The 68,716-nt window shown below is 53.1% G+C and overlaps 3 protein-coding genes and 1 long non-coding RNA gene across 8 annotated transcripts; 3 read left to right on the forward strand and 1 right to left on the reverse strand.

Annotated features, from left to right (window-relative positions):
- Positions 1-15,959: 15,959 nt before the first annotated feature.
- Lbhd2 (LBH domain containing 2) lies at positions 15,960-20,968 on the forward strand. 2 transcript variants are annotated; one of them, XM_029484936.2, is made up of 4 exons: positions 15,960-16,036; positions 17,813-17,899; positions 19,477-19,627; positions 20,640-20,968. In XM_029484936.2, exons 2-4 carry the CDS (start codon positions 17,834-17,836, stop codon positions 20,759-20,761), a joined length of 339 nt encoding a protein of 112 aa, XP_029340796.1. In that variant the 5' UTR covers positions 15,960-16,036; positions 17,813-17,833; the 3' UTR covers positions 20,762-20,968. The 2 variants fall into 2 exon arrangements, with proteins under 2 accessions (XP_029340796.1, XP_021034319.1); XM_021178660.3 differs by having other exon boundaries at positions 15,981-16,046.
- A 2,675-nt stretch (positions 20,969-23,643) lies between these two features.
- LOC147001328 (uncharacterized) lies at positions 23,644-26,601 on the reverse strand. The gene is made up of 3 exons (XR_015045288.1): positions 26,397-26,601; positions 25,281-25,557; positions 23,644-25,015 (listed from the first exon to the last, which is right to left on the reverse strand). It is a non-coding gene; the product is annotated as an uncharacterized LOC147001328 (long non-coding RNA).
- Positions 26,556-40,658, forward strand: Exoc3l4 (exocyst complex component 3 like 4). 4 transcript variants are annotated; one of them, XM_029484973.1, is made up of 13 exons: positions 26,556-26,607; positions 30,453-30,599; positions 31,081-31,496; positions 32,411-33,065; positions 34,193-34,304; positions 34,519-34,641; positions 34,927-35,027; positions 35,159-35,239; positions 36,919-37,033; positions 37,444-37,563; positions 37,643-37,795; positions 38,399-38,520; positions 39,648-40,658. In XM_029484973.1, the coding sequence occupies exons 3-13, from the start codon at positions 31,097-31,099 to the stop codon at positions 39,829-39,831; spliced, it is 2,166 nt and encodes a 721-aa protein (XP_029340833.1). In that variant the 5' UTR covers positions 26,556-26,607; positions 30,453-30,599; positions 31,081-31,096; the 3' UTR covers positions 39,832-40,658. The 4 variants fall into 4 exon arrangements, with proteins under 4 accessions (XP_029340833.1, XP_029340832.1, XP_021034723.1 ...); XM_029484972.1 differs by having other exon boundaries at positions 26,561-26,831; XM_021179064.3 differs by having other exon boundaries at positions 26,561-26,831; positions 30,524-30,599.
- A 10,881-nt stretch (positions 40,659-51,539) lies between these two features.
- On the forward strand, positions 51,540-64,143 carry Tnfaip2 (TNF alpha induced protein 2). Its single transcript, XM_021179366.2, has 12 exons — positions 51,540-51,797; positions 54,100-54,454; positions 54,703-55,333; positions 57,210-57,324; positions 57,485-57,607; positions 57,781-57,881; positions 58,474-58,572; positions 59,016-59,139; positions 59,922-60,044; positions 60,280-60,435; positions 60,588-60,709; positions 62,527-64,143. The coding sequence occupies exons 2-12, from the start codon at positions 54,115-54,117 to the stop codon at positions 62,666-62,668; spliced, it is 2,076 nt and encodes a 691-aa protein (XP_021035025.1). The 5' UTR covers positions 51,540-51,797; positions 54,100-54,114; the 3' UTR covers positions 62,669-64,143.
- Positions 64,144-68,716: the final 4,573 nt, after the last annotated feature.

A 68,716-nucleotide genomic window follows, 5' to 3' on the forward strand; every position in this document is an offset into this window, starting at 1 on the left:
CCACGTGACTGACGTCAGACCCTGTCCATCGTGGAGAGGATGGTGATTTGCTGTCTGTATTTCAGGCAACGACTTGCTTTTCCAGCCACATCACTACAAGCACCACCATTTTTGGGCTTCAAGAATGCTTTATTTATCTATCCCCATAGCAACGCACACAACATCACTGCGAGCTGTAGGATTCACTTTATGGAGAAGGAAGTATGGTAGAGAGCTCATGCCCGTGAAATCCCCTGACTACCACATGCCTCACCGCCACGCCCACCCTGCAGGGTGTGGTCTAGGCCTTCTCCGTCAGGCAGGCAGTGCCTGGTGCTATTCCCCAAGAGTCCAGGAACCCAGCAGCGGAGGACACCCCTCCTGCTTAACACCAGCTAACACAGGAATCTTGCTTTCCTTCCTGTGACCTTGGGCTAGTGTCCAAGAGAGGAGAGCTTCCTTCAGGAAGCTCAGTCACGTTGTGTCACAGTCCAGATGGATCACAGGATTACAGCCGAGGCTGCCCTGCCCCCGCCAGCCCTCCCAGCCCTGCCCCACCAAACCAATAATCACCAGGAAGACTGTGAGTTCACTGGGCCAGTCAGGCAGGGACTGGGGGTGGGGGTGGGGGTAGGGGTGGGGGGCGGCTCTTGTACAGAGCTGTGAACTTCAGGGAGGCACACCTAATACTTCTTGTTAATAATTCTTGCTGCAGAAAAGGAAGAGCGCTCATTAGAAATGAGCCATGAGGGGAGTCAGGTCCTCAATGAACAAAAGTTCTAGTCATCTCAGCAATGCTGAGGAAAAGAACTGCTAAGGAGCCCCCACAGGGAGACAGGGCAGGGGCTGTGGCAGCTTGACTCTGAGGATTGCTTCCTGCTGGGCAGCTCCACCCATCTGCACACACCTTGTGCACAGACTCATGGTGATGCCAAGCCTTGGGCTTCAGGTAGACACAATCCTGCTTGTCACAGTCACTAGAGACTGATAGTCAACTCTGTGGTCATTGGAGTTAAGGACACATTTTCCTCCACAGGACCAGAGAGAAGGCTAAATGGTTTGCCTTTCGTCTATAGATCCTTAATTCTATCTTACTCTGTACTCCTAAGTGGGGCTATTCAGGGAGACTCTAGTGTAACTTTAATTTTTTTCGAAACCTATTTTGGTTTTTTTTTTTGTTTTTTTTTTTTTTTGGTTTTTCGAGACATGGTTTCTCTGTGTAGCCCTGGCTGTCCTGGCACTCACTTTGTAGACCAGGCTGGCCTCGAACTCAGAAATCCGCCTGCCTCTGCCTCCCAAGTGCTGGGATTAAAGGCGTGCGCCACCACGCCCGGCTAAACCTATTTTAATGATGGTTCTTAAACACTTTAACCTCCCTTGTAACCCACCACCCACCAGAAGTAGTGGAAAAGAAAGGATATGGGGGCTTGCGGGGGGCGGGAGGGAGTGGACCTGTTTAGGAAGGGTTCTTTGGAGCAACTCCCATCTGTATTGTCTGGAAATCGGCAGTTCAGTTCACAGGTCAGCAGCGGCAGCTTAATTCACTCATAAACACTTTATGGGATACACCAGCAATCCAGATCAGTAGAGTCGGGATAGCAGACAGAATCAGCAGTGGTGGCACTACCTAGCAAAGACAGCCAGGCCTCAGCCTCAGCACAAGTCCGCAGGAAGGACACAGGGGGATGGAGGGATGCCAGGAGAAGTTCTCAGCTGTGTCTCTCTCAGTGAAGTGAAGGTCGGCACTCACAGATGTGAGACCAGCAAGTGTTGCACAGCAAGCTCTATACGCAAGCCTCACTCTGCCTGCTCCTCTATCACAGTCTGTAGCGTCCTATTTATACTCTCTCCAAACATCACCTGTCCTCCCCGGGTCTTGTCTCACCACGTGTCTCGCCTCAACACATGCATCTGTCTCAGCTGACATCACTCTACCAATCGCCAGAGTCTGAGGAAGCAGCAAGAAGCTGCAGCACAGCACCAGGAGTTGTTTGGTGCGTTTCTCTCTATGGAGTCCCTACAGATGCAGCTCAACTACGCACTGTAAGGCGGACCAATACATGTGTGTTGTTAGCAGAGAGTCCTCCATCACATGTCCTTTCTCACGTGCTTGCTTTAGCAGAACAAAGCAAATGTTTCTGCTCTCTCTTCTGTGTCTGCTTCAGCTAAATGTTCTTTCACACGTCTACCTTAGTCTTTCACCTCTGTCCACTTCAGCTAAATGTTCCTCACGTGTTTGCCCCAGCTAAACACCATCCAACCAACTTTCCAAAGAACACTTAGGTTTCCACTTCCCTCTAGATTCAGTGCGTGTCCAGTAAGAGCATAGGGGATGTTTTTACCCAGTAGCTGACAATACAGCTTCCATCTAGACCCTTCCTTAGGAGCTCTCAGACTATGACACCCTTCATCCAGCCACCCCATGGGACCTGTGGCGGGGTGGGACCCAACAGTTGGCCCATCTCATCCTTCCTGACCTGATAAACAGGCCACTTGTTCTCCTTGGTTCTTCTACATGGTATGACTTCTGCTGGGCTGACCCAGGCACATGTACATTTACTGTCTGAAAAAAAAATAAAAGCACAAATATCCATATAGGCAGATGGACAGGACACTCAGGAGGTGGAATTCCACCCAGCACCACGTGGCAGTTTGAATGAGGAATGTCTCCTATAGTCTTGGGCATTCGAATATTTTGGTCTCCAGTTGTTGGCACCATTTGGGGGAGGCTTAGGAGATACGGCCTTGGGCCCTGCTCCCAGGTTCGAGTCAGAGCTGAGCATGTATGAACCGACCTGCCAGTCAGAAACAGAGGCGGGAATCTTCCGGGTGCCTTTCTTCAGGTTCTCCTTGTCTGCGCAGGCTTGGATGGTTCTCTGGGTCCTGCTCTGAGCTCAGTTATTGGGTGCTGTGAAGGGGCTCGGAGAAGATCTGAAATAAAGACACGGGTGCAGTGAGTTATGATGATGTGCGCGTGACCTTCACTGGGGACTTGTGGGATTTGCTGGCTCCTTCCCAGAAGTCTCTACAAAGGTGTGATGCTGGAGTAATGGAACCTCACTGAAGACCATTGTCAAAGTTCGAGAAGATATGAAAGGGTTCCAAGACGGCCCTGGGTGAATCAGAAAGGAGGCCAGAACCAGTCTTTCCGATAAAGCACCATGACTACATGACAACCTATTTGGACGGATGGGCCGCTCTCCTCCCCAAGGCATGGGTCATACCGGCAAGGGGAGACAGCCCTACCTTCCTTCCTCCCTAATTCCCTCCCTCCCTGTTTCCCTTTTGACCCACTTTCTCTCTTCTACCATACACTCAATAAGATAAAGTAATTATTAAAAAAAAAAAAAAAAAGGAGATCCGGCCTTACAGGAAAAGTCTCTCACTAGGGCCTGGCCCAGTCTGCTCTTCTCTGCCTCATGCTTGTGACTCAAGGTCCCTGCTCCTGCTGCCAGGCCTGCACGCTGGTGGACTCCTAACTTTCAGGAGCCTTAAGCCCAAATAAACTCTACCTTCTGTCAGTTACCTCGGACACGGTGTTTTATCACAGCAATAGAAAAGTGACTGACTCAACGTGGAAAACAGAAGCGGAAATATCAGAAACTCATGGTCACTCTTAGCTGTATATAAAGTTCCAGGCCAGCCTGGGTGGCAAAAGCTCTGTCTCAGGACATCCAAAATAAACAAATAACAACACACACACAGAGAGGAGACAGTAGAATTCCATATAGCCCCCCCCCAAAAGAAACAGTGCAAAGTCATTCTTTTAACCAAACCAAGGCTATGGAACATCTGCTCCTGGAAACCCTGTCTGGGTATCAGGTACCTTGCAGCCAAGGGACCAGACCACAAGCAGGGCAAAAAGAAGTAAATATGAACAGGATGGTAGCAGTACGTGCCTCAGGCAGATCTCTGCGAGTTCAAAGCCAGCCTGGTCTACAGAGCGAGTTCCAGGACAGCCAGGGCTACACAGAGAAAACCTGTCACCAAAAAAAAAAAAAAAGAGGTGGGTCCAAGGGAGGGCTGGCTGCGAGGAGAGCGGCAGTGGACCTGGAGGACAGGTAAAGAACTGCCTGGCAAACAAGGAAGAGGGAGGTCTCTCTCTTACACTGACAGTGCCACTATAGGGTAGAGTCAGAAGAACCCCTGTGTAGAGCAGATGTGTGACTGATGAAAGCCTGGACAAGAACAGGCAGCCATTACCCAGTAAGAAGGGCCTCTTCCCTCCCATACCTGCTGGGTCCTCAGACTCCTGAGACCCTGGCAATGATGCTCCCAAGCATCCTATGCCAGACTCTGGACCACAGCTCTTCCCGAAGGTGTCTGGCCTTCTTGTCAACAGCCCAGCTGACCATATCAAAGCCTGAAGTTCAGGAGCACCAGCTATGATCAGACACAAAGAAATGCCTCTGGGGCTGGTGAGATGGCTCAGTGGGTAAGAGCACCCGACTGCTCTTCCAAAGGTCCGGAGTTCAAATCCCAGCAACCACATGGTGGCTCACAACCATCCATAACGAGATCTGACTCATCCGTAACGAGATCTGACTCCTTCTTCTGGAGTGTCTGAAGACAACTACAGTGTACTTGCATATAATAAATAAATAAATCTTTAAAAAAAAAAAAAAAGAAAGAAATGCCTCTGTAACATTTAGGTGACGTTTTTTGCGAGGGGGGATCCTGGAGGAATAGAGGACCCTGAAGGAAACCTACAGTGTTGCTTGGCATGCCAGGTTTAGAATGGAGACCTCTGAATACCTCCTCTTCGTTCAGCAGTGCAGTGTGGTGGTGGAGCAGAGGGTGGAGCCAGGGAGCCAATATCACAGTAGCTAGGACCAAACACATAGTCTGCCAAGGCAGAAAGTCTGTCTGGGAAGTCCCACTGGTTAGCTGGGGGGGGGGGGGGGGACAGCCTCGGATGAGAGTTTGCCAGTGGGTCTTCACAGGGCATCAAATATCTCTGTCAGACAAAGACCCAGCACAGAACAACTGGTGCGATCACATGAGGCCTATTCCAGAAAGATCTGTTTACAAAGAGCCCTGTGACAGAGAGGTAAAGGTAGGAACCACACGGGTGGTGCGGGAAGAAGCTGTTGATAGCATAGCTGTCACATCTGTGCCCAGGTGCACCTTACCCTCTGCAGCTGCTGCATCTCTGAAGGTTTCTGTGTGGGTGCCATCCTATCTGGGCCAGCTATCTGGATCATGGGTTCAAGTAATGTAGAGTTTGATGGGCATCTAAGGGGAAGAAGAGGACAAGAAAAGCATTTATCCTCTGGGCTTCTTCCTTGCCATTGGCACCTGGCAATGTCTAAGAGGTCAAGAGGAGATGAGCCTCCGCTTCTGGATCCGATTTCTGCCACCTTCACTTCTGGATTCCAGGCGAGGCAGTCTCAGGCTGGCAGCCCCACCCCGGGATTTGGACACCTAGTGACCTCTGTTGTCTTCTGCAAGCATGCTACCAGTTGCTACTGGTTTAGACTGAGAACAAGCCCTGCCCCCTCCTAACCCCCCTCTCCTATCTCCTGGGAAAGCCCACTGCAGCCAGCAAGGTTTCTGGCATCTAACAGCACAAGCCCAGCAATCCTGGAGGCTCCCCATGCCCCGGGGGCACTTTTGGGTTGTGTGAGGGCTCACTGAGGAAGCCCCCCCAGCTCAAGGGAAAGAGATCTCTGCAACAGCCTGTGAGGCTCCTGGAAACTCATAGGTGCGATCTGTAGCCACAAGGGGAACAGTCCACACAAGATAGTCCTAGAGTCACACAGGACAGCCAGTGACAGTGACAAGGACAAGGCAGGGACAAGAAATGCTGATCAACACACCCTGACTGCACACACCCGCTTCCCAGCAGTCTGACCATCTCCACTGACTGCCAGCAGCATCTTCAGAGAAGTTGCTGCTGACTGCTTCCCGACCTTGCTCTGAAATCTTCCATAGCTCCCACTCTCGTGGGGGATGATGGGAGTTCTGAGGCTGCATTTAGGTCAAGGATTTCTCTCCCTGGCTGCAAACACAGTGTGCTTGATGCTTGGCGGGCTCCACTCCAACCTGCATGAGAACCAAACGGGGGAGGGAAGGTCTGCCAAACTATCAGAAGAGCAAGCTGAGGTTTGGAGAGGGAAAGCCATGGCTGGAGCCCAGGCAGCAGGTCCCATGATACTATCCCACCTTCCCCCAGAGCAGCAGGAGGGTTCCTTCGAAATAAGGCTAATCTTTGGCTTCACGGGCTCCCTCTGACTGGCACACAGTCTACTCTCCTCCACACAATGCGGATAAGGAATGAGGCTCCGAGGGACAAGTGGCCTGCTAGGGACACATAGTCAGAGGAGGAGGAGGAGGACCTTTATCTAAGCTTGTGTGGCCAGGAGGGAGAGGCCCGAGAGTACCCGGAGCATACGAGGCTGGCTCAACCTTCCTGAGATATGAACTCTGAGACCCAGGAGGGGCAGGATGTCCTTGTCTTCTGGCCACCCACTCAGTGTGGTCTCCAGTGAGACCATCAGCAGTACCTGGGAACTTGTTAAACATAGACCCTAAATCTACTAACCCAGAACCCTGTGGGGAGGTCGGGGATCCTTTGGTAGGCTCAGAGTGAGGACCTGCCTTGCTTGACCTTGCACGTCCATGGTGGCCAGCCTGGTCTACAGAACAAGCTCCAGGACAGCCAGGGCTATACATAGGGAATGAAAGAAAATGCCCCACAGGTGTGCCCACAGGCCAACCCAATGGAGGCAATCCTTCAATTCAGGTTCCCTCTTTCCAGGTGTATCAGCTGACAGCAAAACTAATCAGGACATGTTACAGGGCTTAAAGATAACTGAAAAGATGTTGTGGATGTGGTGGCCACACCCATGTCAACATCATAACTACATCCATGTCGACGTGATAACTACATCCATGTCAACATGTTGATCACATCCTGCAGCAGAATTTCCCCCTAATTGATTAAATAATAAAGATGACAAGAAGCCAATCACTGGGCAATGAGGAGGTAGGGCTTCTGGGTCTGGGCAAGGAAGAGGGCGCGCAGGACAAAGGAAGTTCTTTTGGTCCTCGGGAGCAGAACAAAGAAGATGTAGGCTGGGGGCTGTCAGTTCGGGTGATGGAGTCCACCAGGATCCGCCACCGGAAGATTTCTACCAGAATAGTTGGTGGATTTAGGTTGCTGGATTCCGTCCCCAGCGACTGTGTTATCTGTTGATTCTGAACTAAGGTTGCCTGGTAACGGCAGCCAAGCATGGGTTAAAGAGAGCGCACTCCCAGCTAGCCATGGAAATTTGGGATTGCTGACCTGATTGGCGGCAGCCGTGGCGGTTAGATAACTGGGGATATGAATGGGTTCCACAGCAGGTGAGCTGAGAGAAGTTGGGTGGACATCGCATGGGGTTAGCCATGGGAGTGGAGAGACCGCCAGGGCTGGACTCTAGCCAGCGTTAGCGTAGATTGTATTTTAATATTACACGCAACAACATCCATGTCAACATGATGACCACACCCATGACAACGTTTCCATTATTACCACCACAACAACTCTCACCCAGGACCACTTCTGTAAACCTGTCTCCTGGACTATGCAGGCAGCTGCTCCCTCATTCTCCCACCATGGGCACTCTGAGACCGAGCCAGGCTGCACCTCCCAGCTTGGCTCCTGGTCTTTCCCACCCTCCCCTGGCCAGAATGCCCAGATCTAGGGCGAAGGCTGTGTTGGGTGCTGTCCGATGGTGCCGCAGTGGGTTCCAGAATGGACGACCGGAGAAAGGACGACCTGGGCATGAGTCACCTGTGAGGCGGGGAGGAACAGGGAAGCTGAGCCCTTTGGGGGGAATGTGTGCCCAGGGCTCTGGAGCACACATCCAGATGGCATGTCAGTCACACTGTTGGCACCTGTTTTTCATGGTTTCTGTGGGGTACAGGAGGCCTGGGCGGGGGCCTCACTCCTCAGCATGAGATGAGACCAAGGCTGAAGTGGCTTTGCACTGCCCCCACCTGAGGTCCCTTCTGGGACAGGGCGTGGCAGTATTCCCTACCTGACTGACTTTAGTCACGGGCTCTGCCTCTAGGTGTGCAGGGAATTTCAAGACGGGGCTTCCACAGTGCAGAATCTGTCAACCAGAAGATCTGTTCAACCCCAGGCTGTAATGGTGGCAGGGTCTGGTGTCTGCTGTGGCTCATGGGAAGGGAGAATGGCTAGCTCTCCTGGTCCTGGTAAGCAGAAACAGCCTGCACAAGTCAAGTTCGGCTTTTCCAGCTGGTCACCCTGAGGCAAACCCCTCACCCACCCTCTCTGAGAGTTAACAGCTTCCATCCTTAGCACTGCTGGGAGGAGGAGAGGTCCCCCACCTCTGTTGAGGTGTGGCTGGACAGTTTCTAGTTACTGAAAGGGATTCTGTGATGGTTTGGATAAGCTTGTCCCGGGGAGTGGCACTATTAGGAGGTGTGGCCCTGTTGGAGTAGCTGTGTCACGGTGGGTGTGGGCTTTAAGACCCTCGCCCTAGCTGCCTGGAAGTCAGTCTTCCACTAACAGCCTTCAGATGAAGATGTAGAACTCTCAGCTCCTCCCACACCATGCATGCCTGGATGCTGCCATGCTCCTGCCTTGATGATAATAGACTGAACCTCTGGACCTGTAAGCCAGATCCAATTAAATGTTGTCCTTTATAAGAGTTGCCTTGGTCATGGTGTCTGTTCACAGCAGCAAAACCCTAAGACAGACAGTCATATCCATTTTTACAAGACAGCCTGGAGACTAACAGAGCAAGACATTCACCCCCTCCAATCCAAACTCCATCTCATTGTGTTCTGAGACCCCAGATAGCTTTTTCACCCTCTCTGTGCTTAATGTCTTCCTCCACAGCATGGAGTATTGTGGCGTCCTCACCAGGTTTCATGGTTAAGGGAAATGATCTAGTACATCCTAGCCTGCCACACAGGAAATACTGTCAGGCTGGCCAGAATTTTAGAGTATCCTTCCAGAATATTCCTGTGTTATACAAACCTACACAAGCTGCACACATATCAAAATAATTACTGATCATTTATTTAAGATAGGCTCTAGAGAAAGACCGTTCCCACCATTTAGTAGGGTAGGCATGGGGCGGCGTGGGCTGGCATGGGCTGGCATGGGCTGGCATGGGGCGGCGTGGGCTGGCATGGGCTGGCATGGGCTGGCATGGGCTGGCATGGGGCGGCGTGGGGTGGCATGGGCTGGCATGGGGTGGCGTGGGCTGGCATGGGCTGGCATGGGGCGGCGTGGGCTGGCATGGGCTGGCATGGGGCGGCGTGGGCTGGCATGGGGTGGCGTGGGGGAACTTCCCAGCTGCAGGCTGGCAGCCACTGCCCAGGGCAGTGCTCTCAGAAAGCACTGTGGAGGCTGGAAAGATGGGTCGGCGGTTAAAAGCGCTTGAAGCACAGTCATGAGGATCAGAGTTCAAATCCCAACATATGTCTAAAAAGTTGCGAGTCAGGTATCCTGTAAACACTTGTAACTCCAGCTCCAAAGGGTCCAACGCCGTCTGCTTGTGGCACACTCAAGAACACACACACACACACACACACATAAATGAATAAATAGATAAATAATACTATTTAAAGAAAGCTCTAGGGATAAACCTCACACTATTCCATCATGAGTCAGTCCAGCCAACCCAGCAGGGCGGATTGGGATGAGGACAGCCAGTAGTTTCACCTGACCTTCACCCGGAGAAAGAGAAGGCACCTCCAGGTGGTGGCTTTGGGTGGCCATGTGTGGACTGTGGGTGATGGAATGGAGGTAGTAGGGAGGAAAGCATGGGCTGGCCTGAGTCTTTTCTAGGCTTCTTGCTGAAGCCAGCAGCAGGAGAAGAGTGTCCTCGACTCAGCTGCCACCCTGGAGCCTGGAGGTGACCCTTCACACCAGGCTCCACATTCAGCCATTCCAAGGTCAAGCCTGTCCTGTGGCAGTGCAGGTATGTCCCCGTGCCCACTCCACTGTCGTGGGGAGGGAAGATGGTTCCCACCCCCAGCAGGCACCTCTCCGTGCGGGATTTCCTTGTCCCACACACCCTGGCTCTGTGCCCTGGGGAATACCTGATCCTTAACCTCTGGGGCTGCCACTTGGTGGGATTCTCTGATTAAAGTAGTTTGTTTTTAAGCTCAAAACTCTAATGTCAGAAGCTTTCCACAGCCAACTAGTATTTCCTGCCAGACTTTCTTCTTGTAGTCACCCTGAGGCACAGGATGGTTGGATGGTCAGTCGTCCTGGACCTGTCTTCTCATCATCAGTATATGAGGACAGAAGGCAGGACTGTCGTTTTTTGTTTTTGTTTTCGTTTTATGTATATGAGTACACTGTCGCCGTCGTATCCCATTACAGATGGTTGTGAACCACCATGTGGTTGCTGGGAATTGAACTCAGGACCTCTGGAAGAGCAGTCAGTGCTCTTAACCACTGAGCCATCTCTCCAGCCCAGACCGTCGATTTTATAGCGCCCTATTAAAACATTCCAAATCAGCTTACCCAATGCCTTGTATTTTTGTCCTGAGTATAGCTGTGTTTTAGTCAAGTGGCCACCAGAGGGCGACAAGAGCAAACCATCCAGGCCCAAAGCACCCTCAGCGCTGCTCTTCCCTTCAGTCTCAGAGAAGCCCGAGGATATCAGAGAGCTTAGCTCTTACCTAAGGGAGTCACTCTGTCCCTTACTCCGTTGTCCTTGTGAGGGAGGCCCAGGTAGTGACACGGGTTCTCTCCGATGCACACACAGTCCTACACATAGTTCTGCTTTAATACCAGCGCTGCTTTTCTCTCCAGGAAAGCCCCAAGTGGGAGCCAGAAGGTAGGAAAGCCCTAGAGTTAGAGTCTAAAGCAAAGCTGGGCCCCTAAGGTGACTTTGTAGGAAGCTCTGGGCTCTGTCCTGTCTTTACAGACACTCCCTGCCTCCTGCCTCCGCCCCTCACAGCACAGCACACACTTCAAGGCCTTGAGCATTTCCAGAGAGCTCTCTCAGGACGAAGCCTCAGCCGCTGCAAGTCTCTTGTTAGCTAACACCTTGGATGGCAGCTAACACCTTAGGTGGCAGTTGGCAGTTACACCCGCACTAATAAGCAAGGAGAGCAACGGAGAGCAACTTCTTCCCAGGTGGGAAGGAGGGTGGGCAAGGATGGAGCCGTGGGGGGCGGGGTATGTCTGCACAGAGCATTTCCTGCTGTGAGGCTATGGTGCATCTGAAGCCGCAGTGGCCAGTGGCCCTGGCAACCAGTCATCTGGCATGCGACTCTTCAGTTCTGACCGTTGGGTTCCTGTGCCTGGAGTGGAGTGTATAAGTTGGAGTGTATAAGTACTTGCCTCCTTAAAGTTCTGTTGGAGCCCTTTGATGTCTCCACATCAGGGACTGATCCCTAAGTCCCACTCTGCAGGATCTCTGCCAGAGTCTTGTCCTCTCTGGTCAGAGCAGCAGGTCTCCCAAGATGCCGCCATAGGTGCAGGGCAGACCTCTGCAGACTCCTCTCTCCCCCTCCTCCTCCCCCGGAACTTGGTCAGTGTGCTTCGCCTGTCCCATACCCAAGAGATGGAGGCCCTAAAATTTACAGCAGTGCAAAGTACATTTCTAAAGACTTATTTTTATGTATAATTACATGTGCGCATATGTGACAGTGTGTACATGAGTGTGACTTTCTGTGGAGGTCTTGTGTCCGATTCCCCCAGAGCTAAAGTTCCAAGTGGCCATGACCCACCTGATGAGGGTTTTGGTACCAGAGCTGGGGTCTTCTGCATGAACAGTACCTGTCCCCAGTGAGCCGTCGCTGCATTTCTGCGCCAAGACTCCGCTCACTGCTTTGTTGGCTCTTTTTGGATCATCAGACCGTACATTTAGATCGATTCTTATTTTCTTCATGATTTCAGAAACCATCACCCAACAACGAATGTTTATTATTTATATTGAATTTTTCTTAGAGTTTTGTTTTATGTGTATGAGAGTTTTACGTGAATGTTTGTCGGTGCACCATGAGCGTGCCTGGTGCTCTCAGAGGCTAGAAGAAGGTGTTGGATCGCCAGAGCTGGAGTTACAGACAGTTGTGAGTCACCATGCTCTTAACCGCTGAGCCTCTCTTCAGCCATTTATATATATATATATATATATATATATATATATATATATATTTTGCGGGAAATATTAAAAAGGAACGGCAAGTTTCCACCCTACGCCGGCACTGGCAGGCCACATGATTCCAGCAGGGTGTTCTCATTTCAGCAGACTCTCTGGCCTGGAGCTCTTGAGATGTATACATTCATATAAAACAAGCATTTATTGATATATATATATACACATATATATGTATGTATGTATAAGGAGGGTGGCTGAGTGGGGATGAATAGATGAACTGTAGATGTTGGGAGATGGGTTGGACAGGGATGAAGTCAGCGGGTATGTAGTGAATAAGCCCACAGATAGCAAGCAGGTGGATGGCGGGTAAATGATGATGGATGGTGAACACCACAGGTGAGGCAGACATGGATGGACGGTGGGTAGTTAGTGTGTTGGTTACGATGGGTCAGTTCAAGTAGATTAAGTGGAAAGTTGATGGGCGCAGGATTGATGGCGGATGATGAGTGACAGACAAGAGCACATCGGGTGGAAGATGGGCGGGGCATGAGAATGAATGTATATACATATACACCATATACATACATATTCATATACATAATCATATACATATACATCATATACACATATACATAAACACACACATATATCATATACACACATATATACATAATCATATACATATGCATCATATACATACATATATACATATACACATACACATACACACATACACGTATATCATATACATAGACATATACACTATATACATACATATACATAATCATACACATATGCATCATATACATATACACATAAACACATATACATATATATCATATACATTTACACCATATACATACATTCACATAGTCATATACATACACATCATATACATATGCACATATACACATAAACATACACATATATTTCATATATAATCATATACATACACATCATATACATATACACATACATATTTATGTCATATACATGTACATATATACCATATACATATACACACAGACACACACACATATATATATCTTACCTGATACAGTGGATGGTTCAACAATGGTTGCCATCTCACAAGAGAGGCTGGAAACTGGTAGCTAGCTGTTCACTCCTTGAGGCTGGGTTCCCCAGCAGTCCTAATCAGGTGCTGAAGGCCTGGAGGATTCCTCACCTCCAGAGAAACTGAAGAAGCCAGGTTCTGATGTCAGTGAAAATGGCAACAGCCACACCTTTAGCAGCAGCAAAGTAGATGAGTTCACCATTGGGCTGTGAAGGCACTCACACGAAAGCTTTCCCCCCTAGAACCTTCTTATATTTGACCCACTACCAAAAAGCGCAGGCTGGATTTTTTTTTTTTTTTTTTTTTGGTTTTTCGAGACAGGGTTTCTCTGTGTAGCCCTGGCTGTCCTGGCACTCACTTTGTAGACCAGGCTGGCCTCGAACTCAGAAATCCGCCTGCCTCTGCCTCCCGAGTGCTGGGATTAAAGGCGTGCGCCACCACGCCCGGCCTGATTTTTTTTTTTTAATTAAAAACAAAAACAAAAACAGTTTTCAAGACAAACCCTAACAGATGTGCTTGCCTCTCAGTTGATTCAGATCCTGTTAAGTTTACAACCAAGAGTAGCCATCCTAACTGGCAAAAATGGTTGCTAACTGGATGGATAATGGGTTGAGTGTAGACAGAAGATGGAGAGTGGGCAGGGTCAGGGAAGGCAGATGACAGTCACGTGATGGTCACATGGTGAACGGAGACAGGGTAAATAGTAGATGTCTAACTCTTGCAAAACAGATCCATGAAGGTTGAATGGTGGGTGGGTAGGCAGTGAGGAGACTGGCTGACCAGAAGGCAGTGCGTGTTGCCTAGTAAGTGGGTAATTTAATATATAGGTAGGTCAAGGGCAAGTGGATAGTGAGAGACCACTGAAGGCAGACAGCAGTACTAGATGAGAGAAACTGTTACATGACCTCAGCCCAGTTGGCTGGGGGGGGGGTCTCATAGGGGGGGGCGCGAACAGTGGTGAGTGCTCAATGTTGTGTCTCCATCCCCAGTGCCTAGAGCAATGCTGGATACAGAGGTGGAGTTCATTTGTAGAAGAAACGCAGGTCTCCCCCACAAAGTAGCAGCTGCCTATGCATAAACACTAGGGGGCTACACAAACAAATCTAAGACTGCCTGAGGGCCTAAAGATTGGTAACGCAGACGACAGCCAATCAAGAACCACCACTTGGAGGATACGGCTTGCTTGGGACCAAATGGGACGTGGGTGGAGAGTATAAAGGGTGCTTGAGAGAATTTTTTAAAAAAAAAACTGGTTTTTCTAGACAGGGTTTCTCTGTGTAGCCCTGGCTGTCTTGGAACTTACTCTATAGACCAGGTTGGCCTCAAACTCAGAAATCTGCCTGCCTCTGCCTCCCAAGTGCTGGGATTAAAGGCGTGCGCCACCATGCCCGGCTTTGAGAGAATTAATCAAGGAGCTTGCTGCACTGTTCTGGCCTGCTACAGGAGTCTGAGCCATTGATTCCATGCCACCTCATTCCCAACCCAAACGGGAGAGTTGGGTCAGGTGGCCGGCAGTCCAAGGCATAAAGTAAATTGACATTTCTTAGGATAGAAAAGTGCATAGGTGGTCGTGATGGTTGGATAGATTTGGGTAGAATAGTGCATTATCACCGATAATGTGTGGGTGGATATTGTGAGATGGATATTGAACTGGTGGACATCTGATAGACGATGATAAGATCAGTGGGTGGGCGGATGGCGGCGGGGTGTAGTTCGTATAAATATGGATGACAACTGATAACTGAATTATAGATGATGATGTGTGACTGATTGGATAGAGGATAGCAGATAGACAATACATTGACAGGTGAAGTTAGGTAAGGTGTGTATGAATGCACGGTTGTTATCGATGGAAACCTGTTACATGCTAGGTAGGTAAATTCTGGAGAGACAATGAATGGGCAGTAAAAGAACACCTGTTGGGTGTTTCATGGATGTGGACATACAGTGACACGTGTGTGGATGGTGAAGAGACGGGTACATAGTAGTTAGGTGGAGCATAGTGATAGGGTGTCCACAGTTAATAGATCTTGGTTGATTCTTGGGCTAGTTCTACAGGGAAAGAAGGTGGCTGGATGGCCACCCTAGTGGCCGGGTGGCTAGTGAGAGGTAGATGCTAGACGCATTGCTAGGGTGAGTATTTGGGGGGGGGTGTAGAATGGCCGTGTGATAGGCAGTGGGGGTGTGTGCAGAATGGCAGTGTGGTAGGTCGTGAGTGGACTTAGGATGCCAGATGGTGACTGGGTGATGGATAGGGACTGGTGGCTGCCAGCTGGAAGGTAATGGTAGACTGACCACTGAATGGAGGTTGGATTGTGGACAGTAGACAATGCCTGCTAATGAACGGTTGGGTGCATGGTGATCAGATAGCTAGATGTGGGTATTGGGCACAGGTCTGAGAGAAATAGGACATTGGAGAGCTCTCAGTGGATCCTAGAAGGGGAATTGTGTGGATTATGCATGTGGGGATGTAGCACTATGGCCTTGGGTGACAGAGTTGTTCACCAAACCAACTGTCCTGGGGTAGAGAATGGACCTGGGGATCAATATGCGAGACAGAATGTGGGACAATCCTCCAACCTGCCCCACTTCCCAACATTTCTTCCTCGGGTAGCCCGTTTGGAGAAAATCCTCTTCCTGTGATATCTGGCGCCACACAATGCCACACCTCATATTCTAACCTGGAGACTGGGAGAGGAGGTCTGAAGTGGCCAAGACCAGGTTCTGAGGTAGGGTGGTGTCTAGAGAGGTGGAGGCCAGGTCCTTCCGGAGGCCCTGCAGAGGAGAGGGCGGGAGTGTGAATGAGAGGCCGGCTGCGAGCGAGCGCGTGTGTGGGCGGAGAGCTCGGAGGAGACCGAGGGAGGCGAGCTCCCGAGCCAGCGTGGAGTCCCCGCAAGCGCCAGCGGTGAGTGTCGGTGAGTGTGCAGGAGGCACAACGCCCCCTCCCCACCCTCGCCCGCCCGCAGGGTTCTGTCCTCCGAGGTGCACCTTGGCAGCCAAGGGTGGGGAGGAGGGCGAGTGCGGTAAGGAGTTAGTGGGAGCGCACCGAGGAAGGGACGGGTGTGGGTCCCCCCTGGCAGCCGAATACGGGGGGAGAGGGGCTCTGGATCAAGCGTCCCCCTACCCCGTGAGGTCCACAACACCTGGCCCTCTGCACCCCAGAGCGGATAGAGGTGTGTGGGGCTCTCACAACGAGGCTTCGGGCACCAGGCACCCTGCAAGAGCAAGGCAGCCTGTGGGCACTTGCCCCATCGTAGCTCCATCCTTGCTGCAATCTTGGCTCCCCAGATTTTCCCTAGGACTCTCCTGTCGCGCTCTCCCTCTTTCTCCGCTCACTCTTCAGCTCTGTCACCTCTTTGCATGGCCTCCATGATCGTTCTCCCTCCCTCATTCCCGAATGTCTCTGAGACATCTCTTTGGGTCTCTGTTCCGGGAGGTTCTCAGAACTCTGGAGGTATGCAGAAACTCTCTCAACATCTCAGAGTCTCAGAGCCTGGAGCGGTCCGCGGGGGATCTGGCGGGCTCTGGGACAGAGGACCACTGGAATGACGTGGCTGCCTACTGCCAGGGGGTGCCCATCACAGGGTGTCACCCCCTTCCAGACTACCTTGGGACTCTGGAACTTGAGCTGACCAAGGTGGACATCTGGTAGAAGGGCTCTCATTTTCCATGATCTTGTGGTGGCCCATGGTCCCCGCATCCCAGCAGGGTGTCTCAGACATTCCACCCTGCTGGTCAGTACTTCACCTTGGCCCAGTCTCCTTCCAAAGCACAGGCCTGTGGCCCTGGGCTGCCTGACTAAAATCTGCCAATGCCTGTTAGACCCTACTCATTTCTTGCTCTGGCATGAGCTAGGCTCCAAGAATACCCCCACACCCCCCACATCCCTCTACCCCACCACCACCCCGATACAGTGCTAGGGGAGTGTCTGAGAGCGGGCATCTGATTTCTGGCAGGGGCTCTTTCCTCACCCTGGAGGCTCTGATCCAGCCTCCCCAACCTGTGCCTGGCCTGGGTAGATGGGGCCATATGCAGGCAAGATGTCAGCTTCTCTTAGGGCATGGCCTGAGGGTCTGTGGGTGAAGGGGTGTTCTTGGGCAGGATCGGGGCACCTTGCCTTCTGGCTGGCTCAGACTCAGTGCCGGGTTTCTCCCAGCCTCCTGACTCAAACTTGTTTGGGCCCCAGGTCTGCCGTGTTCTCTGCTTGCTGTTCATTGCCTCAACACCTGAGTCTCTCTTGCTGCCCAGACTGCCTGCTCTCCATCGCTTAGAGAGGCCTCAGGCCAGCTGACCTTCCTCCAGGAAGCCTTCCTGGCTCTCAAAGCTGGGTCAATCTCTCCCCATCTTGCCACATTCTCTATAGTCCTGGGCACTGTATGGCAGCTCTCCTGTGCTCTATAGTCCTGGGCACTGTATGGCAGCTCTCCTGTGCTCTTGAGATCAGCTCTGAGCTGTGGGTGCTGGGCCTGGCTAGGCTGAGGTGGGGAGGGTTCCTGGAGGAGAAGGAGAAGGAGGAGAAAGAGGAGGAGGAAGATGAGGAGGAGGAGGAGGAGGAAGGGGAGGAAGAGGAGGAAGAAGAAGAGGAGGAGAAGGAAGAGGAGGAGGAGGAAGGGGAGGAAGAGCGAGGAGGCCTAGCACTGGCTGCAGTGAATATCTCATTTTTACTCTTGTCTTTGTGTAGCCCAGTAGCAACAGCAACAGCATGAGCACCCCACAGCCAACAGCACCAGAGAGCCCCACTGAGGGCCCCAGAGGCCCAGCAGGGAAGGTAAGTGACTGAGAGGCAGGAGACAGGAGGGAGCCAACCTCAAGCTCTGGCCTGCGACTTCAATATGCTTCTCATCTCTGCCAGCCTCAGTTTACCCTCCCATGTCAGGGAGGGCATTGCTGTTTTTGTAGAAATTTGGTGGATAGAGCAACTGAAAGCAAACTGCCCTGGCTTACTTTGCACCCCAGCTGAACCTGGGGACACCAAGGCTCATTCCCCAAGCACAGGATCACATTCTGCTCTTTAGGGTGGTACTATTCTAGGGTGCCCTCGGATATTTAGGGGGCTGGGATGTTGATGCAGCAAGATGTTTAAATGTGTAGTAGGGTGCACTGACACACCCCTGTAGTCCCAGTAGTCTAGAGAGTGAGTCAGAGGATCAAGACCAGCCTTGGCTACTTAGTGGGTTTCAAACAGTCTGGGGTATAAGAACCTGTTTCAGAAGTAAAATAAACCGAGATTCTAGTCCTGCACAGACCAGCAGAGTCACAGAAATCTGCCTTAGGTCAACAGAGCCAGTAAAGGAAGAAAGCAGCCTAGACTCTGGGCTCACAGGTGCAGCTACCCTGATGGTCTGGCTGGCTGACTTAGCCATCTTACCATAGTAGGTACCCTCCAGACAGAACCCATGGCTGACGGAAAGGACTAGGGTATAGGAAAGGAGCCAGGATGGGGAAGGAGGCCTGGTTTGGCAAGGCCAGCGGAGTGTCGGCCTCAGCAGGGTCCAGCTGTGGAGCAGGATGGGGTCCCCCTCTGCTGTCTTCTGAGGCCCTTTATCTTTCATTCCACAGATGGTCCAGCCTGGCGACACCTGTTCTCAGGCTTCAGGATCACCTGAAGCACTTGGCTAACAGAGTCTTGGGTAGAGTGTGGAAGTGTGTGTGGGGAACCAGTATCCATTGGTTCTAAGCAGTCATTCAGAGGCAGTCTGACAGTTTGCCTGCTCTGTGCCTACCTTGCTGGAGGACTGTGTGCTACTGTGGGAAGGCATATACACTAGGTAGCCGTCTTTTCCAGAACTTCAGGAAGGCACAGAGGTGGACCAGTGCAGGCAAGTCAGGGCCTCAGGGTACCGAGGGATGGAGCTGTGTGAGGCAGCTTCAGCCTTGAAAAGCTTGAATGGGAGGTGGAGTTGCTGAGGGCACCCAGAGGGCGTGTGGGCACTGAACAATGAGGGAGAGCCAGCTCTGATTGCCATGGCAACATCTTCCTAGCTCCTTGGCCTGCCAAGTGGAGGGAGGAGGCCAAGGACCCAGCAGGGAAGCCCCTAGAAAGGAATCGTGCTGGCTTCCAGGTACAGGAAGCAGCTGGGGTGCTAAGTCCTGGGCTTCCTCCTGGGTGACTTGTCTCTACCATCTTAGACTCTGTCTGGGAAATGGGCTTCTCTGGGTCTGAGTCCAGGTGAGTTCTATGGTGTTCCCTGGATACCTGATTCCCCAGTGGTGGCACAAGGCAGGGCTGTTCACCCTGCCTGTTCTTGCTTGGCCTTCCTAGTAGGACAGGACAGAGGGCAGAAGAGGCAGAGCCAGCAGTCCATGGCCCGGTATCACCCTGATCCTTCCCCACTCTCTCTATAGGTAGGTGTTCGGGAGAAGGGCCCTCGGCTCTGTCAGCGACTGCCCTCTATTGTGGTGGAACCCACTGAAGCGGGTGCTGTGGAAAGCGGGGAGCTGCGTTGGCCACCTGAGGGTACACAGAGAGGTACCCCTCAGATCCAGGCTGCTGCTGGTGAGACCACAGTGCCCGTTTCCTGTCAGTGTTTGCAGTAGGTGTGGGACCCCAGCATCCAGAGCATCGACCCAGGGCCTGGACTCTGCCTCACCTTCACCCACTCCTCTGGTGACTGCCCTTCCCCTCATCTGTACCTGTCCTCTTAATGCACACCTGTGGCTCCAGGCAAGCCTGGCACTCGAGAGGGCCACAGGCACTCTCCTACTGTCCAGACAGCTGTCTGTTCTCCCTGACTTGAGAGCTTTGGAAGGATTCGCGTTGCCCACAAGGACCTAGAGGGGCCAGCGTACAGGAGCACATTTGGGAACAGGGGTTCCTCATAGCTTGGCAGCGGTGGCAGGGTGCAAGACTGGAGCTTCAAGAAAAAGGTGGGACAGGAGTAGTTAGTCCTCAGGGCCTCCAGAGTGGCTCGTAAGCCACTGAAAGCTCTAGGCACGAGGGCTGAGCTGTTCCCTGGGGGTCCTTATTCTCTGAAGCCTGTGGAGGGTCTCTCACTGTGAGGATGTGAGTTCATGACTCAGAACCACACAAACCTCCCTCCTCTCCCCAGACCTCAGCCTCTGGGCTGGTCCTTATCCCAGTCCTTATCCAGCTTGGCCCTGAAGGGATCTATACTCATGGCCCTCACCTCTTCTCAAAGCTCCCTCACCCTGTGTCAGGCCAGCAGCAGAGACAGCAGCAGTGGCTGCTGTCCCTTAGGTAACCACTGAGGTGTGGGCTGTTGGGAGACCCTCAAGCTACCACATTCTCTCTGCCATACCTTTCCCTGACACACAGGGCTGCTTCAGGCTTCCCAAGCTGGGCTTCATTCTCCTTCTCTTTGCCTAAAACGAGGGTGTGATCACCCCTTCCTTCCCATCCGCCCCGGGGAAGAAGTGGCTATCCCGTCCAGATGTCTGCCAAAGGCTCACCTCAGATCCCCCAGGACCAATTGAGCTACAGCTGTCACCAATAGAGAGGCTTTTGGCTTTATGTTTGGTTTGTTTTTTATTCCTTGTCTTGTTTTCAGCTCCTTCCCCAAGTCCACCAGGGAAGGAAGCAGATGATGATGTCATCCAGGGTGCCAGCTCTGGGCACCAGGCATTCCCTGCTCCAGTAACAGATGCGGGTGTGGCAGGCTCTACTCTCTGACCACCAAGAGGACCTCCATCCCAGGATGACAGGCTGATTCACAGAAAAGGCTGGGCCCACACAGGAGACCCAGCTCACCAAGCATCCTGTCTGGCTGGGTGTGGCCAGGACCCCGGCCCCTGCCTTTGCGCTCCATGGCCCAGATCTGGAACATACCCCTCTTTGTTCAGTGGCTTGAAGCAGAAATAAAGGCATCCTTCCTGGTGGCTACGGGCACCTTCGTGGGCACTTGAGCTGCTGGGCACAAGTTTGCTTCTGCTAGTGGTATTCTAGTCTCTCTGAGGCTGGGCAAGTCAGAATGTTGGATGGTAAGCACTTGGTGCTTGGCACTCAGCCCGGGGTGGGGAATGCCAGGCTGAGCAGAGCCAGAAGGCTGTTCACACTGTCTCTGCCTAGGGACACTCTCTCTACTCTTCCTTGCCTAGACTGCCTATGGCCATTCTTCCAGGTGGCCTCCTACCTCTACTAGAGATCCCCTGGAGGTCAGGCACCCCTTGTACCTTGCATCCTGGGTACATTAGGGCACCAGGGGCACCTAAGGTGAGGGGTCTTCTTCCAGCCCAGATTATATTAATTCCCTGCAAAAGTCCCATTTTACAGATGGAAAAATTTAGGTTCAAATGAGGTGCCCCGGACCGGTTTTGCCCAAAGCTATGGAGGGACCCTCAAGTTGGCCACAGCACCCATATGTGACCTTGGGGGGGGCAAGCACCTCCTCTTACCTTGAATGATGATCTTGTCTCTTCACAACCAGGAGGGGAGCTATGGTACCTCATCAGGGCTAGCTTGGGGAGTAGAAGGCTGACCATGCCTAGGGCTCCCTCTTAAGATGTACTGCCTTCCCTTGGCGAAGCTTGAGGAAGTTCAGAGCCTAGCCACTAGGAAGTTTCCATAATGTTAGCTCAACAAAGCCCTCAGGCGGAGGCCCCACCATGGGTGAGCTGGTTGGGCTGTGGGAGACACAGGCCTTCTGTTCTCTCCTGGCCTCCTTGCTAACCTCCAGGATGAATAAAGCAATTTCTCCAGCCCTCCTCCCTTCTAAATATAGCCTGGCCCCCAAACGCCAGAGGTGGGAGGGGAGGTGCGGAAGTTTGCCTGGAAGTCTGCTTTAAATTTAAAACCGTGGGTGCTCTGGGTCCAGGCTGTCAACGTGGGCCTTGCCAGGGTTCACGGGTTAGAAGTGTTGTTGTCCTAGAATCTCCCTGTCCCCAGCTCTTCTTGTGGGTTTTGAGAAAGGTCAATGAGACTAGGAAATGGGGAGGGAGTGTGGGGATCCTCAGGGGGCTGACCTTTGGCAGGAAGTGCTGTCCACTCCGAGAGGCAGAGCAGAACGGAGCGAGGAGCAATGTTGCGTCACCTCTCTCCCGGGCAGGATTATGCCCAATTAAACAGGGTCCCACAGAAGGCAAGTCCAGGACCCTTGGAGGGGGCGGGGGTGTCTCCTGGGACCCAAGCCCAGGCTTTCTCCGTGGTTTACCAGGGTAGCCCCAGTGTAGTGATGACCCACTCCGGAGGTCCGAGAGCTAGTGGGGGCGTAGAGGGTCGGACCTCTGCCCACTCCTGCCCAAGCAGTGGGAGAGAGCCCGGGTGGGGCCAGAGCGGACGCCACACCCACTCAGCAGCCCAGCCTAGCCCAGCCTCTCCTTAGCACACAGGAGACCTGAAATCTGCCTGCGGCTCCCCCTAGCGCCCGCCGGGGTCAGTACTTAAAAACAGCAGACGCCACCGTCTGGTGCGTTTAGGTCCACCAGCAGGCTGCAAATTGGCCTCAGAGAGAGTAGGGCACAATCCACACACACCTCCGCCCCCACAACCCCCGCTCCCGCCAGACCCCGCAGCCGCCAGGGACACAGGGTGAACTCCGCCTCCCCAGTCTTAGAATTGATTCCAATCTGGGCCCCTTAGCATTCTGGGCAAAATTGACCCCTAGACAGGTAAACGTATGTGGAGGGTCCTTCTGCTCTTGCCTACCTAGAATTCAGGTCCTCAGGTGAAGTGAACTCAGGTCATCCCAGTAACAATCCTGTTTACTTAAGAGTAAATAAGGCTTAGCGACAAAGATGCCTCTCCCAAGGTCGTGGGGAGCTGGGGTTGACGTTCTCGGTGTCCTACGGTGTTCTAGCTATGCCTCTCCTCTTAGCTGCACCCTGCACGGCCCTCATCTGATCTCAATTTGACTGCCCTGGCACCTGGGCTTCTCTTAGACTATGCTGGGACTTTTCCGCTGGGATTTTTCTGAAAAAGCCAGGGGAAGGCAACATGGAAAAATAGAACAAGTTGCTGGGTGTGATGGCACTTACTGCAATCCCAACACTTGGGAGATGAAAGCAGGAATGGGAGTTCAAGGTCATCCTCAAGTATGTAGCAAGTTCAAGGCCAGCTGACTTGGAGTTGAAGAGTTGGCTCAGCGTTAAGAGCACCATCTGCTCTTCCAGAGGACTAAGCCTGGTCCCAGCACTCACATGGTGACCAGAGGACATGACACCCAGAAAGCACAGACATACATGTAGGCAAATCACCCATGCACATAAAAAAAATAGATTAAGGCTGGAGGGGTGGCCCAGTGGTTAAGATCACCTGCTGCTCTTGCAGAGGACCTGGGTTCGGTTCCCACCTGATGATTCACAACCATCCCTAACTCCGGTCCCAGGGAATCTGGCCCCCTCTGACCCCTGCAGGCACCATACATGCATATGGTGCACACGCATATTTGCAGGCAAAACGCATAAAATAAAATAAACACATTTAATAAATTAAATATATTATATATTTAGTGCTATTTTATTATATTATATATTATTATATATAATTTTAAATTATATATTACACATAAATATAATTTAAAATTCTACTTTGATGAAAAGAATGTTTAAGAACACAAAATACCAACCAGTAACAAAATCAAAGATGATATCACAGCCTCATGGGCATGCTCAGTCTGGGGTTTGGTGAGACTTTGGGAGAGGTCTAGAACAATCCTCCTGGTCCTGGGTATTAGATTTCTGAGGCAGCATAGACACAGCAGTCAGAAAGAGATCAAAGTCTTCCTGCTTGGACTTCTGAGGCTAGACTTCAAGCAATTCAAACGTGGAGATCCCAGGACTTACATGTGACTTGGAGACAGTCTTGGTATCTCCAGTTGACTGTGTGGTGGTGGGTAGGTCCCTGAGCCCAGGGCAGCCTTCTTAAAGGGAGCCAATAGGCAGGTCAGGCTGAGCTGAGGGGAAAGGGCCAGCCGGGCATCTCTTGGGCTTGGATTGGTAGTTCCACCTAGGGAGCTATAGTTACTGAAAAGTAATTAATCGGAGGGCATCCTGGAGGTGGTTCTGATGGCTTCTGTCTGACTTGGCCTGTCTCCAAATAGCATGGGGTGATGTAGTATGCCTTGTATCATCAACTTCTTATTTATATGTTGAACCCTTAGCTCCAGAACCTGAGAACATGACCTAATATGGAGATAGGGTCTTTAAAAAGACAATCAGTTAAAGTCAGGTCAACTGGGAGGCTGGGTATATAGTTAAGCTGTTATGTCGTCTCCCAGAAGAGGATGCAGAGACACAGCTCTGCGCTGTCACCTTCACCAGCCTTAAGACCCTCTTCGTCTTTTACAGACCCAATTTATGCTAAACGGAGACTTATGGCTTTAGTGAAGGAAAGAGTTTTAGGACTAGCCAGTCTGAAGTAGAGTTGGAGATTATTATTAAAGATACTTTAACAGGATTACACGTGAAGTTAGGAGAAAGAGTAAGACTTAATGGAGGACATGTTGGGAGAATAGCAAAAAGTAAGACATGCCCACGGGAGGAGTCAGCCCACTCAGGGGGCTCAGCAGGGGACTAAGCTGTCCTAGCCTTAGCCATAGATCCCTGATCTTGGTGACTCTCAAGTTGTATCTCTGAGGTTACCAAGAAAGCATTATTTTTCTCCATTTCCTGCTCTTCTGATAAATGAGTGGTGGTGGTGATGGAGATGTCTTGTATGCAATAACAATTTGATGATCTTTCTTTTTTTTTTTTTATTTATTATATGTAAGTACACTGTAGCTGTCTTCAGACACTCCAGAAGAGGGCGCCAGATCTCGTTACGGATGGTTGTGAGCCACCATGTGGTTGCTGGGATTTGAACTCTGGACCTTCGGAAGAGCAGTCGGGTGCTCTTACCCACTGAGCCATCTCTCCAGCCCCCTTGATGATCTTTCTCAAGGAGTTTAGTACATGTCTTCTCTATAAGTGAGGGGTTTTGTGGAGGAAATTCCTAGAAAAATCAAAGATTTATAGCTGGCGGGGGAGAAAGGCCTTCTGCAGGTGTTGATCACACAGGATCCTTGCCTGTTGCTAAGGTACTGCAACCAGGGGAGCTCCTTTTATTCTCATGTTCCCACGCTTTGCCCACCCTGCTATCTATCTTGCCTCAGAGAGCTTACCTAGCGTGTTATCTTAGTTAGGGTTCTATTGCTGTGAACAGACACCATGACCAAGGCAACTCTTATAAGGACAACATTTCATTGGGGCTGGCTTACAGGTTCAGAGGTTCAGTCCATTATCATCAAGATAGGAACATGGCAGCATCCAGGCAGGCATGGTGCAGGAGGAGCTGAGAGTTCTACATCTTCATCTGAAGACTGCTAGCAGAACACTGACTTCCAGGCAGCTAGGATGATGGTCTTAAAGTCCACACCCACAGTGACACAACTACTCCAACAGGGCCACACTTCCAAATAGTCCCACTCCCTGGATGGAGCATATACAAACCACCACACTCCACATGCTATAAAGAAGAGAAAACTGGACAGACACCTACAGAGGAAAGAACACATAAAGAGAGAAAACACCAGTCACGATGGCACATGCCTTTAATCCAATTTCTGTGCGTACAGAGCCAGCCTGGTCTACATAGTGAGCTACAGGACATAGAAGAAATACATAGTGGGACCCTGTCTCCAGAAGACGTAGAAGAGGGGGAGGAGGAGGAGGAAGACGAAGGAAAGGAAGAGGAAGAAAGAGGTAGCCTCAGAAGCCCTCAGGTCCCCCAAACCGGGAGAGTATAGCCTGTGTGGCGCTCTGTTCTCACAGCCCAGTACTGAGTACTGAGTACTGAGTACTGTAACCAGAGCATCCATACTGTACCCAGGTACAGAGCAGGACAGTCATGAATGTGTCCTTGGATTTCCCCCAAGTTTTTTTCTTAAGACGCTGACTGTGGAATCCCCCTGAAATCAGGGGACGTGCCTCTTCTGAAATCTCCACGGCCCTCTCCGAAAAAAAGCTTCCTGTCTGAGTCTCTGTGAAAGCAGAAGGCCTGAGTTCCAAAGCCATCACAACAGCCCCTCCTCCACGGTGTTCATGCTGCGCTGAGTCTGCCTAGAAGGCTGCCTGTCATTCCTGAGTGTGAGCCCCTGTGGTCCCTCGGTCCTCTCCCACCAGCACTCCGGAGCAGTGTGTGGCTCACACCTGGTCCCCCAGGCATTACAGAAAACTTCCCTAACAGGTCTCTACTCTCTGCTTCTCAGCTCGGGCAGGCATAGGGGGCACTGGAGTGATCGTCCCAGACTGGCCTGGAGCTGCAACCCTTGGCTGGAGAGAGGAGAGTTTTTGGGCTTGAGCACTAGGGGGTAAAAGCCTCCCATTTATCTTACCTCTGGCAGCGGTCAGGATCCGACAATCCTCAGTGGTCCCCAGCCCCCACTGCTGCATCCTCCTCCCCTAACCCCACCTCCCTAACCTCTCCTCCACTAATCTCCGCCTCCTCGGCTTCCCTTAAGGCCCTCCCTAGCCTCCCCTTCCCAGTCTCTCCCTGTCAAGCTCCGGTCAGGCTCAGGCAAGCTCCGGGACTGTGGCTGATCAAAGGTTAGAGTGGAATGAAAGGGGTGGAACTTTTCTGAAAGCGAAAGTATGGGGTCCGAGTAGAGAGTGGGTCAGGGCGGTCCTGTGGCTGGGAAGTCCCAGCTGTTGGTCCACCAGTTGGGCTGTGCTGGCAGCCACCTCTCTCCTGGACCTGATCTCAGAATCCTGCTTGGCTGGCTTGCTTAGGACCTCTGCTGCCTGGGTGCAGTTGTCTGCGTGCCTATCAGGTAAGACCCAGCCAGGTGGGGCAGGAGGATGTGAGGGTGTTTGGGGCCATGGGTGGGGACCCAAGAGGCTGAGACTACTCCGGCTGTGTTAGTTGGCTTTGTGGTCAAGGGTCTGGGCTCCAAGTCCAGGACGGCTGAACTAGAATACCAACTCAGCCACAGAAGATATACGCACATCCGAACACATAAACAGCCACACACACTTGCAGAGAGCAGAGACATCCATGAGGCATACAGACACAGAAGAAGCACACACATATTACAAGACAATCACTCACACGGCGAGGCACTGGGGCTAGCTAGCATGAAGATCTGAAAGATGTACCACAGGTTCACAATCATGGCAGGGCCACACCATTCCTTGGGTACCTGACATTTATTGGCCCCATCATGGGTCTGAGCCAGGCTCATTCCCTGCTCCCTGGAGGCTCCTGGCCAAGTGGCAGAAAGCTCTCAGATCATATCACTACTCTCCAGGGCTGGAGCTAGACCCAGAAAAGGATGTGCTTCTCAGAGGAAGAGCCCCAAGGAAGCTCTCGGCAGCTGGAAGATGAGGGGCAACTCCCAGAAAGGCTTGGAGGGGGAATGAGTCCTGGGCTGCAGAGGGGCAACAGAGAAAAGCAAGACAACCCCGAGGGAAAGCCTTGTGTGCCTATTTAAGAAGTCTGTCCTTCAGTGAAAGTCTGTCCTTCAGTGGGGGGTGGCTACCAGGGATGTTTGTATTTTGGCAACTCTGAAGGGAGCCTGTGTCTTTTTTAAAATAGGCCTGGCTGGCACATAGAACAGCTACTGATCGTGTTTGCAAAATCAACACATGAAATTTACTAAACTCTTGTTATTCCCATAATAACCGTGCTTGGGATTTTTCGGAACTGCTTCTCTCTGACATTTGCAGCTCTTACTGATTTTCCTAGCTTGTTGATTTAACTAGATCTCAAAGGCGAGCACTGAGGCGGATTGAAACCATATTTTCTTGCCCTGTTCCATATTTTCAGGAAAGGACTCAGCTTGCAGGGAAGGTTTCAAGGCACGGACGCCACAGCCTGCCGGCAGTGGTTGCCCCGGGGCTTTGAAGGACAGAGGATAGCCTGGTCCTAGGGTAGGTGGGGAGAAAGGATGTGGTTCGTCCCAGAGAGAAACAGAGAGTGGGAGTTGGTGCAAGAGGGAAGGTCTAGAAAAGAGTAGAAACAAGGCCAGATGTGGGGGAGATCTAGACCTAACCTCATGGCCACAGCTGGAGGGGCCATGCTGACTTCCCTGTACCTAGCCTTGCAGTTGGTACTGACTGGGAAAGAGGTGAGCTCAAGGCCCAGACTGTCATGGATCTTCGGGATCTCCGGCCTTAACGCCAAGTCAGTCAGCAAGTGACAGCAGTGGAAATGGGTGCTGGAGGACGAGGACCGGCCTTGTGGTCACAGAGGGAAGGCATGGGGCTAGGGTCCATGATCATCCCGGTGGGCACCAGAATGACACCTGACCAGGCCATCCTTGGGTGGGGCACCCACCCAGCCTGGAGAGTCCATACTTCTGAACTGCACTCTTGGGTGAAAGAGAGAGGAGACAGACAGACTCTCAAGCCTGGAGGAGACTCTGACACAGTAGAGTCAGCCCTGAGGAGCCATGGAGCAGATGACACAGAGCTGAGGGTTCCTTGGATGACAGGAAGTCACTGTGTCCTAAAAAACAGGTCCAATGTGGAGACCAAAGAGAGAGGGGATCAGGAGGGGACACAGCTGGAGGGGGGGACCAAAACTGGCACACTCAGCAGGATGGAGGGGGTCCCATGAGCTAACATGCATGCCCAGGAGTGAAGCAAAAAATTGTCGATCTAGAAAGAGAAGAATTTGAATGCCAAGCTATAGGGCTTGGGGTAGCTTGAGGGTACTGGGGGAGTCACAGAAAAGGGGGGGGTGTCAAGAATGGTTTGGGTAGCTGCTGAGAGCTGCAGAGCCAAAAGAGATGTGGCTGCAGCCAGAGGGGCTGTTTGATGGCCGCGATGGCTCTTTAGGACAGGCCTGGCTTGATATGAAGGTGGGTGAGTACCGTGAGCCCAGAGACTCCTGTGTAGCCTTGAGATTTCATGTGTCCAGGTGCCCCTCCCTATCCAGAATCTGCCTCCAGGCTCCCCTGCAAGGACTGCCAAGTCTGACTCTCTTGTGGTCTTCACAGAGAAAGGACTTTTTTTGGGTGACATCTGATCCTCTAGTCAGGAGCACACACCGGCCACCCGTTGTTCATAGCTTCTGAAGAGACATGGTGGGCCAGGCTGAGTGGCTGGAGGCTGGATCCTTCCCTTTTCTGAGCAGTGGGTTCCTCAAATGGAGCAGATAACACGCCTCAGGGGGAATTGTGGGGACCACATCTGCATCAGCACTGGGCTGGACACATAGTCAGGGCTTGGTAAATCAAGATGAACTCTTACCAACCAAGGCAGGACCCGTCTTATCCTTTCCCAACATCCCTGTGGTCAGGGAGTCCAGAGAATGCAGCAGGGGCAGGTGCCATCTCTCACACTAGGCATGGAAGGTCACCTTAGATGAAGGAGCTGACCAGAGATTGACATTTAATGTCAGCTCTGTGTGGGGCAGGGTCCCTGAACCTGGGTGGCAGGCCAGATGATGACCTGTGGTCAGGGTGGGGCTGATAAGGCCCCAACCAATCATCTGAGCTTCCCTCCCTCTCCTGGGCTTCCGTGAAGCTGCCGGTGGCCTCTGGAGCTCCAGAAATCCAGGCCTCAGCTGACTCTAGCAGATGCCTTGCTGGAGGGCGAGACCCTAGGGGGCGGCCTCTGTCCAGCATGCCTTAAGTCCAGGGAAGGGCAGTTGCTTTCTGACTCACCCAGGGGTCTGACCTACTTAGATTTGTCCTGGTATGGTAAGAAGCCCTAAAGAAGGCTGGGAGCTATGCCTCTTTTGGGTCAAGCCTTTCTTCTTCCTTCTCTTCCTCTTCTTCCTCCTCCTCCTCTTCTTTCTTTTTAAAAAAGATTTATTTGCTTCTTTATGGTGTGTGTGTGTATGTGTGCATGTGTGTGTGTGGGTGTTTTGCTTGGATGTATGTCTGTGTACTATGTGTGTGCCCAGTTCCCTCGAAGGTCGGAAGAGCCTATTGGTGGCCCTGGAACTGGAGTTACAGATGGCTGTGAGCCACTGTGTGGGTGCTGGAAATTGAGCATGGGTCCTCTGCAAGAGCAAGTAGTGCTCCTAACCACTGAACCATCTTTTCAGCTCCATCCAACCCTTCTTTTAGCGCAGTTTCTCAGAGGGCCTAGGGAGAGCTTGCTGGCCCAATCACCATCCCCCACTTGTGTCTGGCTTGCACAATGTGGTGGGCAGGAGGTTCCAGTGGCCGGGAAGGCTGTCTCTTCTCTTCCACCCCTAGCTAAATATACAGTCAGAAAAGCAAACAACCAGGCTTTGCTAGCGAAAGGGAATGTGGCGGTGGTGCCTGGCAGGGGCCTGAGCAGGGGGTGTCTCCCATGAGACCCCCACCACCACACACCCCGTGTGGTGAAGGTTGGGGTTCGGCAAGAGGGGGGGAATGCAGTAGGTAGGAAATACATTGGGATTCCTCAGCTCCAGGTTAAATATAGACCTGAAGCCCCTCCCACCACCTTCCCTTCAGGCTGTGTGGTGAAGATAAGTGGCTGGGTGCCTGAGGCCAGGGCTCTAGGGCACCACTGTACCCTCCTCCAGATCCCAGGCCCCAGAGGGAAGGCCTTAAGAAGCTTCCGGTTTGAGCAGCAGAGATCCTGCCTTTCCAGCTGAAGGGGTGAGTCCACGTCTCTGGAGGGCGTGAAGGGGGGTTGTGGGAAGGAGGGACGGGGAAAGGTTTAGGCCTTAGAATCTAAAATCCTAGAAATTTGGGATGTGGGTCCTGGGCTCTGCCCTTGTGGGTTGTGGGTTGGGCTGGTTCCCAGAATAAGCAAGCTCAGTACTCCTTTGAGTTCAACTGGGAATTCCTCAGGCTCTGTGAAGGTGGACACCTGGGAGGGAGCCTCTGAGAATGGCACCAGGAAGGCATTCTGCCGGCAAACGTGGTCTGCACCCTCACACCCATTGCACTGGGCATGCAAAAGGCTCTGGCCAACCCAGGCACTAGCAGACATTTCTTTCCCCATAGAAGTGACAAAGCCTTCCTGCACCATGTTCCGGGGTCCCCTGAGTCCTGGAGTTTAGCCAGAGTTGGGTATCTGCTTCCTGGGCTGGGCTTGGTGCCCTCCAGGCCCCTTGAGCCGCTTTCTCACCCTCAGCTCTCCTGCTGCCAAGATGCCTTTGCCGCAGACAGAGGCCCCTGGGCCAGAGGTGAAAAGCCCCAGGGAACCTAGGAAGTCACAGACCCTCCCTGTGACCACCTGGAAGTCCAACAGTATGAAAGAGCAGAGCACGCACCACGGGGGCAGCTTGAGACCCAGCTTGGGCATGCTGAAGCAGACCCTCTTCCGGACCAGCCTGAGAGCTTCAACCCACAAGCCCAAGGAGGACCCGGGCCTGTTCAGGCGCAGCTCCCGTTTCCTGTTGAGGTCCTTGAGACGGGCCATAGACGAAGGCTTAACTGCTGGGCATCCCCAAGGCCCTGCAGTACCAGAGAAGCCCTCCAGAGTCACAGATGGTGCCAGCAGGCAGGCAGCCACTGGGACAGAGGCTGAGGATCTGGAACCCCAGGCAGGTAAGGTCTCACACAACACCATGAGAGAAAACAGAGGGTAGAGGGGGCAGGAGCTGAGCTGGGTATCCCGACAGACTCTCCTTGAGGCCTAATTCACCCAAACTCTGCCTTCTGCACAAATTCTTTTAGTATCTAGCAAGGGAAGCCCTTTCCTCTCAACACAGCCGCTGGGCAAATGTGAAACATCGGGCTCAGCTAAGTGACTTGCTTGGTCTTTAACAGCAACCAGTAAGGGGTGGGATTTGAACCCAGGTCTGCATGACTGTAGAGCTATAGACCATGCACGGGCCTTTCACAGCCTGGCCCGTTGAACAAACCCATTCTAGGCATTGGGTTCTGACCACAGGGTCACAGAAGTTCATGGAAGCCATGGTTACTTGGAGCAGCAGCTAAGGGTCGGTTCGGGGGAGGACAAATGGAACTTGGACTCTGAAGAAGGGATCCAGGCAAAGTAGAGAACTCCTTGAACACAGGGTGGGAAGAGAAAGGCACGGCAGAGAGGCTAGCTCTGAACTTAAGGGCAGGACACACCCTGCCCGAGCTCTGACCCTATTAGACCTGTAATTACAGCCACATATGATGTCACCAGCACCAACTCAGCAGAGATGGAAGAGAGGATTAGGGGTCGGGGGTACAAGGTAGAAGGTACTGGTTACAATATAGCCAGCTGTGCAGTCAGGAACTAACCCAAATTGCTGTTTTCAGCCATTTGTTTGGGGCCCTGTCACTGTTCCTTCTAATGTGACTATTAGCAGGGACTTCTGGCAGGTAGAGCAATTCAGTTGTGCACAGGACAGCTGGGCAGTGGCCAGGTGGCTCAGCCCAAAGCTCGCAGAGCAACCTAAATGTCTGGATTAGTACCAGGACCATAGATGGGTCCCTCTCATTACGCCCTTTCTCACTTGCGGTTGCAGAAAGTAAATCCGTGGCAGACCTCATCACTGAGCGGCAGCTAGTGAAGGCCTTTGAACAGTTGCGGTACCTGGAGACGCAGCTGGTAGCCGACAAAACCTCACGTACCTTTACACAGGACCCCACCGCCTATGCGCGGCGCGCTATGGACCTTTGTCTACATTACGACGGAATGGCTGCGGAGATCGGAGCCATTGTGCGCGAGGCGCTGAGTTCCGAAGGCGTGGATCGAGACGCTCTAGCGGAACTGGCCCAAGTGGTACACTTGGAAGAGGAGGCCCATCAGACCTCCCAGGCCGAGGGTGATTTCTTGAGTACTCCCCGCCACTGGCGTCTGCATTGGGAGGACGCGGTGCGTCTCAGCGCTCAGGAGCGCGTACAGCAGGCAGGCGCTAAAGTCATCCCCGGGGCTGCGGAGGGATCATCCGACCTAGCCCAGCTTCTGGCTGAGCTCGGTGGCGTGGTTCGCCAGGACCTGCAGAAGGTGCGCTTAGAGATGCAGCCCGCTTACGAAGCCACCGACTTCCCAGTGTGGGAGACCTACTTGCGTGCCTTCCACAGCGCTGTGGCCCAGCGCCTACAGGAGCTGGCGCGAGACGCCCGCGGCTGTGAGCAGCTCTATGTGCTGTTAGACTGGGCCGCCAATGTCTATGGCAGGTGAGGCCTGAGCTAGGGTATTTTAGGCAGGAGCGGGTACCATTAACCAGCAGGAGATCACGGAAAACGGGTACAAGAGCATAGGACACCTTCCTTCCCCGTCACTGGCAAAGGCGATGGGACACGAGGAAGACTGGGGACCTGGTCATCCTTTGTGCTAGGCTTTGTGCTCCCATCCCAGGTTTTCCTAAGGGACTACCCATGTGCAGGTTCCCAAAGCTAGAAAGTCTCTCTTGTGCACTTCAAACCAGTGCCAGGAGCCCCATAAAGCAAAGCTAGTCCATAAGATGGCTGCAAGTGGGAAAAGGTGGCTTTCCAGGCACACCACCACCCAGCTTGCTGCCCCTCTGGGTGGGCATTCACATGTAGAGTGCAGCCTGCAGGGGGCTTTTAACCTGCTGTGTAACTAGGGTGTTTTAGGTCCCCAGATGAATGGGCCCCAGCTTTGCCTCAGCAGGAATAGGTAAGGGAGAAGGCTGCCGGGAGTCCTGGCCTCTTTAAATTGCCAAGTGATCTCAAGCCACTATCAGGCCCTGTCTAGGACACCCTGATTTGGGTTAGATGGTGATGGGGCCGGAGAATGTCGTTTACAGCTCAGTCTTCGAATGTAGGCTGTCCATGAGGGCAGAGGTCACATTGAGGCAGTCTGGCAGAGGCCCATCTGAACAGCTCCTTAAGCTTTCTGAGCAGGACCAGCTGTTTGCTTGAGGGTCAAGTCTGCCCCTTCTGGAGGTTTCATGGGAAGGGAAGTGATGGCATAGAACTCTGGAGGGCAGGGGAGTGGAATGTGTCAACAGAAGAAGTTCAGAACTCTAATAATGACTTTAGACTTTTTTAAAAAATATATTTATTTATTATATCTTAAGTACACTGTCGCTGACTTCAGACACACCAGAAGAGGGCATCAGATTTCATTACGGGCGGTTGTGAGCCACCATGTGGTTGCTGGGATTTGAACTCAGAACCTCTGGAAGACCAGTCAGTGCTCTTAGCTGCTGAGCCATCTCTCCAGCCCCATGACTTTAGACTTTAAGCCAGGTTAGAGAGAGGAGGTAGCTGGTGGAGCACCAGAGGCCCCCCCCCCCGGGTCCTAACAACTCCCTCATCCCGGAATCTTACTTTTTCAGTCCTGACTTCCTGGGCGCCCCAGACTTGGCGCTGCCCACCGAACCGCTGCCCCCACTTCTAGAGCCTGCTCTGTGGGCTCGACTGGAGAGTGACTACACTAGCTTCCTGGAGGTGAGGCTGGGGAGGCCCCGGGCTCCAGAGGTTGGGCCCTACAGGAGGCTTGATGTGGAGGCTAGGGGTTGTGCTGGCAGTACCTGTAAGCCATGGACCATGACTGGAGTCCGGTGACGCTAGTCCTTGAAGGCGCAAAGTGGAGTTTGGTAGGCAGGGGGCGCCCTTACCTTCCTCCTGGAAAGCTCACCACAGGCCACTCCTAACCCTACAGACCAAGATCACAAGCTGTTTTGACAGCATCTTGCAGCTGGAACAGAATCGCTGGGAAGCCGACGAGGACCGGGAAGTGCTGCAGGGCCTCTACCACGCGCCCCTGTCCATCGATGTGCACATGGTGCGCCCGGGAGGGGGTGAAGGAAGGGCTGTGTTCAGGACTCAGGCTCATGTCGGAGATCCCTCAGAGCTAAGTTTTACTGAGAGAGGAACCTGTGGAGTGATCTAGACTCCTGGGGCACATGGCCAGGTTAAATCACAGCTCTCGGGTCTGCCGGTGAATTCTAGTAGCTGTGTGGAGGGGTGGGGGAAGGTGACTCTCACATTGGGGCCACTGAAAACCTGCAGCGATGGGGTGGGCTGGGTTCGGGACTCAACTGCTCTCAGCATGTGGCATCCCTGGCAGCTGGTAGCTGAACATGTGAAGGCAGCTGGCGCTATCTCCGCGGAGCTGGAGGCCACCACCCTGCAGATCTGCGCGCGTGCGCTCTGTCTCTTTGTGCCCAGGTACGGGTGGCATTCTCTGTCCAGGACGGATACTCGAGAATGGGTGGACTGAGTGTGAGGCCCTCATCACGGTGACGACCTAACGGGGGCGCAGACCTGAAGTCAGAGGAATGATTTTTTCCGATCCCCAGGTTTGAAAAGGCTTTTCTGGCGTCGAAGGCGGTGAGCGAATGGTACCTGGGTGCCTACATTAACGCCTGCGTGGAGCTGAGGTAGGTCGCCCCAGCTCCAGGACGCTGCCTAACACTGCCAGCAGGAGGCGTGCGAGCTCAGGAAAAGAGATCAGAAGCAGCGGCGGCTAAGGGCAGGAGTTGGGGAAGCGGCTTAGTGTGGGTTCCCCAAGGCCTTCTGGGATTGTCCCCTCTTCGCCTTGGCCTTAAAGTACTCAGCAGGGCTAGAGCCCTGGAACAAATGAGGGGCTTCAAGGCTGATCAGAGACTGAGGAGATGGGACTGCCCCGGTCCCTGAGTTCTCTGTTTATTCCCTCCATCCCATTCTGTTCTTTTTCCTGAGTTACCTTCTCCTCCGAACCCCTCCACCTCCCCGCGTCTCAACCTGGACCATCCTGGGCATCTCTTCCCTCAGAAAACATGGTCTTCTCTATTTGGCAGAGACTGCTACGGGAACTCCAGACCATACCACATGCACACTTCCCCACAGATATGCTAGTCTGGGGAATACAGCCATCTAGGCCACCTTGTGGGGTTGGATACAGCATTGCCCATTGTTGGCTGTGTGCGCTGGGGCAAGTCACTTCATCTTGGTGCCTCTTAACTCTTCTAACAAAGCCAGAGCCTGCTTCCTCAGGCCATGGGGACTGAGTTCATATGGACTCTTTAAAAAAGATTTATTTATTTTATGCATATAAGTACACACTGTAGCTGCACAGATGGTTGTGAGCCTTCATCTGGTTGTTGGGAATTGAATTTAGGACCTCTGCTTGCTCAGGCCAACCCCACTTGCTCGGGTCTGCCCCATTCGCTCCAGTCAACCTTGCTCCCTCCAACCCAAAGATTTATTTATTATTAAAATAAGTACACTGTAGCTGTCTTCAGATGCACCAGAAGAGGGTGTCAGATCTCATTACAGATGGCTGTGAGCTACCATGTGGTTGCTGGGAATTGAACTCAGGACCTTTGGAAGAGCAGTCAGTGCTCTTACCCACTGAGCCATCTCACCAGCCCCCTCATATGAGCACTGTGATACACTGTGTGCCTGCTTAATACACCCAGTGTGACTTCCCAAGCCTAGGGTAGCCTGGGACAGGTGGGCAGGTGGATGCTGGTGCAAGCAGTAACCCATGCAGCTAGGAGATGGACCAGGCGTGCCTGCCCAATGGGACAGTGTCATTCTCAGAGGCAGGGATGAAGCTCATTGGCGAGTTTCTGCCGGGCATGGCTGTGCTACCATGTCCCATCACCAAGAGGCATGGAGGTCTGACTCAAAGCTGCCAGACGGGATCAAAGCAGCCACCCTGTCACCCTGCTGCCAGAGTTAATGATTGGTCCTCAGGGCTTTGATGTTGTCCTTTTATTCAGTTCTGCCCCTGGGTGCTACTTTGCACAACTCCAGGGACATTACAAGCTAAATCAGGGATTCTCAACCTGTGGGTCCCGGCCCCTGCCACAAAGGTACCAGATATCCTGTATATCAGGTATTTGCATCATGCTTCATTACAGTTATGAAGAAGCAACTAAAATGATGTTATGGTTGGGGGGGGGGTCACCACAACACAAGGGACTGCGTTGGGAAGAATAAGAACTGCTGAAAAATGAATGGGAGGCAGACCAGTGCTGCGCCCAGCCTGCAGGGGTGTGCCCCGGGGGAGGGGTCTTGCTCCTCTGCTTGTTTTTTTGTTCCCAGCTCACTCCTTGTCTTGGCTCCTCCCCAGAACCAGTCTTCTGGCCAGGTTCCCAGGAACCATAAAGGAACTAGAGAAACCCCTGGTGGCTGCCACCAATAGCTTCCAGAAACATTTGCTCCAGATTGTACAGCAAGACATGCAGGTGAACTGGACACTTCTGTGCCCCCTCCAACCCTGGTACCCATCTGTGCTCTAAAGGTCCAGGCCTAGGTCACAGCATTCTTTTGCCCTCTGTGAGTTCTCCCGGAGCAAGGGTGGTTGGGAAGCACTCACCAACCCACTGCTGCTCTTTCTGTTCAGTGGGGTGGTGGGCCAAGAAATAAGGCCTTAAAGCCCCTTGACCAAACAGACACTCAAGGTGCACCCAGCACACACCCTAAGCAGGGTCTGACAAGACTCTTAGACTTTACCATGCCCATTGGAGGAGGCATTATGGGAAGGACCTAGTGATAAAACCTGTGCCTAGAAAAGAGGGCTGCACCAGGGAGCCCAGCATGGAAGGGGATTAGAAACGGTGAACAGAGCTCACTTCCCATGCCCTTCTGTCCCCAGCCTCTATTTAAGGTGCTATATACCAAGAGCTGGCTCACACAGGACACACTTCGTCCCCTCATGGACAAGGTGGTGGACTTTGCACATCATCTTGAGCATGTGACCCCACCACTGGCACAGGTACCAGGAAGTGGGTGGCTGGCATGGGTGTGCAGGGCCCATGGCTTTGATCCTGACCACTACCATCTCCCTCTCCCAGGAGACACTGCAGGAGGTGCACCGTTTTGTGGTCCGAGAATACCTGGGGCAGGTGCTAAGGCCCCATGAGAGGTTCAGTGGCCAGGATCGACTGAAGGGCTCCAATAAGATGAACCTGGATGCCCAGGCCATTAGCAACACCTTCCAAGGCTTGGTAGGAGCAGTGTCTGACTGTCAATCGGGCTCAGTCTCTGGCCAACAAACCCAGCCAGGAACCCCCTATTCTGTTTTCATCCTGTAAAGAGCCCTCACAGTGGGTGAAGCAGAAGAGAGCTTCCACTAGGCCGTTCTTCAGACTCCACAGGGAAAATGGCAGTGGGGCTAGACTCTAAAGGGGCGGGCCCAGGAGGGGGTTTCACTTTACATTGTATTTGCATACATTTGTGGGTGAAGGCAAAGAAGGAATGAAGGTTATGATGGGCAAGGTCTGTGGGAGATCTTTCCCCTCTCGGACCGGGAGCACTTTGAGCCCAAACCCCTTATCTGGGCTGCTGGCTCCTACTGGTGACAGGTTCCAATCAGCACTTTCCTGGTCAGGGCTCGGATTTCCCGTCTGTGCAGACAGGAAGAAAGTTCTCCACAATCACTGTAGATGTGGTCTGTGGATTCTTAGTCCCTGACTCCGTGGAATCTTCTTATGGGCAAGCCACCCACGGCAGACACACGGGAAGGGTGTTTCTGGGCACTACAGGAGAGGTTTCTAGGCAGGGACTCCTTGGGGGAAAGGGACCACGCACATACCTCCCTGTTTCCTTAGGGCTCTGAAGCCAAGTGGCTGGACCAAGCCATCCTGTCTGTGGCTGAGATCCTGGGCGAGACATACAAAGACGACATCCGGCGGCACCTGGAAACACTTATACGGAGCTACCCGGACATCAGGTTAGCAGATACTCCTTCCCTCCTAGAGTCAGGGGTCACTGGAACCTGGCACTCGCGCCTTTAGCAAAGTGAGTGCAGGCGTGGAACGGAGGGAAGAGCGAGCTTGTCAGGGCCAAGAGAACTGTGGCTTAGCCGGGAAGCGAACCGCGACGGACCCGTGTGCGCATGCCCGCGAGGAAGGGGCACAGGGACCGTAGGCAAGAGGACCATCCCCTCCCTCGTGTTCTCCACCATCTGTGGACGGCGTGGCTCCACTCTCGGGCTCAAACCCTCTGTGGAAGCCCTCTAAGGCCTCGGCAGCCGTGAGGAGGCTCGGATCCCCGGGCCTTGTGGGGCAGTGAGTCATCAGAGCCCTTGGAAATCCCGGTTTGGCTCTCTCCAGTGCTCTCGGAGATTCCGGGATGGAAAGATCACTGAAAGCCCCTGGTCCAGCCCCTTCTCTGGCTCCCTGCTGCTCGCAGCTTGTTTGTTCTGGTAGATTTTGAATACGGACAACAACGACCCCGACCCGACCCCGTTAGCTCCTTCTAAGTTTTCAGTTTCCCTACCACTCCTCGGGGGTTCCCCAACTGGTGTTTGGCCCTTCCTCCCTGGCTCCAAAAGTGGTCTTGGATGGCTGCGGGGAAGCAGTGGGGACGCAGTGACTCAGGGTGCCCCTTTGTACCTATTTCACACACGTCCACCCCTCCACCACTTCACCTGCCACCCCACACCCCCCCGCCCCCCCCCCCCGCTCTGTCTTGCTGGCCTGGCCTGGCCTGGCCTCTACCTCCCTAGCATTCTGCCAGTTTCTGGAGCCTTCCCTAGATCAGAGTTCTTGCGTTGCCTCTGCACAGAGTTTCTTTCGGCTGTGCGCATGCCCCCTCCCCTGTCTCATGTCTGTGTGTTCTAGGTCCATTTACTGTGCACCTCCAGGCCTACACTCCCACCTCCTTTTAGAGAGTCCCATCCCCTCCCGGCCTGGGATAGTCCCAGCCTTTCAGCCTCCCTGATCCAGCTCCAGGAATGCTGGATGAATCATACTTCCTCCCAAGCCTGGGTTCCTGCCCTCTCGGAGGTGGGGACGGGCAAGAGCTGAAGGGTACCAGGGGGCACCGCTCTGCAGTGGGGACCCTATGTCTCTACAGGCGAGACCACATTCTGGCCATTCTGGCACTACGCAGACTCGGCCGCCGCCGGAACCAGAATCTCTTGCAACACACCCAAGACTTGCTGAGGGCCGCCCACGAGTCCAGGCTCCCCTCACACCACGTGCTCTTCGAGGAGATCGAAGTGCCCACCTCTGTGGACGTGCTAATCACCTGCATCTAGGGCTGAAGGGCAAGCAGGAGCCTCGTTGGCCGAGGATCTGTCACCCTCCCCATGACTGACCCCAAGTTGGGAGCCCAGTGAGTCACTCTGGCCCTACCCCTAGCACTGAAGCCTGGGGCCTTGGAATTTTTGGTCTCAGCTGCCTGGCTGCTCAGCCAGAGGAGCCAGGAGATGAGGCATTCCGGGCATTTGTGGGGGAGTCTTTTGGGGCTGTGGAGTCTCCTTTCAGGACTTCAGGCCTGGGAAGGCTTCCCTTTCTAACTGCTCAGCACATCCACACTGTAGTGTGAAGCTGAGGATTCTAAAAATAAATGTGAATTAAAATAGTGTACAAGGTTGGGCAAGCTAAGCTGGTTGGGAGAGGTGATGCTGGATCGAATGTATGGGAGGACCGAGCCAGTCCTGAGCTGGAAAAGTCCCTGCCTGCCGCAGCAGATTGAAATAGGAGCCTTGGCTCCCCCTTCAGAGGTTGTGCTCCCAGCACCCACAGGGCAGTAAACAACCTTGTTCACCTCCAGTTCCAGGGGACCAAAAGCCCTCTCTGGCCTCTGTGAGTGTGAGCTTGTGCTGAACACAGACATGCAGGCAGGCAAGACACCTGTGCATAAAGGAAAACTAAATACATTTAAAAAGCAACAACAAAGCAAAGGCAGACCCCACACCCTGGGTCCCTAGCTTCAGATACCATGTTGGTCTTGCCCAGAAGGGGTAGACAGCCCCTCAGCCTCTCGCTAGGCACCTGAGCCCTCGTGAGCACCGGTTCTGCAGCTTGCAGTATTCTAGTTTCATGTAGGAGGGACTCTCAAGCAATAAAACTTGCCAGGTCACTGTGTGGTGGTGGTGTCCAGGTGGAAAGGTAACCATGCCTCGGGTACATTTCCAGGGGACAGTGCACCTGCTCCCTAGATAACTTGAAATTTGTCTATAGCCTGTAGGCAAAGGCTGGAGACCTGTTTGCATTGTTGGCTCCAATTCCAGGGAATATGTGAGCCAAACCAGGATTAACAGAGTGGATGGCACGGGGCTGTGATGGCTTTCTTACTCTACTGTTCCCCAGCAGACTGCCACTGTAGCTTTGGGCTTGACCCTGACACTAGCTTGTGTGGGGATAAAGTAACTGCATGTGGTCTGGGGTCCCAAAAGCCCTGTGCAGTTCCCCTCCTCAAGTGTATAAGACCAGGGTTCTAAAATGCTGCAGTGTGCGGGAGGTGGGCAAAGCATCTCTCCCTGCTCTCCCAGACCCCTCCCTCCCCTGTGTTGGGGGGAGACAAAGCCATGTCTGAGTCTGCTGGGAGCCCAGGGATAGATTCCCCGGGAATTCTTACTTCCTTCTAGGAGCAGGGGTCAGGGGTGGATGCCTGACACCACCGTGTGTATCAGGGCTGGATGCCAGCAGCAGGTCCAGACCTGGGGAGGACTAGAAGGGGAAGCAGGGAGGGTAGGGAGGGCAGGAATGAGGAAGTGCATTGCTGAGGTTCCCAGGCTCCAAAGCCAGAGGTGAAGGCCAGGAACTTGTTCCTGTTGATGACTGATGAAGCAGTTTTTCCTGCCGGCAGGGAAATCGAGGCCTATAGAGAGCAAGTGGCCTGGAAACCTCATAACCTGGAGTTCAGGTGTGAGAGGCTCCGCGATCATAGAGGGGGAGGTGATATTTCACAGGCCAGGCATCCCAGCTGGGTCCTACAGGTGCCCTTCAGTAGCCATCAGAGTCCTGGCAGTGCAAACAGGTCCTGAGAGGCAACAGAAAGCCTGGTCCTAGCCAGGTTCTACCCAGAGAGTCACCCTACATGTGAGTGTCACCCCTCACCAGGGCAGCAAGGTCCCATCCTGGCTGTGCAGTGCCACCTGAGCTTCAGGGCTGAGTGGGCTTCCTCACCAAACTGAAGAGGAAAGGGAGTTTAGTCCCAGCTCTGCAATTGTCTAGATGAGTCTCTAGGCAAGTCTACGTGCCTGTCTGTGCCTCACTATTTCCAGCTGTGAAATGGGCATGCCGTCAGTGCCTTCCAGTCAGAGGAGCTAGCATAGAGCTGGCTGAGGAGGGTGGGACAGGAGCTAGCCATAAAAGCCAGATTCCTGACCTCCCTATGATGCTCTAACCCAGCCAGGCCATAATCGGCAAAACAATGGTGAAAGTTGATCCTGAGTGCAGCCATGAGGCCAGGAGCCAGGGAGAATGGAATAGGACCTTGAGGGTTCAGGAGAGGGTAAGGTGGGTGGGTCTTGCTGGTTTGAAGAGATTAAGAGGATGTGCCCAAGGCTGAACAGCCCCACGCTGCAAGGAGAAAGACTTGGGCCCAGTTCTTCTCAGAGCCTTGGACTGTCTTCCTGAGGATCTCTAGACCTGGAAACAGGAAGTCTGGGTTTCCTGGCCAGAAGTGCACATTTAGAACACTGGTACCTACTGTAAGGAGGGGCAGCCTGTGCTCCTTTGTGTGTGTTGCTGAGCCCTGCCAGTGACTGGGGGAGCTGGGCCCACCTTCCCAAGGCTCAGTCACAGGGAACCAGAGGCCAAGGGGACAGTCAGAAAGACTGGCTGGGGACCCGAGGGCAGGCTTGAGTGAAGGACTCTGGCTGCTGGCTATTTAGCTCTGAGAGCAGTGTGGTTTGGGAGCCTCCTAATCCCCCACCTACCCCACTACCCAGAGAGACTCCTGAGGGTGTCTCCTTGGCCATCCTGCTATTTAGACAAAGCTTGAGGGGAAAGGAATTACCTCTCAAAGCTATCCTGTGACTGTTACTGACCAGTGTTCTGGTAGGTAAGCTCTGTGTGTGTGTGTGTGTGTATGTGTTTGTGTATGTGTGTGTGTTTGTTTGTGTTTGTGTGTGTATGTGTTTGTGTATGTGTGTGTGTTTGTGTGTGTATGTGTGTATGCATGTGTGTGTATGTGTGTGTGTATGTGTGTGTGTATGTGTGTGTTTGTGTATGTGTGTGTGTTTGTGTTTGTGTATGTGTGTTTGTGTATGTGTGTGTGTTTGTGTTTGTGTGTGTGTGTTTGTGTGTGTGTATGTGTGTGTTTGTGTGTGTGTGTGTATGTGTGTGTTTATGGAATCTGCTAGACCTTGTCAACATTGTCAACCTGTCCCACAGTGATGTGTTTATAAAAAGATAAAGGGTTAGACTATGTTCTATGGGGTTGTGGTGAAGTATGAGGGGAAGGGGTGGCCTCAGCAGGCCCATGCCTAGGTATCCCTTCCCCCTGAGGGACCAGCCACACAATGGTACAGTAGAGAATAGAGTTTATTCAGGGCATGGGGAGGGGTGTTAAGAGGGTAGTAGAGGCAGAGAAAGGCAGAGAGAAGAGAGTAGAGAAGTAGAGGTTGGCCAGGAGCACATGGAGAGAGGGGGGAAGGGAATGGGGAGAGAGGGGGAGAAAGAAAGAGGCAAGAGAGAGAGAGGCAGGAGAGAGAGGAGGGGCAAGCAGCCCCTTTTATAGTGGACCAGGACTACCTGGCTGTTGCCAGGTAACTGTGGGGAGGAGCATACCTGGCTGTTGCCAGGTAACTGTGAGGAGGAGCATACCTGGTTGGCTGTTGCCAGGTAATGGTGGGGAGGAGTTTAGACAGAGCCTGTGTGGGGCTTCTACTCCTCTCGCAAGCAGGGGAGTCTGGAACCACCTTCTTTGCCTCTCACCCTCAAAGCATGGCTGCCTCTTGGTCCCTAGCCTCTTCCTGCCACCTCTCACAAGGCCTCTGCCATAATCTCTGTCCCCTTGTCCCCTGGGCTCTGGTCCAGCCTGGTTCAGTGTGCCATGCTGAACATGGGCCAGCGGTCCCAGCCCTGTACCCTGGAGCTCATAACCTGAGGTCCCTTTCTTTGCTGAGTGAGGTTCAGTCCCGTAGAATGGAGTAGCTAGAAGGGAGGGAGCTTAGGGACAAGTCAGGCTGTGCGCAGAGGTCCTGGTGTGAGGAGACTTTAGGTGGCAGTCAGCCTGTCATCCTCCAGCCTTCCCAGCCTCTCCCTCTTCCTTCCTTGGCTGCTGATCCCGGCTCCTTCCTTCCTGGCCCCAGACCTCCGCAAGCCACACTCATGGGGGCAACACCCTCAGTGACTTTGAGGTGTTTCCTGCACAGCCTCTCATCACTGTCCGGGCTGCAGGGGGCATGGGGCAGGAGGCAGCAGCACACTCTATTCCCAATCTTACTGCCTTTGCTAACACACACACACACACACACACACACACACACACACACACACACGTACATTCACACAGAAAAGAAAAACCACAAAGCCAAAAGCCCCTTGGGAACAACAGCAGCTCACAGGAGTTTCCATCCATCCATCACCAGTCCTGGGGGAGGGCCAAGCCTGGGCTGCCTTGAGACATTGTCTTTCTCTAGTTGATCTAAGCAGGAGGCTGGGTGGGATCTGTACTGGCCACTGAGATAAGGCGCAGGGGCTGCAGATGCTGATAGTGGGTGCTGCAGTGTTCCAGGCTGCACCGCTCTGCAGCAGCTATGGTGTCAGAGGCAAGCACCCTGTAGTAAGAATGGCCAGAGGCTCTTCCCAGCCTGTGTGTCTGTCCCAACTCACGAAGGGAACTGAAGTGTGGATATCGCTCCTGCCTGCAGCCCACTCTACTTCTGGACCTATGAAGCTTGCATCAGCTGTGGCAAAGGTGCTTTGTCCATGTGCAGACAGACCCACCATCTACTCACCACACAAAACATTTACCATGTCTAGTTGGCTATTGGTTTTTGAGGCAGGTCTCACTATACAGCCCCAGATGACCTGGAACTCTATGTAGGGAAGGCTGACCTTAAACTCACACAGATCTGCCTGCCTTTAATTCCCAAGCGCTGAGAATAAAGGCATGTACCACCGGGCTCACAGTATTTTCTTATACAGCTTTACTGACTTTATGGGTCTGGGCTGGAAGGATCTGTACCGGCCTAAGATCTGTATTCGCTAGGTCAAAAATTAAAATGTCCGTAGAAGACACAGATTTAAAAGTCTAATACTGTGAGTGTAGTTCAGCTGGCAGAGCACTTGCCTGGCACCCACAAAGCCCTGTATCTATCCTCAGCACCCCATAAATCAGGCATGGTTGGCACATGCCTGTAATTTGAGCTCTTGAGGAAGAGGGTCAAGAGAATCAGGCAGGAATTCAAGGTCATCTTTGGCAGAGAGTTCCAGGCCAGCCTGGGATTAGAGATCCTACCTCTAAAAAAAAAAAAAAAAAAAAAAAAGGCAGGCGGATTTCTGAGTTCGAGGCCAGCCTGGTCTACAAAGTGAGTTCCAGGACAGCCAGGGCTACACAGAGAAACCCTGTCTCGAAAAACCAAAAAAAAAAAAAAAAAAAAGGACTCTGTCCTGGGGGGGGGGGCTTCCAAAATCGATGCTTAGCCAAGGAATGTACATGAGACAACATTTCTGTTATCACCAAGGAACTTGGTTTTGTTTGGGGAGGCTAGGATGATCCAAAAACCAAGCATTGAAGAACCCCAGGCTTTCTGAGGGATAGAAGTTGTCAGAAAATGAATATGGAATGCTGGGACAAAGAAAGGTCAAGGGGGGGCCTGTTCTGGGGGTGCTCCCTTGTGCCATGACACAGCCTACTGGCTCCCACATCCCACTGTGGTTAAATCCAGCCTCTGGATGCAGACGGTGTGGGTGGGAATCCTACTTACGGCTGCCTAGCTGTGCGACTCTAGGCTCTGTCTTTCTGTGTAAAACTAAGAGCTCACAGAGCACACTGCTACTGAGGAGGGCTTGCCTCTCCCTAACCCCTAGGAGCAGTTTCCAGGCAGCAGAAGTTACTTCTCTGCAATGTCTCCTTTAGAGACACAGACAGCCCCTTGGGACCCCCAGGATGCTCATGGGTCACTAAAAGCCACAGATGCAAGTGATGAAGCTCCCTAAAGCCCAGATGGTCTCCAAGCCCGAGCCTACATGACCTCTCTTGAGGGCTTCTGGCTATCAGGCAATGGTGGGTGGGACACTCGCAGACTTGCAAGCACCCTTAGCCATCTTTGGCAGGCCTGAGATTGCCAGGAGAGCTCCTGTCGTATGGCCAGCCTGTGTTATTGGGAGAAATCTGAATGGACCACACTCCTCCAGCTGATTCCTGTAAGTCACTCCGTTTCAGAGAAGGCGCACGGGAGGGAGAGCTTGAAGGGGTGGAAACTATGTTTGCATCACTGCCTGAGAGCTATTGAGAAAGGCTGGCCACTCTTCAACAGAACAGCTGGGCCCAGGGAGGACAGCCCTTGCTTACAGGCAGGGCTGGCACTTCTGCATTGCATCCTGTGTTGTACTCCTCTGGAGACCTCCTAACACCAGTGCTGCTTTCTTGAAAGAAGCTCACCACCACCCCAGATTAGGACAGGCGAGATAGTGCAAGTCTCTAATCCCAACACTCAAGAAGTAGAGGCAGGCAGACCTCTGTGAGCTCTGGTCTACATATGGAGTTCCAGGACACCTAGAGCTACAGAGTGAGATCCCCCCCCCCCCGATCTTAAAAACAAAATATAAACAAACAAAAAGACACAAAACTTAGGCAAGAGAGGTAGGCGAGGCTCAATTTCCCCATTTGGCAAGCAGAAAAATGAGTTCTTGGCTTATTTACATCATGGGAAGCGGAGGGTACAGCAACTCTGAGCAGCTTCCTACAGAATGGGGGTTGGGGCACTGTTTGTTGGTGAGGAGCCTCTGCTCTCAATTTCTGTAATTGGGCATGTTATTATGGCTTGGCTGGCCCGTCCAGGTCACCCTATGATCCCAAGGATGTCAGCAAACCCTGGTCCCTGGGCAAGTCACTTCCTCTCCTGGGAAGGCTGGGTGAAGAAAGGAGACAGCAGCCCTTGGTGCCCACTTCTCTGAGTCTGGGTTTTCTCATCTGTTACAAGGAATACAGTGGCTTTGTTGCGTGCCGTGAATACCTGGCATGTCCCTATTAAGCAGGAGAGTCTGTCCAAGGTCCCTAGATCTGGCAATGGCCTGAGAAGTGAAAGGGAGAAGCCGTTGTCCTGACAACCAAGGTCCCGTCAGTCGGAAATGCAAGTCATCACAGAAGGGGAAGTGAGTCTAGTGACCAGGGGGCATTAGAAGACAGTCTAAAAAGCCTTAGTCTTCCTTCTCAGAGGGTCCACTTCACAGCCAGCATAGCCCTTGTGACCAAGGTGACCAGTCATGCCAGGTGGTATAGCCTCTCCCCTTGGCCAAATTTTCCACACCTGCCTGATCTCTCCACCTGACATTTATGACTGCTGAGCTGTGCCCCACAATGCTATTCCTTCTGCTTTCAGCTTCTCCTTCTGAGAGTTTCCTTCAGCTACTCTCAGCCAGCCAGAAAATGAGCAGAGTCAATAGTCCACCACCTTGTATTATTCTCTGACCAGAGCTGGGGGCGGGGTAGCCTGCTATGTTGCCCATGATGGTTTAATCAGTTGACTGAATAAGGCAATATTGATTGGTGCTCCCCTACCCCATGACAATGAAGGACAGCGCCTCCTGTTTCCCCCGTGGAAACTCTTGTCTTTTCTGTGTCTATCTTACGTATATCAAGTTGTATTTCAAATATAAAGTAACCCTGAGGAGGAGCAGTAGAGCGGAGTGTAGCTCAATCCTGATTGGCAGATGGTGGGTGAGGGGGCAACTGTGCCTCAGTTTCCTCATCTGTGAAAAAGGGTGGTTAGGCAGTGCCTAATTCACATGGCTGTGGTGAAATCTGTTAGTGAACACAAACCTCTCAGAGCCTAGAGGCAGCTCTAGAGGTCAGAGAAAGTCAACTGTCCACTCACACAGACTGCAAGGTGGATCCGAATGGAGCTTTGAGTTCAGCATCCCCAGCATCGGTATTCACAGCAGTCAGTGCGCCCATCGAGGACAATTTAGTGCGGTCCATCCATAAGACAGAATTAGGATCCTAAAAGGCAAAAAGCTAGGACTTGGGAACATGCTAACTAAAGCAGGCAATCCTGTGAGAATGACTTCTGGGAGAAATGCGATTTAAAAGTCAGTCTTTACAAATCAAACTCTTACCCAACCAGCAGCCATGTTAGTGCTATGCTTTGAAATCGTTTATAATGATGTATCCTTCTGCACAGTCAACCTGTTCAGAATGAACTGACCTCTAAGAAAAATGTTACAACCTTACTATACTTTGGACTGTAAACACAATAAAGTCTTTCGAGCTCAGCTGAATGTGGGCTTTGATTATGCTATCTTTCCTATTTCTCCTTTGTAACTTCGTATCGAGAGGCACTATTCCTGGGATGACGGGATCACATGTCCTCTCACTCTAATAGGGAACACACCAAAGTTCAAACGTGCAAAGCTCAGCTTGGTGACCCAATGAGTTTTATTGGGGTTAGGGACAGGTATGTGGGTGGAGTGACTCAAGACAGCTGTTATCACCAAAAGCCATCACCAGCATGACAGTTCATAACAGTGGGACCTGGAGCTCATAGTGAACAACCTGGAGGACGCTCAGGAGGTTGGAGTGCCCTCTGCCGATAGGGCAGGTGGTTCGAGACTCCTCCAGGAAGTCTGATTTGTTTCTTGCAGGCACTTTGGTTGATCTCTGTTTTTCCCAGGAGGCTCAGCTGTTGGGTCTTCTAGGCAGCCCAACTTATCTGAGAGTGTGTCTTGGCCATCCCTACACCTTATATCCATGCCTGAGGAGAAGCCTATTGAGTATGGTCAGTTTCGGGGACTCACTGTAACACTTGTGAGTTGTTTACTTCTTGTCTCCATAGAACATCCTATTGTCCCACCTCCCTGCATGTGTACCTGGTCCTTAGGAGCCTCCCTCCCAAACTGAAGCTTTTAATCTTGAGTAGACTGCTGCACAGCAAACCCATTCAAAATGTGTGTGCGTGAGATGGGTCTTGGACTGCTGGAAGCAGTGAGCCACTCTGTAAACAAATCCCAGCCCTACCCCACCCCCAAGATGCCCACCCTCCCACTATGAAATGTGTTGCAAGCAACTTGTGATTATAGCTTGATAAACCCCAGTGTGACTTTGTGAACTATTGTGAGTCAGTAGGGCCAGGAAAAACACGATTTCTCTCCCTTCTGTGACTCCTGTAAGAGACACAGAACAGGGCTGCTTGTTTTTGTTACATTTGCTGAGCTGTTCAGTATAGGGAGAAAGACCTGGATTCAGGGCTCCCTTTTTAGATTAGGACTTTCAAATTAGATTTCATTTAGATTAGACTTATTCTGGAGTAGACTATTAGAATGGAAGAGACTCAAACTCTTTTGGATAAATCAGGTCCACTCCTGGGTAAATGACACCAAGAGTTAGTCTTTCTTCCTTTACGAAGCATCACCACACTGGCACAAAAAGGCTGTATCCACCCACTCACTGGATCCATGGAGCAGACATAGCCATGGAATGGGGTACCAGGGATGCAGGGGTACAAGGGAATGGGCAGTGGTTGTGTAATGGAGACAACTAGTGTGTTCAGTTTTGCAGGGGAAAAAGTTGTGTGGAGCTGGAGAGGCTGAACTTGCAGAGCACCCGAATTTAGTTCCCAGCACCCGTATTGAGCAGCCTCACAATTGCCTGTAACTCCAGCTCCAGGAGATCCAACGCCCTCTTGTGGACTACCAAGCACCTGCACTCACATGCAGATACACAATGTGGGGAAAAAAAAGTTCTGCGGATGGGGCTGGTTGCAGCTGTATCTCAGTGTTAGTGCACTTAGCTAGAACGCCCAAAACTGTTAAAACGGTAACTCTCTATTATGCATATATTATAATTAAAACATAAAAAGAGAGTCTGTAGCCGGGCAGTGGTGGCGCATGCCTTTAATCCCAGCACTTGGGAAGCAGAGACAGGGGGATTTCTGAGTTCGAGGCCAGCCTGGTCTACAGAGTTAGTTCCAGGACAGCCAGGGCTATACAGAGAAACCCTGTCTCGAAAACCAGAGAGAGAGAGAGAGAGAGAGAGAGAGAGAGAGAGAGAGAGCCTGTGATGGTGCATGCCTGTCATCCTGGCACTCAGGATATAGAATAGGATGCTGGGTTCCAGGCCTTGGCTCTTGTCCAGGTGCTGGCCAGCAGAGCTTCTGTGCTGGACTAGGAACCTTTGCCAGCCTACTCCTGGCTGCTGCACCAACTCTCAGGTGCCAGAGTCGGGGCTGGGATAGCAGTTTACCAGGTAAGCTGATCCTGATGTTTCTTTCCTGTGGGATCCATTTCTTGGCTGGATTGGGGCGGGGGTGGGGGTGGGGGGCTATGAAAAGTAGTTAAACTATCGCTGACCCCGAGAATCAACCGATCTTTGGCCCCCAGCTATCCAAATAGCCCTGTTTTCAAATTTCCTTTGTGTTGGGAAATTCACAGAGGACCTTTGACCCTCATCCTAAACTCTGATATGCAAGATGGGTGGCATTGGCTTCTACTGACTGTGCTCTGAGCAAGCTGCTGTGGGCACCATGGGGCAAGAATGGAAGTCCAACATCTGTCCCACAGAGCCCATAGGCTCTGAACAGATGTGGGTTCTTGAAAGCCTGACTCCTCTGTCTCTCAATCCTACCTGTGGAGTTTCCCAACCATTTCCTTATCTGTTTGAAATCTGGAGCTGGATCAATAGAGCAGAGGCTGGATACTCTGGGGAGGTCATACGATGTGTCAAGAGGCCGCTAGGAGGTAGAAGGCTGGAACTCCTGGGTTCTCATCCTCTTTCTATATTTGGATGGGATTGTGGGTACAGTCCTAGGGTCTTTGTCTTCCCTGGGTGCCTTGTGGAGCAGAGGCAACACCCAACTTGGGCCCTGGAGGGTCAATAGAAAGATCACCCATTAGGACCTCAGGGAGAAAAGGAAGCATGCGGTTTGAGTTTTGAGACAGGCTCTCATTGCGTAGCCCTAGCTACCTGGAACTTGCTCTGTAGACCAGGATGGCCTCAAACTCAGAGATCTGTCTGCTCTGCCTCCCAAGTGCTGGGATTGAAGGTGTGCGCCACTCCTGACCCGCAGCCTTCTGTTCTTGCCTTCTACAACCTACCATGGTATAGGATGGAGGACAGTCTTCTTAAACCTGGCACTTGGCCACTGCTCCCCAGGAGGAAGAGGAAGTTCTGGGTTTCCAGGGACAACCCCTAAACATAACCCACCCACTCAGCTGCCCTTCCCTCTTTCCTAAAGCTCTGTGCTTAGACAGGCAGGGAAAGAAGAGAGGGCCCAAACAAAAGATGGGGAGGAGCCAAGCTCCAAGTAGAGGCAAAAAAGAAGCTGGTGTCTAGTAGGGAAATTCCTGAGTGAGCCCATCTTCCAGGGGGCAGAAATTCCCCTTTCTCCACTAGCCTACAACCCCACCTCCCCCAAGGCAGACCCCCGAGAAAAGGCCCGCAGAAGGGAGTGCTGAGGATGACCCCCAGCCCCATCCTGGAAAATCTTGTCACTGGGAGCCCTGGAGAAGGAGGCTCAGGTGAGGGCTGTCTGTCATTTCTGTGTGACCTCGGGATAATGATGAAGATGGGCCCCATCACTCAAGGCTTGGTGATGAGAGGTTTTGAGAGGTCCCACTACCAGTCGTGTGCCCAGCCGCCTTAGGACACCTCCTCCGGGAAGCTTTCCTTCCAGGCTTTCAAGGACACAGGGGTCCTCAGAGCGGTAACAACACATGGAAGAGGCGTTGAGATGGAAGAGGGAACTCCCCAGACCTAGGTAGGTGCTGACTGTGTGACGCGGGACAGAGGCTTTGTGCGTGCGCCCCTGCTAGGTAGCCAATCAGAGACCGTGGTGCGACAACAGCTCTCCGCTAAGCGGAACTCGTGGCTCCCTGTGCACGCATACCAAGACCACTCTTTCCAGGCTATTTGGAACAGCAAAGTGACCCCGCCCCTCTCTCTACCGGCCCGGCCCCGCCCCCAGCACTGGAATTGCCGGGCCGAGGCGTCCGCCAGCGGATTTTCCGCGGTTGCGGTTGGTGGAGCAGGCAGAGTCTGGGCGGAGCCTGCGACTATTTTAGGAGGGCCCCTCCAGGGTCGGGACTAAGGCGTCCTGTCCTGGACACAGTAAGTGACCTCTGCCGCTGTGCCTCTGTCCCTGCCGCTCTACTTAGCTTCCCTTCCAGTCCTGACACAGAGTGTCGGACAGGATTCGCCGGGGGAATGGCCCTGAGTGGCCAAGGGGACGCGGGCGGGATATTTCGAGGTCCCTTGACCTCCAGCCTACGCACTGCTAGGGACTTACAGGCGTTACTCTGAGCCCCTCACACCAGGGTCCGGAATCCCCGCGCGCAGCGAAAGTTTCTTAAGTGTTGTAGGGACGGGGACAAAAGCGAGAGAGTCTCAGGTTTACAAAAGGAAGGTCCCAGCACCCGCGGGACTCCCTGTCCGGATGATCTCTTGTGGGGCAAGAGTCAGTAAGTTAGTTGCAAGACCAGTGAGGTTCTCTGTGGTGTCTAGAATTGAGGGAGGTGACACCATCCAGCCACCAGATGCAGCTGTCCCATGTGTCTCTGAGACCCCTTCGTGCCTCCGCGAGCCCAGCTTGGTGATGCTTTAAACAGCATCTCATCACTCCTGTTGCCTTCCCCCTCTGCAGTCAGGGATACAGGGGAACTTGCTTTCTAAGGCCCACCCAGTGCCAGGCTTCTGATTTTGCCGCATCCTCTGAGCAGCACTGGGATACGAGTGAGGGGAGGGCTCGTTCTCATTTTACAAATGGGAAAACTGAGACCTACTGAGGAAGGACATTGTTTAGCCCTAATCCTGGTGAGAAGTGTAGCTGAGCCCACAGCTGCTCCTCCCTTTTATACCAATAGCCTCTGACACTGAAGGGCAACTGGGGCCAGACATTCAGGTCAGCAGCTCCATCAGCCAGGCCAGCCCTTATGGGTGTTTGCCATGCGAGTGGGATGGGTTGGCACGGGCTTTAAAAACTGCCTGGCCCTATCTCAAACCTCATGAGGTTAACGAGAGAGAGGGCTCTCTCTGCTCAGGGCACCTGGTGAGGGTGATAAGAGCTGGGGTAGAGGAGCCCAGGCTTTCTGTCCAATCAGGGTGCTTTACCCATGCCCCAGTTATGAGATAAGCCCCTCAGGAATTGATCCCGAACCTGGGCAGTTGAGCTGGTGGAGGCAGAGATGGTGTGGGAAAGAGCCCTTAAAGTGTGTTGTGCTTGGGCAAGCACCTCCCCTCCGAAGTTTCCGGTTCTCCTTTGTGATGGTGGGGTCTTCCCACTTGCCTTACCCCGCGGGAGCTGTTCCTGGATCACGCCAGGTCATTTTGAAGAACTGAAGCTACAGCTTGGGGTTTTTATCCTTGAAGGATGATGGGGCAGGGAGGTGGCTCCTGGTAATGGGCCACACCATTTACCAGAAAGGCCCTCCTCCTGCCTGCTCCCTCCCTCCAGGCTAGCCCTGCTTCCTCGGTGGTCTTCCTTGCTCTGACAATCCACACACACAGTCAGGGATGTGGAGGCCTGAGAAAAGCCAGTCCTTTGAGGGAGATGTTCTCTGGCCTCCAAGCTCAAGCTAGTGACCACAAGATTGTTTTAAGCTAAATAACATATTTGCTGGGGAGAGAAGAGATGGGATGGGCACCCGGGAAGGGAGGGGAAACAGAAGGCCTTGTGAAATTGCATCACCCCATTTGGAAACAAGCAGGGTAGGCTGCAAAGCGGGCCGTGTGGGTTCCACACTCAAGTTGCTGTGTGACTTCAGGCGGGCCTGTGCTTTGCTCACGAGTAAAAGGTTACCTGGGGTCGTTTGCCCAGGGTCTGAAGTCTGACCCCCTAATCCTAAAGCAACGCACTACCAGGGACAGGCTCAGTTCCTCTTGTGGTCCCAGGACAACAGCTGTATCTTTGCTTGTGGTAGATTTCTGTGACCCCAAAACTAAATAAAGACCCATGAAAGGAGGCAGAGGGAGGGGGGTGCTGGTCTCAGGAGGAAAGGTGCTAGACTCTGTGACCAGTGCATGACTGTGAACTCTTAGACCTGTTCTTGCTGTCCCAAGGAGTATCAACCTGTCCTGTCTCTGCCCCTGGTGGAGTCAGAGAAGTACTTGCTGGTCATGGCCTTTCCCTCTAGGAGGCTGCACTGACAAAGGAGGGTTTACCCAGGTGCAGAGGCTGCCCCTCAAACCTGGAAGCTCTGGAGCCTCCAGTCTCTTCCTTGCCTAGGGAGACAAGCTTTGAGCACTACAGTTCTTGTGGGCACGGAGTGGGGAAGGTTGGGGACCAGGAGTTGAGGGGTCCTGGTGTTTTTACAGGAGAAAACAGAGGGGACACTGTTGGGGCTGCGAGCCGCTGTGCACTCAGGTCCGTACATTGTGGCCTCTGGTGTCTTCATTTCCCATCTCCAACCTGCAGGCCTGAGCCAGGGTGATGCTGAAGATGGTGACTTTCTTCCAAGGGTTTCCTGGCCAGCAGTCTGTGCCAGGGACCCTGAACTTCACTGGAAGCCCCCAAAAGCCACGCTCTACATCCGAGGCTGAATCAGAGACCTCCATGTCTGAGGCGTCCTCTGAGGACCTAATGCCATCCCCGGAGGCTCCCGATGGGGAGGAGGAGTCTGCGAAGAAGAAGGAGAAGAAATCCAAAGGACTGGCCAACATGTTCAGTGTCTTCACCAAAGGGAAAAAGAAAAAAAAGGACCAGCTCAGATTATCAGATCAGGAAGTGCAGCCCAAATCCAGGCCCGAGTTAGATGATCCACTGCCCACAGGTAGGCTGTGGCCGCAGCTGGGGCTGGAACGGAAGGAAGGGGTTGGTCCAGGTTTGGGCAGTGTAGGGGGACTCATAAGCCAGTACAGCCAGGACAGTGGGCAGGTGAGACAGCTAAGCGAGCCACCAGTCTGGGAGAGGGGGTTCTCTGCTGCGGTCCTGTATGGGACATTGGCCTCTCCCTAGACCACAGCCTCCTCTTGTCCCTGGGGATGTGTGTATCGGTCTGATGTGGGTTTATGGTTTCAGTGGAGGAGCTCAAGGAGACCCTGGAGCGCGGGCGGCTGGAGGTGGCCTGGCAGGTGCTGGCGTTGGAGAGGCAGCTCGAGGCTGCGGCAGCGGCGGGTGGCACAAGCAACGAGGAGCTGGTGTGGCGGCAGAGCAAGGTGGAGGCTCTGTACGTGCTGCTGTGTGACCAGGTGCTCCGGGTGCTGCGGCGGCCGCTGGAGGCAGCGCCCGAGCGGCTGAGCCAGGCGCTAGCCGTGGTGTCGCAGGAGGAGCTCGAGGACCGGCGGGCGTCCGGGGGACCCTTGGCGGCGGCACTGGAGGCCACGCGCCCGCGGCGATGGCTGCAGCGGTGGAGGGACGTCGTGGCGGAGGTGGCAGCGGAGCGTCTGGACGCGCAGCCAGCCATGGCGCCCGAGGGCCGCTCGGAGGCGGAGAGCAGGTTCCTGCACATGGGTCGCACCATGAAGGAGGACCTGGAGGTGGTGGTGGAGCGGCTGAAGCCGCTGTTCCCAGACGAGTTCAACGTTGTGCGCACCTATGCCGAGAGCTACCACTACCACTTCGCCAGCCACCTGTGCGCCTTGGCGCAGTTCGAGTTGTGTGAAAGGGACACCTACTTGCTGCTGCTCTGGGTGCAGAACCTCTACCCCAAGTGAGCAATGCCAGTGGGAGTGGGTGGGATGTGTCCCCTCTGCAGGGAGCGGTGCTGAGACACCAGAGCCAGACACTTGAGCTGAAAGCCACCGGTGCTGGGGTCTTCGAAGAGAGAGAGTTGGGAACTGTACCCAACAGGTTGGCTTTGCGCTTCTATTTCCCGGACCTTTCCTGTTCTGCTGTTGGAGAAAGGAATGAACAGAAAATGGACCCTGTTATTCATTCTCTAGGACCCCCCCCCCAGCAGAACAGGGATGAAATCGAGTAGGAGGGGCTGTGACAGAGACATGGAGACACAGGAGAGGCCAGAGCACAGGGCTTGAGAAGAGACCTGGTCTGGGGGAGTCAGGCAGTATTTTGTGTTGAGTCAGTCCACATTTTCATGGGTGTACAGTCAGTCAGGGAAGGGACAGAACATTCAATGAAGGAGGAGTGGGGAGGCCAGCAGCATTCCAGGCAAGGGGAGTGATATGCAGGCAGCTGAGCTGAGCTGGTGTGTCTCAACAGCCCCAAGCAAGAGAGGTAGCAACCAGGGAGTAGCATTAGGTATCCCCCTCAAGGAACCCTTCAGATGGAGTCACCCCAGGAGTCCATTGAGACCTGAGCACCTTAGGTGGGAAGGAGGCTGTTTGGAAGGACAGTGAGCACTTGGCACTCAGCTGGGCCAAGCCTCCAGCATCCTTTGATTGGCCCAGGCTCCATGGTCCCAGAGCGTGCCTATCATCCACACCCCCCGGGGGAGAGTGACTTGTGGGAACATCACAGCACTAGAGACGGGGATGGGATTCTTACTGATTCCTCAGACCTGACTGTAAAGTCTGCAGGAGGAAGGCTGGCGGGTATGGACAGCCTGGGCAGTGTGTGAACAGATTGTTTGGTGCTGAACCACCCTCCTGGGGAGGTGGGGGGGGGGATGTGGAGAAAGGACACAACAGGGGTGGTAGATGAAGAGCCAGCAGGACACAGGGAAAACAGGCAGGGACTTCCAAAGATAGCTGGGCCCTGCTGTAGCTCCTGCAGGTTTGCCCTGACTCACCAGGAAGTGCCAAGCACTTATGCCCCTGCCTGATCACCTGCTTCTGTGATATTCTGGGGTCTCCTGACTTAGGGTGTAGCTGCAAAGCAGGAAGCTAAGGCTAGCCTGAACATGGAGTCCAAGGGAGGCATGTTGAGGCCCGGGAGGACCAAAGTGTGGCTCAATGCATCCAAATGGCTGAAGGGCGCAGAGAGGGTCCTTCTTAAGGTTCTTGGCAAACAAAGGGCCTTTAGGAAGTGCCAGGGCTGGGCAGGTCCCCTGGGAACTCTGGGCCACTTTGAGGCACCAAGAAAGCGCCATGGAGCTGCTCCAGGGCAGCCCATCTTGTTCAGCAGCAGAGGCTGACCTGGTAGGAGCAGAAGGACAGGCTGGCAGGGCCAGTGGGGTCAGAAGCTGTGCTGTATCCGTGTGAAAGGGGAGGCCCGGTAGACAGAAAGATCAGATTTGAAAGCTGGCTCTGGGGTGAAGGCATTGTTTGTGGCCAGGCCAGGTTTGAAGCAGAGGGAAGGAGGGAGCTCCTTCAGTGAGCTGGGCAAGGGAGAATGGGGGTGGGGTAGGGTAGGGGGCTGGTGGGGGGTGCAGGGCAACTCCCAAGAAGTCTGGGAAACTAGTTTAAAGCAGGGGTGGATGGGGAGGCGGGTAAGAAGATGCAGGATGACTTCATCTTGAACTAAACTGGAGTGTGGTCTTACATGAAGAACCCACCCTGGTGTGGGGTCGCGGGGTCGGGGTGGAGGTGGGGGGTGGGGAGGATCAGAAGCTGAGAGGTGGCTGAGCTAAGCTACAGGGCCGGCCACTGCTGGGCTGTGTTCTCATGCCAGTGTTTCTCTGCCCGCAGTGATATTCTCAACAGCCCGAAGTTGGCACAGGAGCTTCAAGGTGTCGGGCTTGGGAGCCTCCTGCCCCCAAAGCAGATCAGATTGCTGGAGGCCATGTTCTTGTCTAATGAGGTGGTGAGTCCAAATGTTAGGGGTGGGGCCGGGGAGGGCCAGGTGGTGAGAGGAGGAAAGAGAAGAAACAGGACACTGGGCTCCCAGAGTGTGACAGCAGCGACTTCTGAATGAACTTGGCAGACAGGCTTAGTGCTACTGTGACCGGTGTCTTTTCCCCTAGACCAGCGTGAAGCTGCTCATGGCCCGAGCTTTAGAGCTGGAGTCTCAGCGCTGGGCCCAGGATGTGGCTCCCCAGAGCCTGGATGGCCACTGCCACAGTGAGCTGGCCATCGACATTCTCCAGGTACCACTAACTGTCCCCCTCAGTCCCATGGTACACAGGGACAGCCACAGCTTTGATGGGGGTGGGAGGAGCTCAGAGCTCCGGGCCCCCGGGATCCCGCATCCTCCCATGCTCTGCCCAGGCCCAGCCCAGAGCGGGGCTGTTATGCTATGCTCACCCACTGCTCCCTGCAGATCATTTCACAAGGCCAGACTAAGGCTGAGAACATCACTTCAGACGTGGGGACGCAGATAAAGCAGTTGCTGCTGGTGGAGCTGGCTGCACTACTGAGGAGGTGGGTGTATCTATAGCCCCTGAGGAGCCCCTGGCCCTCCTTACACTTAGGGTGGGGAATCCAAGCTAAGTCAGTCCTTCCCTTCCTTCGTCAAGTACAGCGCAGCATCCTCTGCCCCTGTCTGAATCCAGGGAACTGCAGCTTCCAGTAGGGTGGACTCCACAGGGAGCTGGCACCTCCTGACCTCCTTTGTCAGCAAAGCCCCCTGGCAGAGCAGTTTGTAGCTTCAAAGAAGAGATACCACCATGAGGAAGGGAGGCTCCTGCCATCCCTTCCCATGACACCCTCAGAATTCACTTGTTTTCCTCCCCACTTCTGAGAGCACCATTGGCCTACAAGGACACCCTTTGGCCTCCCAGCTGTAGAGAGGGACTGGGGAAGAGGAGGGACCTGGGAAAGGAATGCAGACCCCGGAGTCGGGCAGCACTTTCTCACGCACCCTAACGGGACCCTGGCTCCTCAGGTTTTGCAACTTCTAATATGATGTTTAGGAGTTTATGGCCCCTTCCCAGCAAGCCGCAGACCAAGGGAGTGGCTTACGCGGTCTCGGGGCTTGGACTGCAGCTGAAGGTGTCCCTTCTGGTTTTGTCAGCTACCAGTGCACCTTTGATGAGTTTCTAGAGAAGAGTAAACTCCTGAGGAATTACAGAGCCAACATCATGGCCAACATCAACAACTGCCTGTTCTTCCGGTGAGAGTGCTGGGCAGATTTGCCTGATGGAAAGACGGGCAGATGGGAAGTGGAGCAACTCGGGGGGGGGGAGTGGATGGGGGGAGTTAAGGGTCATGAGACTGTGAGGAAATGACTGGGCCTGGAGCAGCCACAGCAAAGGGGTGGGGTGCTGAAGGAGTCACCAGGATGCAATCGACTTATTTATTAGTTTAGCCTTATGATAAAACCGTGAAGCAGAACACAAGCTAAGGGTAGACAGCTGGAGATTTGCCAAGGGCAGGAGGGGATGTGCCTGGGGCATCCAGGGGAAGACACGGACTGGATCCCGAAGGGAACGGGAAACTTGCTGAGCCCCCAGAGAGCAAAGACCTAATGTAGGAGGCCTAGTCCAAGGACCAGTGCAGGACGCCGCCCGCCGCAGGCTGAGCAGGCTGTCACGACCTCCTCCCTTCACTCTCCAGGACTTCGGTGGAGCAGAGGTGGCAGATACCTCATGATTCTCTGAACCGCCTGCTGGAGCCTTTGAAAGACCTCAAGGCCCGTGGCTTCGACACCCTGCTCCAGAGCCTATTTTCGGACCTGAAGGTATCAGGAGCTCCATTCTCCCCTGCCTTCCTCCTAAAGTCTGGCACAGGAGGGGGAGGCAGGGAAGGGGGTGTGGTAGAAGCTACACACACACACACACACACAACTGTGCCTCAGACCTGTGAAAGGCTCAGCTGGGGAGATGCGGTGTTCTTGGGGATGTACAAGTGATGCCCCCCTGAAGTGCTCTCTGGCTGACCCGCCTGACATCCTCATTTTGCCTTGGCCTGGGAGGGTCCCAGGGCTGGGAGCATCTGGGGAAGACGGAGCCCTTTCCACCCCATTCCTGGCCCCCAGTTCCTGGAGCTCAGGATCTTTGATAGCCAGATTCCATCTTGAGGGTGGGATCGGGGAGGTACTCAGAAAACACAGAAGAGCATCCCTGCTCAGCCTCAGGACTGGAGGTGCAAAGGGCAGCCAGTGGGTAAGGAAAGTCCACGCATAGGGTGACCCTACATGCCCTGGCACAGGGCGCAGCCCAGCCAAGCACAAGGCCTTGTTTATGCAGGAATTTATTTATTTAAGAAGGAGGCAGTGGAAAAGCCCTCAGGGCTGCAGACAGGCTCATTTTGGCTCTCCTGAGCCACAGCTGGGTGACCTTGGAAGAAGGGTACACTCAGACTGCCTCTGCTTCCGATCTGAGAGCAAGGACCTGAGAGCCAGCCAGCTCCTGGAAAGCCCTTGGGACCCTGCTGGTCATGAGTGTCTATGTGAGGGTGTCTGCGCTTAGCCGCCCTTCCTTTCTGGGTGTGACCAGACATCCTGCCTCTCGCCTGTCCCAGCCGCTGTTTAAGAAGTTCACACAGACCCGCTGGGCAAAGCCAGTTGAGACCCTGGAGGAAATCATCGCTACTGTGAGAGGCAGCCTGCCTGAATTCTCAGAGCTGCAGGACTGTTTCCGGGAGGTGAGGACTGGGGGATTGGAGAAGTCTGGACACCCACGCTGACTAGCAGTGTTTATACCCCACACCCACGTGTGTTCACACATGCACGCAGACATGCAGACACACGTGCTCACACTTTTGCCTCTATGGACTGGCTGGGTTTCTGCCTTGGAAGCTTCAGTTCCGGGGAGGAGATGGCTCCCTAGGGGTAAGTGTCGGGCGGGTGGCTCACTCCCTCTGGCATCTGCTTGCCCAGGAGCTCATGGAGGCTGTGCACCTGCACCTAGTGAAGGAATACATCATCAGGCTCAGCAAACGGCGCCTGGTCCTCAAGACGGCCGAGCAGCAGCAGCAGCTGGCAAGGCACATCCTGGCCAACGCGGATGCCATTCAGGGATTCTGCACTGAGAATGTGAGCACCACCCACCCGCCCCCACACCCCGCCCCGAGAGCCCTGGACAATCCCACAGGGCCTCTTCAAGCCTGGGTATCTACTGCTCTAAGTGTCTCTTAGTGTCCCTTAGGATAAGGGACATCATCCTTCAACCAGCCCTCTTCCTTCAGGGCTCCACTGCAACCTGGCTGCACCGCGCCCTCCCTATGATTGCTGAGATCATTCGCCTGCAAGATTCCAGTGCCATTAAGATCGAGGTGGCCACATATGCCACTTGGTACCCTGACTTCAGGTAAGCACTAGAAGCTCCGAGGAAATGGTTTGCCAGGTCCCCACCGTGACCCTGAGCATGCTGGGACTAGAGTCTCCTCATGACCCACTCAACTGTTAAGGCTCCACAGTCGAGGTGGGGTTACGATGTCTGACCTACACCAGGTGCTGACTTCATGCCAGACACTGTGTTGGGACCTCAAGCATTCGGCACTATCAGAGCCCATGAAGGCTGGCACTGCTCATCGTTTGCAGCTGAGGCTTAGGGAGCTGAGGGAACGTGACCAAGTTAGTATAACTAGTCGTGACAAGGGCAGGTAGCATGTTCCCCCACTCATGTGCTGAGCCTTGTGTGATAGTGCTGTACAACGAGAAAAGTGAGTCCAGTATCTATCACTCAGCCTGGAGGCGACTGTGTCTTACACCCTCATGTTCCTGTTAAGGTCCTGTCTGAGGACCTGGCGAACCATGGACAGTGTTCCTTCCTAGGCCAAGTCCTCTGATATTGCAGTTTGAATTAGCCTTGACGCGGGTTGACATAGCTTAGCCTAGCCCACCTGTGACTAACCCACTCTACCTGTTCGCTCATCTGTCAGCATATATTGACCTACACACACACACAAGCCCCCATCCACCTATCTACTGGTCCATCCACTAGTCTATGTGCTTACCCACTCTCCTATCATCCACATATCTGTCTACCTGTCTACCCACTTCCCTGTATAGTTGTCTATCTGTCCTCTGCTTACCCATCTATCTGCTCTTCTGTTGTTCTGTCCATCCTTCCTGTTACCTATCCATCTTCTGCTCACTTACTCCCAACCTGTCCATCCATCCATCTGTCCATCCATCATCCATCCATCTGCCCATCTGTCCATCTGTCCGTACATCCATCTATCTGCCCATCCGTCCATCTGTTCATCCACCCATCCTTCCATGTAGTTACCCATCCATCCATTTGTCCATCTGGTCATCCATCCATCCATTCATCTGTCCATCTACCCACCCATCCATCCATCTGTCCATCTGTCCATCTATCCATCCATCTGCCCTTCCATGAAGTTACTCATCCATCTGTCCATCTGCACATCAATCTATTTGTCTGTCTGTCCATCCATCCATCATTCATCCTTTCGTGTAGTTATCCATCTGTCCATCCATCCATCCACCCTTTCATCCATCCATCCATCCTTCCATGCAGTTACCCATCCATTCATCCATCTGTCCATCCATCTGTCCATCCATCTGCCCATCCATCTGTCCATCTGTCTATCCTTGCACCCTTCCATACAGTTACCCATCCATCCTTGCACTCTCTCATCTACCCACCTGTTCACTTACCCTTCTCCTTTGATCCCACCGACAGCCCTTGATTAGTATTCTGAATACTGGACCCGCTGCTGCTCTATGCTGCAGGATGCAGTGAGGTACTGGGCAAGCTGGGTCCCAGTCCTCTTCCTGTAGCTGACAGCCTGCTGAGGGCTAACCATGGATGAGACGATCAGAAAGAGAAAATTCCAAGTCCTAGTGAATTACAGGGACTGCTGACCAGAGAGTGCAAAGCTACTTAGAGACATGACATTTAGCTGAAACTTAAAGGTTGGGAAGGAGTTGGCCACCTCAAGGGTGTGAGGAGAAACATTCTGAGGTGACAGCCAGTGGAAATTTGAGTCTGGTGGGCTGAAGAAGGGAAGAGCCAGGGAAGGCAAGGCTGCCTACTGGGCAGAGCAGCTGGCTGCAGGTTCTGTGGCCGTGTCTGGAGTCAGGACAGCCATCAAGGGCTGTGAGCAGGAGTGTTTGTGACCGTGGGGCTGACAGGGTGTACTCTCTCCTTGCCAGCAAAGGCCACCTGAATGCCATCCTGGCCATCAAGGGCAATCTACCAAGCAGTGACGTCAGGAGCATCCGGAACATACTGGACATCAACACGGGAGTGCAGGAGCCTCCCAGGCCCCTGTTCTCCCTTATAAAGGTTACTTAGCTTTTCCAAAGGTCTGATATGCTAATGAGGCCCAGGGGACATCAGGCACCATGCCAGTTGGGGATGCTCAGTGGCTCCAGCTCCATGACCCATCATCAGGCTCCCACATTCTGCTGTTGTTTCTGCCCAGCCCTGGTTCTGGAACAAGATCTGACCGCCAAGATCGCACAGATGATGGGTCCAGTGGGGTCCAGACCTCACTGAAGGGAGCTGACATGTGAGCATGCAAGAGATTTCTTGTAAATGATTATTCATCTTGGGTAGAGTCACCTTTGTCTACCTACACTGTAGTCTGCTTTTTAAACGGTCTGAGTAGCCCTGTCCAGCTCCCTAGGACCAGGGGCGAAGCCTCATTTATACCATTTCCTTCAGCCCAGGGATGTCATGAGATAGAACTAAAAACAAGGGAAGAAAGAAGAAATAGTATCTGACCCAAGGCCTGGAAGCAGGCCTGTGAAGTGCCCATGACAGAGCTAGACCCTGCAAAGTGTCCCCTGGTACCACTCAGCTAGGAGGACCCTCTTATTCACTCCCCATGGGCTGCCCTGCCCCTCTGTGTGTGTATGGATGTGTTTGGGAAGTGACCCTGGAAGCCTTGGCAGAGCAGGGACCTCCTGGGTTCTCTCAGATCAAATCTTCTTCCATTTAGGAATAAGTCAAAGGCCACCGTCTGGAGTCCGGTGGGAATGCAGGGGTCTGGCAAGTGCTTTACTAGCTTCCTGTTGGTGCTGTACCAAACTTCCACGGCAAGTGGGCTTGAACTACCACTTTTCCTTCAGTTCTGCAAATCAGAAGTCTGATACCGGACTGAAGTCTAAATGTGGTCAGGGCCCCACTGCCTCTGGAAGCCCCAGGGAGAATTGTTTCCTGGTCTTTCCCAGTCTTTAGAGGTTACGCACATCTTTTGTCTGAGGACCTTGTACCTTCAGAGCCAGGGACAGCTACATATGTTCCTCACACCACCACAGTCTCCACTGGTTCAGATCCTACTGTGACTTAGGATCCCCGTGACTGCAGTGAATCTGCCCAGAGACTCAGCAGCCACCACATTAACTCCAGTCCCAGCTGCAACATTAACTCCGTCACCATATAGTCATTGGCTCTGGGGACCAGTGGATCCCACGGGGCTACACTGGAAAACAGGAAGGCAGTTTGCCATCAAGGCACCTGCTACTCCACAGGTCTGCTCCTCTCTAGCCATGAGAGCCCTTCTCGGCACTGACCCAGCCTTGACTCTTCATGATGCGAGGCTGGGATCTGAAGCCTCTCCTCTGTCCCCTCTCCCAGGTACTTGCTGGAGCTGGCCAGGGTGAGCAGTGCACACAGCCTTTGTATTCTTGTAGACGATAGCTTGTTGATGACATTAATATTGTTAATATTATTTTTATAGTGTTGGTTTTGTATGCGTGTACTCGGGACAGAATCCAGAGATTTCTTTTTTATATAGCTTGATATTAAACAGATTTCAAAAGTGACTGTGGAGTGGTTTATTTGGGGAATTGCAAAGTTGGGGGAGGGGCCGAGCTGTTTCTAGCAGCTTCTTCTACCTCCTGCGTCTGCAAACCCTCTCTCTAGTTCTGGTTCACTTCACAGTTCTGGCTTCCCAGCTCCTAGGGTCCAGCCTATAGTACGTTTGCCCCCTTCCAGATGTAGACGGATTCCTTCGCCCCTGCATGTCTCTTTGCCTAGAAGTTGGCAACTGGTCATCCTGAGGCTGTGGGGCAGAGCTGGTGGGAAGGTGAGATGTGGGATGTTATCATGTTAACTCCATGTTTGGACTCGGTGAACAAGAAGTTCCTGGTTTACATGCAGTGGGAAGGGCATGACGGCCTCCTCCTCTGCATCCTGGTCTGGACCTAGGATTTGAGGCAGAGCAGAGTCTCTAGGGAATAAAGGAACATGACAAACCCATTCCACAGAGTTCAAGAATTCAGGGGTGTGGTGAGAAATTAGTGCACCCCTCCCAGTGTCCCAATGAGGGACATGTGGTGTTTATTTGTGTGTGTGTGTCTGTGTGTGTGTGTGCCTGTCTCTGTGTCTGTGTGTCTAGCTGGAGAACTCCATGGGATGGGGATGGGATGAATCCTATCATGAAGAGGGAAGACGGGCTGGCTAGAGAGCAAAAGGACAGCTGGGGCAGGATCCCTCGGTGCCACGCCACCAACTGCAGACTTGTGCTGGTCTCAGGCTCCCTCGCAGAGCTCAGGGAACTGGAGTCAGACATTCTTGCCATACCTGGGACCTCCCATTAGTGTGAGAGGAGGGCTTTTGGCTGAAGAACAAGAGGAAACTAAGCTTCCGGGTCAGATGGCCACACACCACACTGAGCCCCCAAGTGCCAGGGTGCACACATAGAGGATGGCAGTGTGGGGTGTCTCCAGTGGCTCCTGGCTCTCCGGGACCGTGAGGACCATGAGGCTCGGCTCCGGTCACTAGCCTAGCTGCCTCGTCTTCTTCACCGGTCATTTCTCCAGGGAAATCCCATGAGAAACAGAATTTGCCCCCAGAAAAGGGAAGTGAGTCATCAGGCCTGGGGGCAGAGGCTCTGTACATCAGGCCTGCCGGCTCCCGAATGCTGAGCTGGGGAGAGGTCACCCTGTATGATCTCACTGCTGTACATCCGTCCACCAGGGCCCACACGGAAGGGCTAATCTCCTCAATGCCTACTGTTCTCCGAGGCCCACACAAACACCAAGTAAAAGAATAGTTAAGGAAAGCTAGCACAGCAGGGTGCCAGTTGAGAGATCAATCGCACAACTCTAGCCAGAGGGGCCTGGCCTGAAGAGAAGAAGGTTGGCTGGAACCCCAGACTTGAGGAGCCCCTAGCGCAGACCCGGACTGAGAGTCACCTGGACAAAGGTGGGAAGATGGAAACTGGGAACAGCCAGGCTGTAGGGGGAAAGGCGGTGGAATGATGGGGTGAAAGCGAGGCCTGGGAGGGAACCCCGTCAGGAAGACAGGCTTGAAAGCAGTGCATTAGACAGACCAGATTCATTCCAGCTGTAAAGGGAGGGTTTAGAGAGTTTGAAGAGAGGATTTAGTGACTTGTGACCTGGAGGAACCCCTCAGGCTCTTGCCTTGAGAATGGGAGGCAGAGAAGAGCCCCTGAAGACGTCATAAGGAACACTGATGCTTCCAAGGGGAAGAGGAGGGTTAGGGAGGATTCTGTCTCTGGACAGAGATGGCTTGTGTTAAAATCAATTTATCAGCCTGTGGTCTGGAGAGCTACTCCAGAGGTGAGGAAGGCCTTGGGGGGCTGGGAGGCCGGGAGCCTGGGGAACACATAGAGGGACTAAGCCAAACTCAGTCTGAGACATCTGCAGAAAGGGACTGTGGCTCCTTGCAAGACTAGAGTAATGATGGTAGTGCCCTCGGTTAGTTTGTTGGGAACCAGGGCTCCACTCTCGCTGTTCTGAGGACATCATGCTGCACAGCCCTGTGGGGTGGGGTTCGAGACTAGTAGCCAGATCTCTTAACGGCAAGGTCCTTTCTAGGACTTTATCTGAGCCGTAGGCCAGCAATTGGGCAAAATGACCAGTCAGCCACTTCCATTGTTGAAGCAAAATGCTGGAAACTCCCAAAGTGCCCATCAGAGGGCACCTGGGATAACCTCAGCACAAGGAAGGTCTGTGCAGCTATGAAGAGGAGGGAGGTCCCTCTATGCTGACTAGAAAACTCAGATCGGATAACAAAGGGAGAGCACGGTACACAACGTTTGTCATCTTCAAACAAATGAAATCGGAAGATAAATATACGTTAAACGTGTGTGTTGCTGGAGTGATTTCATGGTGGAGCCCTGTGTAGATGTTGGTATTTTATACTTAAATGCTTAATTGAGGGGATGAAAGTTCTTGGGGACCCAGGAATGGAAAAGAACAATGACGTTCAGTGTAGGATGGTCCAGCCACTGTTAGCATTTGGTGGGGGTAGTTACACCATAGCCTGAGGTTTTCCCAGCCATGTTCAAGTGGCTCAAGTGCAGACCAAGAGTGATGGAGTTGGGTTCAACTATTTCAAGAGATCCTACCAGAGAGTGAGCTAAGTTGAGGCATGAGGGACTTGCTAGGCAGAAGCTCTCATGGAGGAACCATGGGGTCCCAGAAGGCAGGGAGAATGGGACATAAAGGGGTCAGGGAAGCATTGAAGGACGGAGGAGTCAACCACAGGAATGAGTAATGGCAGACACAGGATCTGTATGTCATGTATGTCACAGAGGAGAACCCTGGCGATGGAGACCACCATGGGGCTGCTACAGTTGCTGATCAGAACAGAGCTGGGGTGTTCCCTGAAAGTGTGGCTAACATCATTGGGAGCTGAGAGCTCAAGGAACTGGTCAGTATCACATGGATGCTGATGGGAACAGCAGCTGCTGTCCTTTGAGAATTCAGAGGAGGCCAAGAGAGAGGGGAGCAGATGACAGCAGCCTGAGGAAGCTGAGAAAGCTCTTCTGACAAGGTGGGCAGGCGTTGACCTCAGCAGGGCTCTGCCTTCCCTGTACTGTGACAAGGGGAGAATTCTCCATTTATTGGTGGGATTAGCCTTGCTCTATCTTGGAGTCCCACCCCCACCCCAGAAGAATAAATCTATGGGGTTCCAGTTCCCTGGGCCTGAGCTCAGGAGGTATGCAGACACTAAACCTATGTTAAGAACTGAGTAAATCGTGGCAACCCTTCTGTATAGACAGACAGCTGTTATTGTAAAGTCTAGGATCAGGAGCAGGCTGGGGTATGGGTAGCCAATGCCTGCACTAGAGGGACACCCACCCTCGGCTGGGTGGAGGGGAGTTAGCTGATGTGTAGGACCTGATGCACTTGGAGGTTGGAGCCACAGCCTCCTGTAGCCAGGTGCCTCAGAGGATCCTGGAGCTGATGGATGTCTCATCTCTGGGAGACTGGCCTGAACTGGACACATGATGGCAGGAGGGTTTCATTCATGGTCAGAGAGTGTCTTAGTTAGGGTTTTCATGACTGTGAAGAGACACCATGACCAGCATCCAGGCAGCCATGGCACTGGATGAGCTGAGAGTTGTTTATCTTCATCTGACTGCATCCAGGAGAAGACTGACTCCTATGTGGCTAGGAGGAGGGTCTCAGAGCCCACCCCCACAATGACACACTTCCTCCAACAAGGCCACACCCCCTAATAATGCCACTCCCTCAGCACTCTTCTGGTTTCTGCTCCAGTCACACTTGTGGGTGTCTCATGGCCACATGATCAAGTCCATACACACGAGTTAGAAATAAGTTGTTTTTTTTTTTTTTGAGGGCTCTGTTCTGTGGCCATCTCTCCTGCCACTTCACCACAATCCACTCTGACCACAGCTGTATACATCCCTTTCATGAAAAAAGACCCATTCCTAGGTCCCCAAAGCCCAAGCAGTAGGGACCACCTCAGGGCTTAGTGCTGATGCTCTCGGCATGGTTCCGTGAATGAAGCTACACTTCCTTTCCTGCAGTGCTGGGATGGAACCTGTCCTCTCAGTCCTCTGCAGCGCTCTACCACGGAGCTACATATCCAGCGCCTTTCAAAAACACTGAGGTTGTCAAAGCTATTGGAACTCACCGACTTCCCTGGCTGGCCTGGAACTTACAACTCCTTTGACCCAGGGACTCCCTCTGCACCATCTCTCTTGATCCAGGGATGCGTGAGCTAAAAGGCCAGGTTGGGTGACTAGACACACTTGTTGTAGAGTACTCAGAGAGGGACAGAGCAGGATGGCTGCTTTGGGTGATGTCATGAAGAACAACCACGATAAAATCCAACAAGTGCATGGCCTTGTTCCCCAGTCCAGGAAAGGAATGCCACCTCAAGAGGTTGCTCTGCCTGCAGAGTTTACTTGGAATTGCTCTCTGTGCTTCCAGAGGGGTGCACAGGCAGTAGCTGGGCCCTGAGAACTTGTTACAAAGCTATAGAGCCCTGAGGGAAGCCTCAGGGAAACTGAGCCCTCCATAGCCAGCATCCCACTTAAAAAGAAAACCCCTTTCTGGCTTCATTGTCCTCCTAGCGCCCTCTGCTGTTGCTACTGAGTACTACCGATTAGCAAGGGAC

Source organism: Mus caroli, unplaced genomic scaffold, assembly GCF_978045245.1.
Source record: "Mus caroli unplaced genomic scaffold, Mus_caroli_1 scaffold_14, whole genome shotgun sequence".
NCBI classification, from domain to species: Eukaryota; Metazoa; Chordata; class Mammalia; order Rodentia; family Muridae; genus Mus; species Mus caroli.

What these genes read in the sequence shown, in the direction of transcription:
- Lbhd2 (XM_029484936.2), top strand. Translation starts at nt 17,834, where the DNA reads ATGAGCACCCCACAGCCAACAGCACCAGAGAGCCCCACTGAGGGCCCC. An exon ending in CCAGAGGCCCAGCAGGGAAG is followed by an intron (nt 17,900 to 19,476) that starts GTAAGTGACTGA and finishes CTCTCTCTATAG; the next exon opens with GTAGGTGTTCGGGAGAAGGG. An exon ending in TCAGATCCAGGCTGCTGCTG is followed by an intron (nt 19,628 to 20,639) that starts GTGAGACCACAG and finishes TCTTGTTTTCAG; the next exon opens with CTCCTTCCCCAAGTCCACCA.
- Exoc3l4 (XM_029484973.1), top strand. Translation starts at nt 31,097, where the DNA reads ATGCCTTTGCCGCAGACAGAGGCCCCTGGGCCAGAGGTGAAAAGCCCC. An exon ending in CTCTGTCTCTTTGTGCCCAG is followed by an intron (nt 35,028 to 35,158) that starts GTACGGGTGGCA and finishes TCCGATCCCCAG; the next exon opens with GTTTGAAAAGGCTTTTCTGG. An exon ending in GCAACACCTTCCAAGGCTTG is followed by an intron (nt 37,796 to 38,398) that starts GTAGGAGCAGTG and finishes CTGTTTCCTTAG; the next exon opens with GGCTCTGAAGCCAAGTGGCT.
- Tnfaip2 (XM_021179366.2), top strand. Translation starts at nt 54,115, where the DNA reads ATGCTGAAGATGGTGACTTTCTTCCAAGGGTTTCCTGGCCAGCAGTCT. An exon ending in GCCTATTTTCGGACCTGAAG is followed by an intron (nt 59,140 to 59,921) that starts GTATCAGGAGCT and finishes CGCCTGTCCCAG; the next exon opens with CCGCTGTTTAAGAAGTTCAC. An exon ending in ACTTGGTACCCTGACTTCAG is followed by an intron (nt 60,710 to 62,526) that starts GTAAGCACTAGA and finishes TCTCCTTGCCAG; the next exon opens with CAAAGGCCACCTGAATGCCA.